The 72,089-nt window shown below is 32.5% G+C and overlaps 2 protein-coding genes across 4 annotated transcripts; one reads left to right on the forward strand and one right to left on the reverse strand.

Moving 5' to 3' along the window:
- Positions 1-3,981: 3,981 nt before the first annotated feature.
- On the forward strand, positions 3,982-11,769 carry LOC128988335 (peptidoglycan-recognition protein LF-like). Of its 3 annotated transcripts, XR_008490360.1 has the most exons (5): positions 3,982-4,131; positions 5,244-5,473; positions 6,889-7,025; positions 8,586-8,895; positions 9,642-9,720. XR_008490360.1 is itself a non-coding variant. In XM_054409527.1 (4 exons), exons 2-4 carry the CDS (start codon positions 5,250-5,252, stop codon positions 11,758-11,760), a joined length of 525 nt encoding a protein of 174 aa, XP_054265502.1. In that variant the 5' UTR covers positions 3,982-4,131; positions 5,244-5,249; the 3' UTR covers positions 11,761-11,769. The 3 variants fall into 3 exon arrangements, 2 of the variants coding, with proteins under 2 accessions (XP_054265502.1, XP_054265503.1); XM_054409527.1 differs by lacking the exons at positions 8,586-8,895; positions 9,642-9,720 and adding an exon at positions 11,597-11,769; XM_054409528.1 differs by lacking the exon at positions 8,586-8,895 and having other exon boundaries at positions 9,642-9,844.
- Positions 11,770-17,327: 5,558 nt separating this feature from the next.
- LOC128990355 (arylsulfatase B-like) lies at positions 17,328-30,115 on the reverse strand. The gene is made up of 8 exons (XM_054412696.1): positions 30,001-30,115; positions 27,334-27,493; positions 24,670-24,893; positions 23,153-23,414; positions 22,828-22,985; positions 21,913-22,048; positions 18,994-19,146; positions 17,328-18,135 (listed from the first exon to the last, which is right to left on the reverse strand). The coding sequence occupies exons 1-8, from the start codon at positions 30,109-30,111 to the stop codon at positions 17,693-17,695; spliced, it is 1,647 nt and encodes a 548-aa protein (XP_054268671.1). The 5' UTR covers positions 30,112-30,115; the 3' UTR covers positions 17,328-17,692.
- Positions 30,116-72,089: the final 41,974 nt, after the last annotated feature.

Raw genomic sequence — 72,089 nt, forward strand, 5'->3', positions numbered from 1 at the left:
TTACAATTTCTAAGTTTTACGTCAGTTTTATTCCAAGTAATGTACATATTTTTAAATTATTAAATGAAACAAATAAGCTACATATTAATACAAATTGAACTATGTACCTATAAAAGTCCTTTTAGAAATTCAGGTTTGTTAATACTTTTACTAAAACCTTTCCAAGTTTTTAAATTAATAGGTGTACATTTTCTATCAGTTGAATTAACCACTTTGTAAAGTTTTGCGGCACATCAATCGTTATGAGCTATCTAAAAAAAGCTTTATAAAAACCAGAATAAATATATTAACGAATATTGTTTACCACGGAAAGTAAAATTCACTCATTGTCCGATCATCGAGACACTGCACTCCTCACTGTGCCTACTCAGGAACTATAAAAATCATCTCGTTTATCAAACGTTCCACAAACTTAGCTTGAATATTCTTTTCGTAAATACTTTCTAGTTCGGAATTTTTGTACAAGCTGATTTCTTTTCTTAGATACACACTCAGAAAGAGTTGAACGTTCAGCTAGGAATTCCATAACTTAAAACGGGTCCTGTAGGACATCCTGTACACACATCATCCTGTAGGAGACTTCCTGGGACACTATAGCTGGGTGGATGTCTCCATGAGCAGCTTGGAGGTCAACCCCAAGGGCAGGGAAGGTCAGCTTCTGGCTATCATGGGGTTGAGAGAGAAACACACGAGGAGTAGCAGAAGTGCGGCGACGACGAGGTATACTGAGTAGGACACCCGACAGTTACCTTTTGTAACAGAAAACAATGAATTAAAGTAGAACCTCAATAAGAAGACCCTCGATAACGAGTCCTTAGAGAGTAATTTTCATAAGCCTTAGATTTAAAATGTCTTTTAATTACACGTTATTGCAAACCATATAAGTCAACCTTTGTATTTGATTGTTCCCTTCGACTTGTTATCGAGTTTCTACTGTATTTGGTCTAGAACGGTTCCTAAAACAAATTTTTGAATATAAGTATGTGTAATGTCTTAATTATTTTTACACCAATTAGGTTCATAGTAAGCACTAACAACATATCTGTATATTCCTCGTTTGTTCTGTTTTAAACTTGAAACAATATTGAATTATTTTATTTTAAATTTATAGTTTTAAACCGCACCAACTAGCACTATATTAATGTTATAGGCATCATAAACCTTTATGAACTGTTCTACAAGTAATGATACTATAAAAGATCACAACAATACATATCAATACTTTCATTGTAGATATATTTTAATATTTATTGTAACGTTTTCTTGCAAATGCTTGTTTAGACACACAAACCGTTATACTTACCCAGACTGAAGGCATGTGCACCAGGACCACAACAATCCCTGACCTCCCTGTTGTCCAAACCTAGAGGGTAGATGGCCACCCCTCCACTCACCACCAGACCTTGGGCAAAAAAAAAAGAGTAAAACGTTGAAAATGTTGAAAGAATTGAAACTTTGCATGCATAATTTTGAATATTTGGCAAGTACATCAAACCAAACCTCTATTGATTAGTAATATTTGTTATATCCAAAATTATTTTGTTATAAAAATTTTTATGAAAAAATTTGTACTTTTGAAATGTTTGAAAATATTGTTTTTGTCCATGTGTTTCTTAAAAAGGCGGTTTAGCTTAAATATATGGAGTGGTTAATAGATGTACAAAATATCAGTGTGGTATGTTCAGTGGATGTTCCGCTATATATGTACCTGAACGTATAGAGAATCTCCATTTAAAAGGCATTGATAAAGTTTTATTTACCTTATTAATTTGATTATTCACTGTGCTGGTTCATTTCCCCTTGTTTGAAATCGTATTCAACTTATATGTTATTATTGTATTTGTTTGATCGAGTTTATCTTTCTCTTTTTATTAATCAATTGTTAATTCATTTTGTACAACCGGCCCTCACGCATTAGCCAAGCGAGTCAATTAACTTCTCACGCATTAGCGATCACATCCAAAGTTACATTTATGAGTTACTCCTGAGTTCTTAAGGTTTTGTAGATTTTGAGACACAATGATTAATTATTGTGTGAGTAAATTTTGCCTTTTAATGTGTTACACCCTTGCAAGACTATTGAAATTACATACTTGCTAACAGTTGCATGTAGCCAGCTAGCTTAGCTGTGGTTGTATGGATAACGTGATCAAGACAGCATGCTGACGTGGCGACCACTGCCACTATGATGCTGAGGACACATCCCACAGCCACCAGAACTGTAGATGCTTGCCACCAAACACTGGGGATGTCCTTCCATCTGTGGATAGGAAGAATTACTAAATGTAAATATGGAAATATTAACATGTTTTTGGTATATAGCTATAAAGTGATGGGTTTCTAAGAATTTGTATAAGAAATTATACAGGAGTGCATAGGGGGTATGTAATTTCGAAATTGTTAATCCAAATCAAGGATGATGTAACCAATAAAAAATCTCATGTGATTACAAATTAAGTACACTTTTTTAAAGAAACTGTCATACACGAAACGATGTGAAAAAAGGTATTATTTATATGCAAACCATTTGTTTAACTGGTTCAATTCCAACCAATCGCACTGGTACTTAATCCCGATCGAAAACTATCCTGACCGGAAAGTACTTTATAGAAAAACTTTAATGAAAGTTACAGCCTACGATTGCTTAGGTGTGAAAACAATTTAAATATTTAGTATATATATGATTGCAGTAAATTATAATTGGCCAATGCGTTTGTTAACTATTTATGACCTTGATTGAAGTTAGAGAGTCCTCGTTAATTAATTATCAATGCTTTTGGTTTCGGAGGATACCTAGCCAATAAACCAACCAATGGTAATCCAATCGTGGTTTTTTTTATCATTATACAAATTTCCACTGATGTAGTTAACTTTCCTTAATCTACGTGCACAGGGCATTCTCTGCCTATGTAGACTTTCTCAGTATTTTGTGAAATTGTTGATCCCTGATAACATTTTTAGCTTTGGTATTCTTTCACTTTCTCATGAGTACCTGGAGTATCTTGCACATTGTATGACGATGTCTACTGTTCCCTGGGGTGAACTCCTGGGGAAGTTACATCTTCTGAAGCTGTTGAAGGAAGCATCCACTCTGCCGAGTAATTTGCCCTGAAACATATGCATCAACGTTACAACTTCTACTGTTTTATAAATGCCTTATTTAATGGTTAGCACTTTTTAAAGCAATAATTTCTCAATTCAGGAGGGTTTCAGTCAAATATGAGTAAATTCTAGTTATTTATTTTACCTGTATCCAGTAGGGTAGATAACAACCGGAGCAACACAAGACTGCTGCGCCTACAGACAGGAACGCCCAAACGTGTCCTGTGGGCGTCAGAGAACCCATCTGTCACAAGGATAATAGATTAATCGAAACATCATTCAATTAATTTGTAGATTATTTTGAATCTGAAGTGTAAAATTGTATGACAGGCATTTGCAAAACGTAAACGAATAGAAACTGTTTTTTTCTTTCGTTGAGAGTTTTCCATTAGTGGTACAAAATGAGCTGTAATGATTGTCCTTGTAAAAAACTCCGAGGGTGTTATCAATTTAGTTCTCTACATGTTTTGCTTACGTACGATTATCTAAAAAATAGGTACACCGTTTACTAAGGTTTAGTTTTTACAAGGAACACGTTTATTCATGTATTTAGATTGCAAATTAACATTACATTTTGGTCGAACTAGTTTGTGTTTGCCCTATTAAATAGGTTTATAGCTTTACTATCCAGATGTTTTCCACCACATTTGCGGAGACTGTTTGAGAGGGTATACATTAACAGAAGTATAGTATATTCATAGTACAAAAAATTGATCCAAGTGCTGTGAACATAAAATATGTTTACAATTTAGATAACATAATTAGTCTTGATAGAGCAGTGTTATCGCTCTAGTCTTCATTATGTGAATTTGAGATATGAACCTGTTCGATTATTGTATTGTTACATCGGTTTTACTTTGAAAGTCCGTTTGTGTTTTATATAATATATCAGAGTTAAATAGTGAAAATCTATTTTTTACCACTTTTAAGTGTGAGAATGTGTTGTTTATGTGACTGTGTGAATTGAAAAGTACAGGAAAAATAATGGAATAAGTCATACTTACTAAATAGTAGCTTAGTAGTTAAATTGTAAGCACTTTTTTCTATCTTGTGAGTAAAATAACATTATAATATAATTAATTATTGTACATTACTTAAATTTTTTAGGGACTTGATAGTTAGGTACCTCTTATTATTTTAAGTTAGTTTCTAATTTAACAATTTAGAAGTACGTCAAATCTGCAATATTAGTACTGTAACAGATCGTCAAGGGACTAAAAAAAGGATTCTTATGATAGTTTGCAAATTAATAACATCTAAGATTAACTTTAAAAACGGTTAACGAATCCTAACAATCTTTAAAAAAACAAAGTTTATGAAGTACAATATAGTACAATAAAACCCTACTTAATAGTTATCGTAGAGTAACATGCTTCAATTTGAGTTTTGAAGTTACAAATTTATTTTATTGTAATAAAGCTTAGAGTTATAAAATATATTGTATCTCAATGAGGTAAAATTTATGTCAAAGAATTTGCAAATTTGTATAAGAATATGTTATTTTAAAAATACCACTTATTACCAATAATTAATTCAATTAATTAATTCAATTAATACCAATAATTTTAGGGTTGTGAATAAATTATTAGTGTTATTGTTGTGGTACCGAAGAAGTACATTTTTAAATCAAACGTGCACTTATAACTATCCTGCAAAGTTAACAGAGAGTATGTTATATGCTATAATTTGACTGCGAAAGCAATCAATGATTTTATTCACGTCTCCAAATTTTGCTTATATAATTTCATTTATGTTTTTAAATTTTCAATAACATAGTCATGACAGTTGGATACTGAAGTAGACTTCCCATCTATATAGACCAGCCATTGCCAATAAAAAAACCCTTATATTTGTTGAGTTAGTATTGGTTTCTACCTTATATTTTGTTGCTGACCAAGTTGGCGGGCCATAACAGTTGCTATAGCTTGCAATTAGTCATTTAATTAGTTTAACTAGGTAAAAGAGTTCGTGTATCCGACAGAAATAATTAATTTAGATCAGCACTATCTGTCAGTGGCTCACATCAACTTAGATGATTTTTATAAACAAAACTGGTGACAACTTTAACATGTGGATGGAATGTCTAGTTGTATTATTATTGAAAGGTCATCACCACACAAATTAATCCACTACAACTGCAGGTCGAGATGGCGCGGAAGGACGGTCAATACGCGCAGTTCATCCCTCGTCAGATGTGGAAGGCAGACCCTGAGTTCCCCAAGGGCATGACTCCTCTCAAAACCCCGGTGGAGAATGTAGTAGCCGCCTGGACCAATACACCACCATGCTCGAGTCCTCAGGAATGCATGACTGCAGTGAGGATGATACAGAAGAAGCATGTCGAGAGTGGACTTCCGGACATTGCCCACAAGTAAATACACGAGTCTGGGGTAGGGTAGTGAAATGCACAAAGTGTCAGTAGGGTGGAATGCAGAATCAGTAAAGCAGTTGGCGGGAGTAGATTGTCATGTTATCATCATTAAGTATTATTATCAATCGAGATGGGGACGCCACCTAGGTGCGTATTTTAACCCAAATATGAGTGAAGGATGAGTGTAGAATGTTGTGAGATGATCTGTGTAGCTTTGTTAATGACTAAGATCAGCGGTTTCGTCCTCAGGATCATTCATTTGAAGCACTTCGATGAGGGACAGCTGGGTTAAGTTTCGAACCATAAAAAACTGGTTTTCTCAGGGTCGAACCGGCTGATTTTTGATTTTCAGGCGATCCCTAACCCAGCCAGGTTGCTACTACTCCAACCGGCATCCCTCGACTAGTACACGGCAGCCGGGGCGATTCACCGACCACGACACAATCTGACGACATGTCATGTGCAGATGTCAACGGTCCCGTATTTGCTTGTTTCACATCCAACCGGCTGTCGGGTGCCGGGTGTGTTACAAAATGTTAATATTTTATTATTTTAAGTGTTCGTAAGTTGGTGCTGTAATGATATAGATATCGCCTAGTAGTGTAGGTAATTTTTTAAATTGTACTACAGTCGGTAACTTACTGGGTAGTATAGTCAGTTGTTTAGGCGATGTTGTAATCGATGCAATAGTCTCGTCGTGTAATTGATGTGGCACTGATGCAGCAGGCTTTTGGTGCAGCTAGTAAGAAAGCAGTTTGGATGTTGATTGTAATGTAAAAAAATATCTAATGTGGTACAGTAGTTGAAATTTATTGTGTTTGATAAGGTTCTCAATAATAAACGCCTGCAATAGATGATGAAACAGTCTGTAGTAGATGTTGTAGTCTTAAGGAACAGTCTTTAAGATTCGTAATGTAGTCATTGCGTTATTTTATGTAATGTAGAGTACTCAGTAAAAAATAGTATATAAAACCATACAATCAATAATAATAAAACGTCTTTTATTTAAAGCGGTTTTCAGTAACAATACTGTTTTTCAAAACTACTCAAGTCAATACAAACAAAAGAAATATTACAATACCAATAAATGACTTATTAACTAACAATACCTTAACTTATATTTACAAAAGACATTTTTTGGAGTTCAGTCGAAAAGCTTTATAACTAAGTTTTTTTACATTTTCTGGCATTACAATTGATATTAGGCTAAACGCTATCAGTTCATAGAAGCGAACAATTACAAAAAATTCAAAGTATTGAAACGTTTAACAAATTCCAGCTAACTTGTAAACAATGATTAGTAAAAATAACAAATACTAAAACATTAAATATTTCTTTTGAACGTTAGTTGTAGTTTTTACTCCAAACCTATGTGTGATAGAAGTTTACTCTAAACTCATTTTTCTTGTTGCAAGTTTCCTGATAGGAGGAGATGGAAGGATCTACGAGGGGAGAGGGTGGAGGCACCAAGGACCTGTCTACCCAGAGACAGTCGAGGACCATGAGAGACTTAACAACAACTGTGTGGAGATAGCCTTCATTGACTGGGCGTGTAAGTATAACCAATGATACAGTAGTTTATGTTGTCTTCTTGTTTAACCGTCTTACTAGCCAAGTGGTTATGCTCGTCTTCAAATCTTAAGGCTACTGGTTTGATCATATGCCGGAAAGTTCATAATTATTATTCCATTTGAAAGCTATAATTTAATAGTGCTATGGTGCTATCCAACAAATGGCTAAAGGCCAAAAGAACACTGAAACTGTTCACACACTGAACACTGATGGGGGAGCGAGCTGGCGTAGTGGAGAGCGCGGGACTTCAGTCCGTGAGGTCCCGGGTTCGATCCCCGCCAAGTCACCAATGGATTTTATCTAAGTGACAATGCCGCAACCCCTAGGTCTAGCCTGAAGTAATGTGAAAAACAATTCCAGCCTCGTGCCTAGCGTCCTAGGAAAAAAAACTCAACACTGAAAAACTTATTTTCTTTAGTGAGAAAATCAGGACTTTATTTATTCTCTGATGTATAGAGACATTATGATTTATTATTATCTGATTATGATGTGTAGAGACATTTAAATAAAACGTAATATTGTTATTTCCTAGAAACTACCATGAATGTTTCCATTAGGATAACTTGCGTTAGGTATTTTAAATTATAAATCAATTAATTCATCTTATAAAGAATCCTGGCCCTCATAGATGAATTTAAAAGTTGGTTGATGGTAAAATAGGAACACTGTATATACCGACACAAATAAGATCTTTACTGACGTAAACTTCAAGTTAATTAGAATTCACAGAACTTTGCTGAATGATCTGGCAGAACTACCTAATTCAACTTACCCATAAAATGTCGCAAAGCGTACGTAAGGAAGTTAACCAGTTTAAAATTGTCTTAATTTTTTTTTTAAATAAACACGAATCCCTCTGATTGAACCCTAAATGAGGTTTTAACCTTAAATACCTTTTATTATCCTTGATTACGAATTCTTAACAAACACCACTAAACTAACGGAAAGATAGTATCACATTTTTTTGGTGTCTCGGCTTTTAGTGTGGAAGGTACGGGATCAATTCCACATATCCACATTCAATATCCACATGCAATTTTGACGTTTGGACTATTAAAAAAATACCGTTTAGTATTATACAAAACTAAAATTGTTACATATATTTTCTATTTACTAGGAGCAAGTTACAAAAATAAACAAAACTGTATTAGCTAATTAGACAAACGTAAAATACTTCTAGAAGTTTTAGAGGAAATGAAAGTATACGTTATTCTTGTTGTTATTCAGTAGTTCATCAAACAAGACATTTTATACTGTATAACAAGGATTACGTAGGCAACACGGTTTTTTAAAATATAGAACAAGAATATTTCAGTACAGATGAGTTAAAACTTATCAACAATTGCCTAACATTTGATTTAGAATACAATCGGCTAGCACAAACTCATTAAACACGTTTCGCAAATGAATAAACAAGAAAACACTATCCTACGGATGTTATGTAGTGCTTGTGGAAATATTTAAACCTATTAGATTAAAGAGAAGTGTGAGATAAACTATATGAAATGTAAAAAAGAACAATATCAGAAATGTGTTTAAGGTGATGATTGGCCATCAGAAGCATATTTTATCACCTTCTCTTGCGTCGTAACTGACGGCCAAGAGGCCAATGCTCTGGGAGGGATCTTCACATTGTACATTGAGAAGAAAGGGAAAATAAGCCTCTTTAAAACCTACGATCCGGTCAAGGATTATGAGCAAATCGTCCCCCCGGAGCTTCGTGAAGAAGTGTACAGGGAAATGAGGGAAAGAGAGGCTCAAAGAGCAGCAAAGTTAAGAAGAAAGATAGAATAAAAGTGTCTTTGTGAACAAAACCGCAACTTGATACACACAGTCTTCATAACCTAAAAGTAATTTCCAGCTTAACTATTTACTCTCTAAGAAATTATACAATCCCTAGTTTAAGTATGACATTTCTTTTTCCCTGTTTGGTGGTTTGAGAAATATATTTTGAATGTGCGAGTAGAAGTAAGTAAAAAACAAGAGACAATGAAATGATAAGTTTTAGCATGTTCCTATTTAACCTTTTAAACTTTCAGAAATCTAAAAAATTTGCTCTCATCCTACGTACACTGTGTGTATGAAATACCGTTTAATAATCACCAATTTATTAGTCACCATTTTGTTTCATCAATTTTAATATGAAATTTCATTTTGCGATAAAAAATAATATCTTGATCCAGATACAACAGCACGCAAACAAATGATTATTTGATATTCATTAGGATTTTATGCAATGTAAAAAGTATGATTTTATTAAAGATAAACTTGTAAATAGTTTCCACTAATGGCAAACTATACAAATAAGTGATGTAGTGACCACAATTCTTTGAGCTGCTGTTGTTTTATACGTCTTGTTCAACATCTTTCTTAGGCTAAAATAATATTGGTTTTTTCTATATGCTGGTTCACCACAAAAGTCCATGATATTCGTTCCTCGATCAAATACCACAACTGAATTTAATATTTGCTTTGTTTTGATTCGTATTTGCTCCTCATAAAAATGTTCAATGTGAAGATGCAATGTGTAAGAATAAAATCGTACTAAGAAATTGAATTAGGATACAGTATGAAGCATAATATTATTTTGTTAAAGCACAGGATCCAACTCCCAAACAAATGATGTGTTTGTCCCCAATTGTATTGACTGGACAAGAACTCCTTCGTATCGTGGGGGCTTTCAACTTCTACTGGAATAGAGACGGGTTTGTGAAGAGAGTGACAAGTTACAATCCGTTTGGCAAGTGAAACAATCTTAAAAGTTAATTTTTTCTGTTCTATTTCTATTTCTGTAAAATCATTTTTAATAAACCATTTATTGTAAATTAGTTTTGCGTTTTCGTTTTCTTTGTATCCCCTTTTAACTCGGGTTTCCTGATACATGTTATCATACGAAAAGGTCAACGTACAGTAGTTAGTTCAGCTCAGTATTGGTATTTCGGTAAAAACCTAGGTCAGTAACATTTTGTAAATATGTTTTAGTGAAATAAAAATAAAATTTATCTTTCCTGATGATTTCCGGTGTTTTGCAGTTTAACTATACCCTATAACCTATAAATTTAGTGGTTACCCTATACATTACCTGTACGTGAAACGAAAAATAAAAAAAACTAATGGAAACTTAGGGGAAGGAAGACGGAATAGAAACACAAGACTTTCAAATAATGCGGAAAACACAAGAATCTCCGTTTCAAAAAATGTCAGTGTAAAATGGTTTCCCGGGCTTTCCTGGCTTTCCTGGCAAGACGATTGGTGTAGAGCTGTTGTAGGTTTGTTTGGGGAATTACAGATTTATTTTGAAGATGCTAAGATTATGAATAAGAAACACATAACGTATAAATTCCACTTAATGAGAAGAGATGGTGTCGTTGTTGTGATTTTAGTATTATTTTGCTTCAAGCAAATGAGTTTTTTTTCTTATTTAACCAACCCACCATGTTAAACTTCCCTATCCCAAGCGTGATGTAAACAACTCGGTGAAAAGAACGTTACTGATAGAAGAAGAGTGAAATGGATAATGAACAATATTGTACGTAACCCCCTGTATATTGTCGGGCCAGGTATAATCTTGTACGTTACACGTTACGCAAGAGCGTGTTTACAACACTTAGGTGAATTATGCAACTCGCTTCCGCTCGTTGTACAATATTCACCTGCGTGATATAAAAACGCTCTTACTACACTTGTAACGTAAATAGCAATTATATATATTATAGACTAATGGTGGTCTTAAGACTTTTAAAAAAGAATCCACTTTAAATCCAGAAATTAGTCTTGCCAACAAACAATTTGCTATGAATCTTGTCATTTACAGGCTGAACGGTTTCCTCCAATTTTAAAGAGAGATTCATATCATCATATGATTCTCGATCGCTTTTCTGACATGTCATTACATATCTCAATCACTAATGAAATCAAACTTCGGTTTGAATGGCATATATTGTGATAATAGATTTGTTTTTAAGTATTTAATACATTAAATAATGTCAATTTACGTATCGTTTACTTAGTCTTGCACTAACTGATTTAATGAGTAAGTTATTGTAAAAGTAATAGTTTTTCAATCCTTTCCTTATTATTATATTTTAATTTTATTTTGATCCGGAAAGTAGAAGATAAAAAAAATAATCAAATTAAGCTACTGAAAGTGAGTAGCCTACTTTGGAAAATGCTGTTTTAATTTTATTACTTAACGCGTACCTTGTGACACCGAAATGGCAAATATTTGATCTACTTATATCATACCAAACTAAAAGTTCAATCGTTGCTCACACTATGAACGACTGTTTCCACTATGTTCTGCCTAAGTAAAAAACCCGTTAAAGTTTAAGTTGAGATAGGAGGTCCATCTCAGTATTTATAAAGAAGACAAATCTTATTTTACCTTTATATACTTTTTCTGAGACTTAAACTTTGAAATTGTTTTCATGATTTGAATTCTGATAGATCTTGCACTATGTTTAACTGCCAATCAGTTTTATGCTTGATTCTTTTGATGATTTTGAAGCTTTGGGTACAGCAACCACTTTGATTAACTTTTACATTTTCCAGACGACCAAAAGCAAACAATTTTCTTCGAGACGATGGACGTCCTCGTTGGTCAGGTACAGGAGTTTGGACATATCACTGAAGCCTTCAGTCTCTACCTATCGTTGAGAGGAGACATTGTTCTGTTTGAAAGATATTCCAAGGACAAAGCTAAACAAGTGTTCTAGTTTGTAGTCTTTACGTCAAAATTAAACTTAAGTTTCTTTAATTACAAATCTAATACCTTTAACTAGCTAGTTAACAATTTAGAATTTAGATTTTCGAAGACTTACCCTACTTTTTCATAAAAGACCATCAAAATAATTGTTCTTGTTGAAAGTAATTATTTATTAGAATGAGTTTTAAGCTTAGGGGATTTTTTTTTAAGTTCCCAGAATATATTTAATTATAAAAAATAAACTATTAACACACTTCTTAGCAAAAAGTTGAAATTGTTTAACTTTTCTGTTAAATGTGTGTTAAGAGTTTGTTAATTTATATGACATAACTAGCTGTAACCCGCGGGCTTTGCCCCGTTTAACTTCTTAATTTTCAAGATTATCTCGTTCGCATGGCTCAATCACGTCCTGGTTGAAGTTTGTTCGCTACGCTCACTCACCTTTAGGTTGGAGCTCGTTCGCTACGCTCACTCACCTTTAGGTTGGAGCTCGTTCGCTACGCTCACTCACCTTTAGGTTGGAGCTCGTTCGCTGCGCTCACTTGCCTTCAGGATAGCTCGTTCGCTACGCTAACTCGCCTCCAGGTTGAAGTTCGTTCACTACGCTCACTCACCTTTTGGTTGCAAATTAGCTGTTGTCATAAATGTAAAAGAAATAATAGTGCTGCACCCTGTTGGTAATTTTTGTGACTTTAATGCTATTGAACATCACAGAACAGAACCAACTTGTTTAATTGAAACAGCTGTTAAGATTCAATAATTTCATTTCTCATAAGGTTAACATGGGAAACTCCAGAGCCACTGGGGCGGAGCCCGAAAGGATTTTTGAAATAAGAATATGCCTATATGTTAATCGGGAATGTGAGCTATCATCATGCCAAATTTCAGCCCAATCCGACCAGTATTTTTCGCGTTCACTTGTCACAAACATACATCCATACATCCATACATCCATCCATCCAAACTTTCTCATTTATAATATTAGTAGGATATATTTAAGTTATTGGTGATTTTAATTGACTGGAATTGTAGACTGTAATTTTTTTTAAATACATTCAAAAGAAAACACTAAGATGGTTCTCTCACTGGTTTCAGATTTTTATTTTGTAACCATAAAGGTTGTCGCCAATTTTGATTTTGAACGAAATTCTGATCATAAATCCAAAGCAGCTTACTCGTTGATAGTTTTAATTATCAGTTTTTTCTAGACGAAGAAGTTTTCATTTTTTTAAACAATACTTTTTCCATAATACTATGGTATAGGGGAAGAAAGGTAAAAAATAGAGAAAACCTATTAACATTTTAATAGCGATGTTTTGGATTTATATGGCCAATAACATTCAAACAAAATTATTTTAATTTATCACTGTATTTGTTTTAAAAAGAACTGAACGGTGGCTGTGATGTTTATTTAAGTTTAAATGTTTAAGATTGTGCTAAATAAGCATAACATTATTAATGAACTAGAATATACATACTTATCAGACCAAGTATGAAAAAATCACTCATACAAACTGTAGAAAAGTAAGACGGAAGCTACGTCGTCTTGAAGAAAACTTTCATTCGTCACTTAAATTAAATTCCTTCTTGCAGAGAACGAAGCAGATATTATTTTCTATAAAAACATAATTTTATTCAGTTTCATTCATATTTGAGCACCCACTTCTTTACAAACATTACCTGTTGTTTGTTTTAAAGTATAAGAATAATCATACTCAATTAAAAAATTGAATGTTTCACATAAAAAAACCGGCAGTTCAGAACTGTTCTGTAAGAATTTTTTTGAAAATATTTTTCAGTGGTATATGTACGTTACCATAATTCATTTTGCTGGAGACTCTTTGTAAAAAGGTTAAGTACGAACATCGAATGTTTTAGTTGTAATGTTCAACCCTTATATGCGTCTTAATAAAATATCTATTATTAACATAAATTCGTTTTAATTTTTTTCTGAAGTAGTGCAACAGTATGTATAAGTCACATGAACAAGCCAGAGGTCATAGGGGATTGCAATGATGAGATGTATGTGGTCGGTTAAAACCAACAATATCCAAGCTATCACCTAACACCTAACCGCAACCATCGAGTTATCGTGGACGGTGTACTGCATGTTATCTGCACAGACATACTACTGCGTATTAAATAGTAATTACATAACTCACTTGCTTGTTTTATTGCTATCGAATTACAAGTTTAATTACTTTTACTTTTTCCCCCTATAGTATATGGAGAAAGTATTGTTTTCGTCAAAATTTTCGAGTATGAGTTTTGAGTGGATATATCCGTTTTGGGTCCCTTAGATCGGTTTTCGAAGTGATGTCTGTGTGTAGATGTGTACAGAGCTACAGACTACACCTGTGGTCCGATATTTATGAAGTTTGCTATGTAAATCCTAATTTATAGTATCTAAACTTTTTTCACTTTTTTGAAATTTGTATTTTTAATGGTGATTTTCCCATATAAACCCATAAAATAACGGAAAATCGTGTTTTCTCGAAATTGGCCCAAACGATTTTGGTAAAAATTTAGTGTGTTTTAGCCCTTTCAATTCTTAACAAAATTCCATAACTCTCATTTCATGTAAAAGTTACGGTTAAAAAGTGATTGTAAATTATGTTATTTTCTCATAAAAACCCATGAACAAAGGAAAAATGATTTTTTTCAGAAAAAACATACTCTGATCGAAAATTGTCTGTTCTTGTTTTTATAATTCTAAACATTGTTCAACCCCTCTTTCCTGTAAAAATTAAGGTTCAAAAGTTAATGGAGCTTTTGTGATTTTGCCTTTTAAATATCATAGTTAGTTACATTCATTGTTTACCCATGATAAAGGTTGTTGACAAGCTCATGGGAGAAAGTACGTGTCAGATTGCTGATACCGTTTATTTTGAGCTATGAAATCAAACACAGCAGCGTGCTTGCAAGGTATATATTGCTTAGTATACACTATTTTAACATGGTGTGATCTTTTAAGATTATCCATGCGACTATAACAATACAAAATCACAACACTGATATGTTGATGAAGTTTTAGAATTGATGTATTAAAACAGATTGCGAATGCAAAATAAGTATAGAATAAACTAGATGAGCTATATCTTCAATCTTCGATGTCTTTTGATCATTGCAGAGCTCATGCTGTGTAGGTCCATGGTGACGGACAGATAAGTATTTGAGAATATTACTATACAAGTAGAGATTGTGGCCTTTTTTCACTACGATAAGTAAAAACAACGTTTTACGTCGTTTTGGGAACTAAAACCTGATATTAAGGTGAGGAAGTACTTAAACCTTAACAGGAATAACACACAACCCAAGCCGAAGCTACAAAACATCAAACGTATACATATACGGCCTTGAATAAGGTAAATTCACAATAACCAAAAATTAATTAAGGGAATGATCTCACAAGAGATATTTTAATGTGTTAAACAAGGCTAATTTATATTTCACTCACGGGAAGAGGTAGCAATTTAGAGCAATATGGTTCTTCAAACCTGCTGTATGAATACGTTAGGGCCTACTCATTTTAGTAAAAAATTCTTAATTTTACTTCTTATAACTGTACATATTTATCAACTCAGGTAAGGAGTGTAAACATAGTACGGCATAAGAGTTACTGATATTATTTTAAAAATACAGTACCTATGGTATATGGTTTAATAAAACAACGTATTTTAAAGTGAAGACCCAAAATACTTTCCTCATAATTATATGTAAGGCACAATGAATATAAAATAATTCAATAACATACCATATTATAGCAAAAAAATCTATCAACTTCACAGATACTCAAAAATACTTTAAATATGAAGTTAGTTAAGAAAATAGTTAAGAAGTCAGTAAGACGGAGACATAAGAGGATTTCAACATTAAGATCGAGAGTTTCAGTTTAAGATCTCCAAGATTAAGGTCTATGTCTATTTATGGTATATAGGCCTATGCTCTATTCCTGCACAATTTCAACTCAAACAATCAAATAGTTTTCATGTGAAAGAAGCTTTCACAAACAAGCAAATTTAACAATTTTTTATATCAGTAAGGTATGATTTTATCATCGCTACATTTTTCCAACAATCAAAATCAGTTTTTACCACTCTTTTAGTTTTAAATATCTTAAATACACCTTAACAGATGAACCAATACTAAATTTAGCTCACCTTACTTGGACGAGTTGTTAAATTCTGTGGTAAATCTTCGTCACAAAACCACGTGGTGTTGTGGTTCACGAAGGTAAGTCCTCCACGTAGCCTGTACCGCGTCCAGAGGCGCACTGAACTTGAGTCTCATAGGAAGTGTTCAACAATGCAACAATGGGCTGGTAAGGTGGTACACCCCACCACCCAAGTGACGTCATCACCACCTCCTGCTTACCTTTAGGAAACAGCTGATTTGGTTTTAGACTATTTATGCTATATGTGTGTATTGGAAGATGAGTCAGTAATTGATATTAATGGTTCTTAACGTTATACATTATATAATTACGGGGTAAAATTATTAAAAGTACGCGAGGGCTGATAGTAACATGAATAAAATTTGTGATTTGTGTAAAACAAATAAATTATGGAATAATTCTTTACATTATAAAGAAAGATAGATCAAAATGTGTATTTTTCCCCTTTCAGCGAATTTCCCATATAAGGAAAAAGCTATTACCATAGGTCTTCATGGTAAGTTGGGGCTGATTTTCTTTTTCTTTTTGATGTCCCCTTAGGCCTATAACTCCATCTGTTCAAATTCATGTTAATATAATAATATCCTTTAGAACGATAACTCGTGTAAAAATCATTTAATATTATTGAAATTTGGCAAAATGTGTAAACGGATTGTCGGACTACATAAACAAGGTTTCATGGGGTCAAAATGGGTTCCCCTATTAAAAACTTCATCCCACTATACTTCAAAACATAAACTTTTGCTCTTTATTTCCATATAATTTTTTTATAAAATAATAAAATAATATTTTAGTCCTATGCTTCGTTGCTTTGCTGTAAATTGTTCTGGAGATATTTCCAAAAACAGCAAATATGGAAAGCCCTTTTATTGATAGTGAGAATAAGTAAACTGTTGTAGTTTGCTTATTCATGAATATATTTTAATTAAACTTGATTTATTTATTTATTTCATGCTAAGCTACGAACATTTTACAACAAATGACCTTCTAACCCCGTAGCAGAAAACCTATTTACTCAATACACTTAATGCCATTTAAATAGAAAACTAATCTGACATTTTAGGGAAATATCCTATTGGAAACCCAATCAGGCAAATGGGAATTAGCTTTGTCTCCAGGCTTGCTGATGCGGGGGTGTTAAAATCATTTAGTCCTATAAGTTTTATTGGCTAATCAGTAGGACATATAAAAAAACACTTCTGTTTCAAGTGAAATTTTATTAGAAAATAAAATATAGCCATGACTATCTTTCTTAAGGCAATCCCTCTCATATTATCCCAGGGCTTTGAGTAGTAAAACTAAACTAATAACTAATAACTTACAGAAATAAGAATTACATGAATAATGTATGCTACTTACCGTTAGCATTTTTAGGTTTCAAGTTTCAAATAAAAATACACTTACATCATCGTTTCTTTTCTTCCATTTTCCTTTCTTTCGTTTTTTAATACTTAACCTTAAGATCATGCTTTTGACTTTTGGAGACTAGGAAGACTTCTCATTTTAATTAATAAGCTGAAGGAAATGTTTAATTAATTCAACTACATTCAGTTTCATTATAAAAGTAATGGATTGGTAAAGAAATAAAACTAGTGTCTATCGTCAATACAAAACATAATACATGAACAGTACATGATATAAGATATAATAAATATTTAGCAAAATTAAAAACATTAATTTTAGTACAATGTATTTGAGAAAAATAAGGACATATCAGCTTGTACAAAATACAACACAATCATATCCAAACAATATTTACGATTAAGTTTCAAGTAACCCAATTATCCCAAGTTCCATTGAACCTTTCTGGATCGCTGTCCAAATCAAAAAATATTATATCATCTGGAATTGCGTCCAATTTGTAATTATCTAAAACAGCCCCCATGAAAACACCTAAAATCGGATACTTCCAAAAAATGTTCTCCTGTTCACAAGCGTCTTCTGCCAAGTCGAATATACAGGGTGTGTCGTCACAGTTCAGAGGTGAGGTGTCTTTCCTCTCACACGAAATCGTCGCTTTTTTCCTCATCTTGATTACTTGTGAAGATGGTAGACGATATTTCCTCAGCTTCTTCGTTTGAATCCAAGTCTTTGAAGTGGTCACTTGAGTGACGTCATAGCTCGGAATATTCCTGGAAGTGATGGAGTCGAAGTTCAGATAGCTGCTGTGGTCAGCTGCATCGTCGTTGTACTGTAGGTACGAAGTCGCTCCTGGACAGATGTTTTCACTCAATTATTGATTATAGACATTGCATTAGAATTGACGAAATATGATAAGTCTTCCTAAACACTAAGTAGTTTAACCTTACCTTAATAATATATTGCAACTTGAATCACTTATATTCTATACTATTGATTGATCTCAGTTTCCGACAGGATGGAAGCCACTAGTTACCAGGTCTATTCAAAGAATATTTATGGGTAATCTTGGGTAATCTTATGTTATACAGATCACATAAGGTTTTATCTATTATATCCACCACACTGGGCAAGGTAAGATTAGGATATAATTTGTAGATATGCAAATGTGATTGAATTAACCTGGTGTGGTCATTTCAACGGAAGAGTACAAATTCAATTAGCCACAGTAAAATTAAATATGTCATACAGTTGTGTTTAAGGACGCATTCTACTTTGTCCACATGTTAGACCCAAAATAAGCTGCATACACATGAACACAAGCAACATATCCATTGTTACTCAAGTAATAAAAATAGTGGATTGTGTAGTGAACAATTTATTACATTCTCTGATAGAAAAGACTTGAACTACGAATATTTTAACGGTATCGTTCGTTCCCGACCTTGTGAGTCACTAATATATTTAATCAGTTCCGTCCATTCTTGTACTTAAATGACTTACAGCTTGTTTTACCTAATACATTCCACCTAAACTCACAGAAAAATTCAAGGTTGAAATTACTGTAAATCTTTTAAAACGAATAAGTGAATTTTAAATGGAAAATTGTATATCAATTTCCGTCACCCTGTAAGATTGGGCACAGAAAATTTAGTTTTTAAAATAACACGAAAACTGCACTGGTTACAACTCTAATTGATATTTGCTCACCATAAATGTATTTGTAGTGTCCCATGATGATACTTCTCATATTATTAGTATCGTACAAGTCCAATAACAGAGATGTCCGAGGACTGGGCAGGTCGTAGCAGATCGATAGCCACTGGTCTACACCATCAATATACGTCAAGGGCTTTTGGTAACCTGTGTGTCAATGCAATTAAATGTCAATACTATCAGTCACCATGATACCAATGGTAATGGGGTAAAAATGCATGGATCTCAATATCACCTCAGAAAATACCTTCAAACAATATAAAATCGTTTAATAGGCTGAATAAGGAAATGACGGCAGCCAAGTCATTAGAAAACAAATTTATAATGATTTCGCAAAATACATTTAACGAGAATACTTCTGGTTTTTTACCTGTCCATTCATCTAAAAATTCTCGGACGTTGGTAAGTATATTAAATAGGTCTTTTCAACCAAACACGTATTATTTGCAGTTTAGGCTATAATGTTTGCAGAGAGAATATAGTCATGTGGCCATTTTTCTTTTGGAGCTACTTAAATTGTGTCTGATTGCAGTAATATTCCCAATTTTCCATTTTAACGATACAATATACCACATGGAAATTTGTGCGCCCATACTACTTGTTTAGATTCATAGTAAGATCAAGCTACAGTAAAAACACTAAATCTTGAGAAAAACCTATTACTAAGGTAAAATTGTTTCAGTTTTAAATCCTAAAAAAGTTGCATGAGATTTTTTGGAAATATTGATTCTTAAATCCAGTTTTTAGATTTTCTTGTTGTATCAAATTGAGCAAATGTTTTTATACTAATATCTTACTATAATAGTTTTAACAGGACTTGATTTGTCTATTCCAGTTGATCTAGTACTTTCTTTACTTATAGTGTTTTAAAATAAGGTTTGAATGGTCCAGGATTCTAGTTTCATAAATGAGATGTCGGTAGGAGGGGAGGTGCTGCTGCCAAGTGGCCATGTTTCAAACTATAAACTCTGCGTATAAAAACAGAACATCAAACCATTTTCAGCAATTACAATTATTGATTGTTGTGAGTAAGCCGTGAGTAACACCATCCCATTATTGTATGGTATTTTAGGTACAAATTAGACAAGAGACAAGAAATATGTTACAACAAAAACACTTATTTCGAGATTAAACATGTGTTAAGAGTTAATTCGAGAGTGGTGACTTATTATCTAACATACCAAGACATAATAATTTACAAATAAAAATTCATTTTAAAAATAACGTTTTTAAAAGAGCTAAAAAGTAGAAAATAGTTTATAAATACGTGGAGAGAATAAATACTTGTAAGACTTAAAACGAAAATAAGTGGGGCGCATGCAATAGCTATTATTATTTTCATTTATTGAACTATTATTATCTATTGCATGTGACGTTTTAAATATTACAAGTATTTATTCTCTCCGCATTTTTATAGACTATTTTCAACTTTTTAGTTAGTTTAAACACGTAATTTTAATAAGTTATTTTTATTTAAACTATATTTTCTACTTGTTAGTCTTTAATGTGTAAATATATTACTATAACTCTATTTCATATAGCCTGTTTATACATAAACAAACCTCTGTTAACTGTGATCATAAGTTGTTGCTACTATTCTCATACAGAAATTATTATCCTAAAACTTTTGAATCTCTCGGGAGCAGAACCTGTACCTCTTAACCTCTGCTCTTTGGACAAACTGTCTAATTATTATTTATAGCTGACTTTAATTGATATATTTATATTCTTGCAAAATGTAAACATTGAAAATTGGGAAGCCCATGGGGCGTATTTAATTTAAATATGAAAATAAAATGATATAACATTGCACTGCCATTCATTTTTAGCTATGTTTCAAGATTCAAGTCTAGCACATCGATTGCAGTTGGTTTAAAATCGATTGCAAAATTTGTACAGACAAGAAAGCGAGCTAATAAAAAGTTTTAAAATACCGTTATGTTTTATGATTTTATTACAATAGAAGTGTAAATATGGAAAATTTCACTGAAAATTTAGGTTAAGCCATTTTTTCGCATTACGAGAAGTTCTTGGAGGCTGCTGCTGCAATGAGCAAAACGTTGAACCACTTGGAGATTAGTTGAAACGACGAATTCAATAGTTTACTTATTCGTTTATGTTATCTATAAATGAGTATTAAAGTAGGCTACTAAGGATTATATTTAGCCTAAAACTACTTCAAATCAACAATTTAACTCAACATTTTGTAAAAGTTGTTTAAAGGCATATTAAGCCAAATAACAATTACAAGGTTATTTACAATTATAGTAATATTTTGTTTGTTTATCAAAGTCTACCATAAAACTATATTTATTAGCTAAGGCAGAGATTCTATTACTATTTGTCATACAGCTTCTTTATTAGCATTGTGTTCTTTACATTTAAAATCTATGGAGGGAAGTTAAACTTTTACAGCAAAAAATAATATTGAATTGTGAATAATTATTGTTATTCTGATTAAATAATTGATCAAACAATAGTCTTACGGAAAACTAGTGAACTGCTATCCGATGATCCTAATACACCAATTACCTTAAATATAAAATACCGAACTGCACACGTTGGCTATCGGATTGGAAACCAAGTGTATTTAAATATGTTGATAAAAATGTGGTAACTTATTTGTGCCATGGGTACCAACTGAAATTTGCTTTCAAAAGTTCTTTCTAAACACTTTTGTTGAGCAAACAAACACACTTACAGAAACAACCTTCCCTCTATAATATAAAACATCAATTGAAAACTTGAACCTATGTTTTTAATCAGTTCCCTAAAATATCAGTATGGTTTGTTTAGTTGTAATAATCTTTACAGGATCAAAAATAGACCAAAAATATATATTCTTTACATTGTTAAAGTTTGCTATCAAGTTTCACCCTTGTTTCTGTAGAGTTCATTGTATTTTCCACATACCTGCAGCTCTAAGCAGAGTAGGCAGCCAATCGGTGACGTGCATCAGTTCCTCACTCACCCTAGAGGGGTTGGAGATCAGAGGGCTCCAGACCACTGAAGGAGTTCTCACTCCGCCCTCCCACAAGGTGGCCTTGTGCTGCAGGATTAAATATAACTTTAAACTGTGTAGTCAGGACATCGAATTGCAAAGAATTGTTTGGAAGTGTTATTGACAATAGCTTGTGGAGCTGATCTGCAGAAGGCTGTTGCTTTAAATAGATCCGAGTACTTGTTATGGGGGGGGGGGGGGGGGGTATTTGGTTTGTGTGGGGTGCTTAGGCAACTCTTTCGTTTGAGACCCTTTGGGAAAGAGTAAACCCCCTTTGAGGAAGAGGTAAAAGGTGTTTCCCCTTGGGTCCAGGCAAGGTTATCTTGTTTCGCAATTGGGATTTGTACTTTGTTTCCTTTTTTTTATGTAAGGAAACTTTTTGCAAAATGATGACTTATTTTTCTAAAAGAGGCTCATAAAACGACATATCGTTTTATTATATTACGTAATATCAGCATATAACGTATTCAACGTGTAATACGTATTTGATTACATATGGCAAACAGTGTGTGGTGAATATTTTTGTGAACTATTCATTGAATATTTCAAAGGTGCAAGATCGACATTTTTATATTCACGGCTGTTTTAATAACGGAAACCCTCGATAAGAATAAGTATACAAAATAACATAATAAATAAAATGAATAAATAAAAAGATAGCAATACAAAGTGACAAGACAAAAAGAAGAAGAAAGTAAGATTATGAAAACGATCTTTAAGGGAGCTAAACAATCAAAGCAATTTTCCCCTGTTGAAACCGTTGTTTTGGTTTCTAATTTAAACAAAATTCCTTGACAAAACACTATTAGGTTGAAATGAACACTTACGCCTCTCCAAGGGTAGTTAGAGCCCCAGTTATTGAAGTGGCCAAGATTGGGAGCACCGTTGTCAGAGAGAAACACAACTATTGAGTTTCTCAACATGTCCTTTTCCCCTAAAGCTTCCACAACTTCCCCTACGGAATCGTCTAGTTTGGACATCATTGCTGCAATAAAATTCAAAACTAATTAGAGATTCTTATAATGCTTTTGAGATTAGGTATATATTTATCAAGTAGGTGCAAATAATTCTTAGATATTGAGAACATTGGATAGCATTTTTTAGACAGGCTGTAGTTATAAAATAGGAGAAACATAATTTTCTTCTACATACCAGCATAGGTTCTTCGGTTAGGGTCTGGTATGTACCGGAAGCGGTCAACAACTTCCTGTGGTGCCTCCAGAAGTTTCCCTGCGTTACCGGCGTGGACGGCCAGGTGATTTAGGAGGAGGAACATCGGGACGTTTGGAGGATGTTCCTTGATTAGCCGGACGGCCTCCCTGGAGAAGAGATCCGTAGCGTACTGTCCAGAGAGTTCCCAGGCTACTGTGTTGTCGCGTCTCATATCGTAGCCAACCAGAGTCTTATTACCTATCTGCAAAGTAAATTGTTAATTGAGAACGGACGCCATCTAGGGGCGTACATTACCCCAAATATGATTGAAGCATGAGTGTAGAATTGTGTGAAATGATCTGCGTAGCTGTTTCATTGGCCAGAACCATGTATTTAAAGCCCAAAGATCAGGAACAGATGGGTCAAGCTCGAACCATAAAAAATACATACTTTTCTCCAACATTTTGATTGGTGGGAGAGCTTTATAACCACTCAGCTACCCAGCCAGTTAAAAATGACACAATAAAATTATATACAGTATAAGGGTCCTGTAAGCTATCATACTTTGTCAAACCAAATGTAGTAAATACATTACGGTCATATCACACCAAGGGTATTAGTGTAAGAAAGCTGAACTACGATGCGGTCCTACCAGGCTCTGCTGTCGCAAAACTGCATCTTGTAACATATCGCTTACCTAGAAAGCACAGTTATTTTATTCCTTGTAATCGTAAAATATGGTCTACTGTGGTCAAGTATTGTTTCTCTGGCTAAGCCGTTGTCAAACTGAGTTTTGTCAGGGTTATTAACAATGCTTGAGCTTGAATAACCTAGATACTTCTCTATGATTACAGGACACATTATTATAAATCAGTGTAATTCATTTATATTTGAAAACACTAAATGCTAAGTATGGCTAAGCTCAACCATTTCTAGATTTGGTCAGCGATCCATTTTACAATTGCTTGAAATTATTTGGTATTTGTATTACATTCTCTAAATTCATCATTTTTTTATTGTTTAACAAGCTTGGTTAATTTGAGAAAAACAAGATTTTTTTTATAATTCCCTTCTTTATCAATTAAATTTTATGGGAATTCCTTCAACAGCAGTCTTAATAATTCGTTATAAACATCACAGATTTTTACAAGTTTAACAATAAATAAAGCACAAATACACTATTGGTAATAAAAGTGTACACAGTGGAATGGTAACAAAATATTCCAAAACAATCATAAGAAAACAAACTGGTCCTAGTAAAAAAAATATGTAAAGATGTGTATATTGATGAGGGTTTTTAACGTTTAAATTAAATAATAAAGTAGTTACAGGCATTGCTAAACAGACATCATGGGGTTAGAACGGTATATCTTTAAATATACAAAAACACCCTCTTGTGTCTAACCTTCACCTAAAATTAATAGAAATTATAAATTTCAGGTAAAAAAACACGTACACTGTAAATGAATGTATTGTGAGGCACGTTTTTATTTGTAAAGACAGTAATCAAGTTTTACCCGCTCCTCGTGTACGTGGTCGTAATAGCTTTGCGAACCGCCCCAGTAGCCGAGGTGTGAGTCGAACCCTCTTTGTAAGGGCGTGAATTCCCTCTTGTAGAAACCCAAGTGCCATTTACCCACCACGTGAGTAGCGTATCCAAGTTCCTTTAAATACTCTGGCAGTATCTTCTCCGTCAGCGGCAGAGCTGATTTTTGAGTAGAGTAGTAAGGCCAGTGCTGACCTAAAGACACAATTTATGTCATAAAGAGACAGTAACACTTCATAGACCAAAGGAAACAAAAATACCCCCGCCGCAGCAAACCTGCAGACTAAGCGAATTTCTATTTGCCTGATTGGATTTACACTAAAATGTCTCCTTAAAAATATCACATTTATTCCCTATTTAAATAACATTAGTTTAACGAGTACTTAGATTTGCTACAACAGAGGGGGTAAAAAGGTGTTTTTTGTAAAATGTTAGTAGATTAGTAGTTTATCTTGGAAATGAATGCATTTTCCAAATTTGATCAAAATATGATCATAAACGAGCAAACTACAACAGTTTACTTATTCTCCATAAGAATAACATGGGAATTTTAAATTTACTGGTTTTTGGAATTTTCTCCGTAACCATTAGGCGCATGATAACGCTTCAATATACTAAATTATTTGTTTTTTAAGCTCTACAAAATCGTTTGGAAAGAAAATGCTAAATTTTCAGTTTTTAGGGTCAAAAATGGGGAAAACCAATTTTTGCCCCATAAACCCCCATAAACCCCTGTTCCCATAGTCCGATCATGCTGGTTTGCGAACTCGTCCGAATAAACGTAGTTTTACACATTTGTACCAAATTTCATCAAAATCGGATGATTTTTGCTAGAGTTATCGCGCTAACGGACATATATATATATATATATATATATGAATTCAAACAGATGGTGTTTTTGGTCTCTAGGGACCTCAAAACGAAAAAGTAAATCGGTCCTGGGTCTAGGTCTTACCATGAGTACTACGGTAATAGCTTATTCCCTATATGGGAAATTTGCTGAAACTTAAATATAAGGAGGCTCATTGTTTATATAAGGGATGACCTAGATTCATTGTACTTTAATCGGAGAAATTGTCATTCAGCGTTTTCTCCATTAGGGAAACATTTTTTGGAAAAGGGTGTATAATATAATGAAATATAATAAAGAAAATTAAACAATTATTTTTAAAAAGTGGTATACTTTGAAGATTTGGTTATATTGATTAATTTATCTGTCCAAATACACATAGAAACATATATGAGAAACATTTGTCGACAAAACATAATTCCAAGGGTTGATGCGTGATTATCCAACGGAACATCTTTTAAACAGAATTAGACCGTATGAACTTCAATGGGGGGCTATATCCAAATTGATTTATTTATAGACATTTTATTGCTCGGTTGGTCTTAATATTTTTATTTATATAATTTAATAATTTATATAGTCCATTGGGTTCCGTGACCATGTGGTAAATATAATTAGCACCCATTATTTGAATCATCTTTCAAATACTGGAAACGTTCTGGCAAAACCGTCATGGCGGCATGGCAGCCCATAAGGCCCATGTTAAATATCCGATAGAGTTAATATGAACATTAGAATGTTTCTGGTATTGAAACTATTTTTTGAAACCGAACATAGTTGAACCGTTTTAAGTATAAATATGTTTTTGGTGGAGTTCGTAGTAACACGCAAACAAAAGTTACGCATAGTATAATTTATCGGTATACGATATATATAAATTATAATCAGCTCAGTTTTAAACAACGCCGAGAAGAAGGAAAGTAAAAGGTTGTTCTTGTGCATTTCATGTTGTCACATCTAATGATTCGGACAGAATAGCCTCCAACCCTAACTCATTAAAGTTGAATTTGACATGCGTCACATCAGTGTTCCAATTAAATATAATTAATAACAAGAACGGAATTAACTCAATTTGAACCATACATAATAACAATTCTCCACAAAGAAACTGTAAATGTAAATGACAGTAAATTACATGAATGTAACCATAGTCCCATCCTCAAAGTTTCGTGACAGCATCTGGTCAACGGGACGTCTCCATGTTTGACCATCATCCATTCTAACACAATAAAGAATATTACTATATTTATTTTCCACTATCCCTGCAATTTATTTGGTTAGTTCTTGTACCCTCAATCTGGTGAACTTTAGGCACCATTTTAGGCACTTAAGAATTTTGTTTTCAGTCTGGGTTTTTCTAGGCCTATTTGTTTTAGTTTTATTGTAAGCTACTACTTTATGGTTGCTGTTTTTTCAACATCTTGGAACAAAAACGTTTTTTCTTGAAGCAATTTGGATCTGATATCTAATAGCTACAGTAACTCTCTTTGAACTTCATCCGCAAAAGTGTATTAGCAACGGATATCTGACAAGACACATGGTTAAACTCACGGTTTGAAGTTAGATTTAACAACTCCAAACATCTTAACTTTTTCATTGGGTTCCTGAACTCTAGACACAAATATTTGCTGTGCATCCCTAGTACTTGGCTTAATCTCATAGATTATTACGCTCACTTTTATGATACACTAATGACGAAGATAACAGCGTATAAAGACACATTTACATCAATGTTCCAAAGATGTTACAGAATATACACCTTTATCATACAGATATTCTGTATACCTGTGTGGATAGGGTGTCTGCCGGTCATCAATGATGCCCTGGTAGGGGTACAGGTAGGCTGGACGTAATGTCTATTGAGAATCACCCCATTGTAGCCCAGAGAGTCAATGTTAGGGGTGGGGATCTGGTCAGACCCGTGGAAACTGACGTCGTTCCATCCCTGGAAATGGAACAAAACTTACGTGGAACAAAAGTGAAAATTTAACAAATGTACTTACCTCGTTCCATAACTGTAAGGAGAATCCAAGAGTAAAACGTTTAGAAAATTACAGTAAAAACTGATTTATTTAATCCATTCAAATGGAACACTATATCCAAGACACTAAAAATAATTAATTGTTCCGAAGAAACCTTTAAAAATAGCAACTATGAGCAGCAACAGAGACGTGGGGTGACTGAGGCTCTACAATAAGCCTCAAATCTGGTTATGTCTATATATTTACCATCTGACTATCAATCATTGCCTCACTGGTAATGGAAGACAGTGAATTTCCGTTTTGACCAAATCAGATGGAGAAAAACCAGCAGTGACTATAGTGATGAGAATTTTGCCAAGGCAACATAGCAATGAGCAATATCTGGCTTATCAACTTAAACACTTACTACTGAACTACCGGAAATGATTTTAGGCATTAATATTTTGTGCAAAATAATTATTCAAATAAAACATAAAAATAATGGCTGATGTTCGTTAATAATGGCCGTTTTACTCGCCTGAAAATATTGGATTAAGCTTAGAAGAATAAAATATTGTCTACGCCCATTTACATGTAAGACCTTTTCGATTTTGTATTTTTTTATATGGATTAAAATCAAATATACGTCAAACACTATTCGATATATTCAATCTTATGTTTTAAACATAATATTGTGGAGAATATATATTCAGAATCCGAACTTCTTTTTGCTAGAATGTGGAACAAAATAAATGACACTCACTTCCAAAATATAATCAAAAGCAGTATCAATTACAAATGTTCAATTGGACATCATTTTTAGATTGATTAACCCTTAAAAATCTTTTCAATAAGGAAACCTCTTAAGCAATTTTATATCCACGTCCTAGGTGGATAAGAATGACATTAAACAAGCGGAATGAGGCACATAGGAAAAGGAAGGTTTTGCTAAATTGTCGTTCTGTATTATGCAGTTTTCATTTAATTTTAGTTTTTGATAAAAGATGAGGTTAAAATAACCAGAAATGTCCGTACGTTGTTGATAAAAAAAACTATCTGCATATCTGCCTAGGGCTCAGGTTGAAAATAACTCTATGAAAACAACTACAGTTGTCTGAAGTCAAATCAGCCTTTTAGTTCTGATCAAGAGTTCCTAAAATGGAACACAGTAACACAAAAATGGATTGTAAAAGCAGTCGTAAGCTGCTAGAAGAACTCTTTTATCAGTAAAGAAACCCGTCTTCTAGGAGTAAAAATACCACTGCTGAGCTTGTTGTGTCGGTTTATTAAAAAAATGTAAATATATTATGGTCTACTAGGACAACTCCAATAGATGTCATGTATATTTACCGTACTCTAAGGTTCTAAAAAATGTTTAAATTAAGTTAAAGTAATAATTTTGAGAAATTGTAATTTTATAAAAAGATTTATATATAGGGTCAAATTATTAATCATATAAGTTTTTTTCCCAAATATAAACATCAAGGGAACCACCGGTGACATATTTATGCAAAGACGCAATTTTGATTCTCAGGTCTCTGGTAATAACCAGTAGAAATGGTCAAAATAAATCAAAATGGTTACAAATTGTTTTATTTTTGTTTACATATATTGTTATGTTTATTCTTTCTGTCTCCTAAAGCTTGACAGTAAGAAATTCAGGACTATAATGGTGGTTTGGATTGTGTTGTAATAAAATATTTCCTCCAATAATCTAGCGATATTTACACTGCCACTGTGATATTTAACAAGAAATTATAAATCGAGTTTATGATTTGCTGTATGGCACTGACAATTGATGTATACAGGTTGCCCCGTAAGTAAACAACCCAACTCCAGTAAGTTGTCCTATGGGTAAAAATAAATAAAAAACCAAGAATGAAACTTTTGCCGTCCAATTCAAAATGACGGCCATTTACACTTTTAAAGTTTAAATTACAAAAAGTGCAGATATTTTGAAAGAATGTCAGGAATACTTATATTTAGAATTTAAAATGTCCTATTTAACACCAAGTTCAACAAGAAAGACGGATTTAATTGAGGTCGAATAAGGTGCAACCTGACTAGCTTTAAATATATACATCGTAAACATCTTAACATTGTATACAACATGTGGAAGAGTAGTATAAAAATAAGCTAGTCATAATAAGGCCAGTTGGAGATTTCTAATAGCTTGCAGGCTTAAATTCCGAGAAAAACCTTCGACGTTAACGTTGTTAAATTTACTGCAAAACATAATCCTACCTAGGGCGTTATTTAGATTCACTTCTATTGAAAACTGTTCACTTCTGTTGAAGTCTTCGATTATGCCAAATGGTGACTAGTATAGGTCACAATAGTAACATACCTTAGAAATATATACTGTGCAAATTGTAATTATATCGACTAGTATTTTTTTTATCCGTAAGATAGCACCGAAAGTAAAATCTCAATCTAGAAGTTTTTTTACAACAAAAACAAGTATCAAATTAATCTTAGTTAAACTACAAACCATATCATCGGCCATGATGAATACGATGTGTGGATTATTCGCTGCATTGCTCCTACTAATAAGCCACACAGAATACAGGTAAACACAGAATCGCAGCACAACAGGGCTCATAGCTGAATGGAGCTGGGTAAGCACTTTATAGAGGTATTTACTCTTTATCTGTAGATTACAAATCCTAAATACTGCTAGAAATTACCCAGCAAAGCTCTATAGTGTAATTTAGACCAATTCAGTGCCGTTTAAGGTTATGCCTACATAACAACAATGATAATTATCTACGACGATGATGATTATGATAAACAAACATAACTAGAGGTCGTCCAGTGGTCGAATACTCGACTAAAAATATGTAATGTACAGAGCCACTATTTTCACCCCAAGTTGTAAATAAAATAAAACATGTAATTGGAATTTCTTCCATTTGTTTTGATTTTCTGTTTATATTTCGTCGTTATTTCGCCACCAGCATAGCAACCCATAAGGCAAATATAATTTTTTTTTATTTGGAATTAATTTTTGTGCTTATTTTTGAACCTATTTTAATTTATAACGGGATCCTGCACACATACAGGAAAATATCTTTTTACCAGTATGCATAGATTTTCTCTGCGATGCACACGAGCTGAGAAAAAAGGCTTTAAAGCAACATATTTGCCTATTAATATATCGATATTTTTTAAATTTATTATGGTTTACTATTATATGTTGTTATCACGAATATTCCTTTATGTAACTGAGTGCGATTGTGGTTTTAATTATTTTGTTATGTTAACCAACTAAAGTATACACTTTTTATTTCATGCAGACCCAAATATTAAATTGATTATGTAAAATTAAGCAAAAATATGTACACTGTCATTACCCAAAACAAATAAATAAATAATCCTAGTAAACATTTGGACATTTTTACGAACAATGTACTTAGGCTAATATTTTTGGTTCTTAATGTAAAATAAACATTGGAACAAATTATATTTTTTGACACACATGTTTGTTAAGCAACATGACTTTCAGACTATAGAACAGTTAATCTGGATAGCCTCCGAATTTTCAAGAAACAATTAAAATGGTGTAAATACCTGTAATCTTGATAATCCAAATTGTTGCGTTACAAATCAAAATGGAGCCGTCTTCAGGTTTTTCCAAGGACATTGTCGCTTCTTCGGACAAGGTAGTAAAAGTGCATAAATATTTACAGAACATATATCACATATAAAACACACAACACGCATGACTAGGCAGCTTTAACAACGCGACCGGCGGGAGTTTATGTCTACTGTAGACTGTCGGGTACTATGGTCTGTGCGCCTTATCAGTAACAGGTTGTTTGTGGGTTTTATTTTTCTTCCTCTCCCTTTCCATTATTTCTATTGTAGCGTTGTGAATAAAATAAGATGCAAATGAAAGCTCGTTTAGCACGTTTTGTTTGTCTGATTTGTCTGCCTTATGAATCTCGAGTTCTTCCAATGCGTTGATCTGAAACTTGTTTTTATTGTAATGTGTAGCAGTTTAGACGTAAACTCCCACCGGTCACGTTGTTAACGCTCTTAGTCATGCGCGCTGTGTGTTTAATAGGTTATGTATGTTTTGTAAATATTTTTGAACTTTTACGACTTTCAGAAGAAGTGACAATGTCAGTAGTGGTGAACCCAGAAAGATAAGTCACTTTAGGCGTTTTTTCCCATAAGAATAACATGGGGATCATTTTTTGGCCACCAAAACCAAAAATCCTGATCTTTGCTCACATATCCCTATAAAATTGTCAAACCTTATTTCTTACTTATTTCCCATAAATATATTCGATATTAAGCTAAAAAAGCTATTTCTTATATTTATTGACCCTTACAAGTGTAAATGTAGAGTAGTGGTGAACCCACAATATGACATCACTTTAGGCACGTTTTCCCCATAAGAATAACATGGTGAGCTTTTTTTGACCACTTTTTTAAAAATCCAGCTCTTGGCCTATACAAGCCTATATAAATGTTCAATACCATTGTACAACTCCATTACTATTTCAAATCCACATCCATTCACATCTATATTCTCAAAATCGATCGAGGTTTGTACGCGAACTCGGGCGCGCTCCCGGCTCATGGCGCGCTCCCTTGGACATCCTTAGTGGAAATCCATGAATTCTGGCTACTTGGGAACCCAAGCCATTTGACATATAATAAATCACCTTTTCTCCTAATAACCTTTTCTATCAAATACATGTCTTTATATTTGGTCTTTAACAATTCCTCTGTATAGAAGCCTCCCCTGATTATATTACCATTTTCATCTTTCAAGATATAAGTCACAGGCTTTGTATTCTTTACTTCTGCTATTGTAAATAGCTCCCCTGTCCAATTCGGGGTATATCCTTTACTAAAAACATGTTTATACTTGGAAATTCTCACACTATCACCTACCTTATATCTTGGCTTTTTAACTTGCACTACTTTAGAAGTCAACCTCTCATGAACATATTTACTGTTCTTAATATTCACTTGGTTAGGCTTCATTCCTATAGATCTATGCACCTTATTATTATATTTTCGAATTAACTTTGGAAGTAAATCCAACCATTTATAACTCCCCTGAGCACTAAATTCCCTATATAACCAATTCTTTAAAGTTCTCTGAAACCTCTCCACAATTGCAGCCTTAGTTGTAGAAAATGTGTGATAGTGATTAATATTTAATTGTTTCATTAGTTTGCTAAAATATTGATTAAAAAATTCTTTTCCATTGTCAGATTGAATGTTTTTAACCCCCTTTGGTAGAATGGTTTTAATGGCTTCTGTAACCACCAAACCCGTCTTATTCTTTAGCGGAGCAGCATAAGCTTTTTTAGAAAATGTATCTATTAAAGTTAAAATATATTTATTGCCAGAATTCTCTCTAGCATAGTTTTGCATATCAATTAAATCTATTTGTACAGTTTCGTTTATACCTAATACTTTAAAAGACCTTCTAATGAAATTCTTTCTCGCAGGCTTATGAAGTTCGTATGCAATTTCATTCATTTTTTATAACATCATTCTTTCCTTGTACTGTAAATATATTACCATTAGCCCCAATCAATAGATTATCTTCCATTCTTTTAAATACATAGTTTTCTGGTATATATGGTCTATTATCTATATACTTAAATCCACTCAAAGATGTGGGGTCAGCAACTAATAAATCAGGATTATATTCCATCAAATTAAATTTTCTTCCTGCATATACAAATTTTGATCCATCATAATACATAGCTTGTGACATCAAACAAATATCATCTAAATATTCCCCCATCGGTAGATTTCTTATATATTGTTTTTTGGCATCCCAACATTTTTCTTTTTTATCAAAAGTTATAGTCTGTTCTTTTGTAACACAGTCAGTGTCATCAATGGCAGGTTTAACACATACTAACCTTTTATTATTAAAATCCCAATAGCCTGCTTCCATTTTTGGAACTTGTGAAACATTCACAGCATCCTTACTATCTGTACCTTCTATCAAATTGCTAAGTTTCTGTTTCTTAGCATTCCAAACACCATTCTCTGATTCTAAAAATTCATAATTATTATCATCTTGTACAAATTTACCATCTTCTTTTCGTATTAAAGTCTGTTGTAAAGTGGGCACATCATTTAAACTTTCACCCTTTTCTACATTAGTAATTTTCCGTTTCTTAGCATTCCAAACACCATTCTCTGATTCTAAAAATTCATAATTATTATCGTCTTGTACAAATGTACCATCTTTTTTTCGTATTAAAGTCTGTTGTAAAGTGGGCACATCATCTAAACTTTCACCCTTTTCCACATTAGTAATTTTCTGTTTTTTAGCATTCCAATTTTTATTCTTAGATTCTAAAAACTCATATTTAGTTTTACCTTGTAAAAATACATCACCTTTTCTAGTTAATGTCTGACCCAAAGTTGATACATCATCTACAAACTCCCCATCTTTAACATTACCAATTTTACGGTTTAAACAATTCCAACTATCGTCTTGTAAATTTAAAGTAGGTTCATTACTAGCCCTGGGTTCTGTAGGCTTATTATATGGATTATATAAACGATAAAATTTATCTATAAACATATTTTTATTTAATAAATAATTCCACTTTCTCTTAATTCCTCAATAATGGAATCTATTTCATTATCCACTCCTGAGTTACCGGCTTCGCGACTTAGCCAAAGAAGTCTTAACCTATCTACAAGCTCATTAGGATCATCCCAATAAATATAGTCTATTTTATTACCAGTCACTTGTCTCAAACCTTCACCAACAGATTTAAAAAGAGGTTTAATTATATTAAGATATTTAGTATGTCTATTACTTGAAATTGGTGCACCATCTTTGTAACTCTTTAAATGTCCATTTGTAGCTTCCAAAATTTCTTTATAGTTTTGCAAATCAGCCGGAGTATAATCCTCAGGTTCTTTTAAAGTTAACAATTGCCACAAACCTTTTGTCCCCTTGTAGGTTTTATTTGCAATTGTAACATCATCATTGGCAATGTCAACTTCCTTATTTCCAATAAAAAATTTATTTGCTTCTCGTCTAATACCATATGTAGTGTCTGTCATACTACTTTTACTGAGGTAATTTCCTAAATAGTCTGATGCTAAAAGACCAAAATCTAATTTCTGTGGAGTAGATTGTTGTAATGGTTGCAATCTTGGTATTATTGGTATTCTAGATGGAGTCATTGGGAGAATCTCCATTCGAGGCCTCTCTGTTTTGGCAATTTTTTTTAATTCTTGTAATGGCTCTATTAAAGGTTGGAATGTTTGAAACCTCTCTTCAGCCTCTAGAAACTTGCCACGTTTTAAAGCTCTATATTTCTCTCGTATTTGATTTGCAGAGTCAACCAATTCTTGTTGAATGTTTTTCATCTTTTATTTACATTTTATTTATCTCATTTGACAAAGGATTGTACTCAAACACTTTATCATGTATTATCAAACAATATGCAGATGTATTTGCTGGTACATTTTCTGCAGTTTCAATCTCTAATTTAATATCAACAATTCCTTCCTTCACTGTTTCGTTCTGTCTAGAACAGTCTATTACAATTAGTGGATATTTCTTCATAAACTCAGCCCTACTAATCATAGGATCTGGGATAGTATTATAGTAAGTCTCTCTAAACCTCATAAACATCTCATAAGCTTTAGAGACATCTCCATTTTCAAAGTCGAGATTTAAATCACTATAAGGATAATATTCAGAGTTTAGAAATACTTTGAGATTTTTTAACTTACAGTGATCAAATTCATCAGTTCTTTTTCGTGCACTATTATCCCTAGCTGTTTGGAAACCAAATATAATATACCTAGGCTTCTCCAAACTTGAAGATGTCTTTACTGACCATGTATGTCTTGTAGTATTGGGATATGATGGAAGTTCATGCAACTCTAAGCTTCTAAATGCAATTTGCAAATTTTTATTTTGCAATAACATCTTTTGTAATTGTAACTTCTCCCCATCTGATGGTATTACATGTGGCATCACCCATCGAATTGAGTTAAGTGTAATTTTGGGAATCACATCAACAGCGCCACTGGCTGGAGCACTAGTGGTTGTTAATATACAATTCAAATCATTTTTCGATCTTTTCAACACCAATTCTTGTTTGACATTTACTAATACCTTATTAAAATCCTCAAATACACCCATTAACAGTTCTAATGGCAAACAAGTACTAAACTTGCCACTTTTATGGAACTCTTTTAAATTCGTGTCAGAATCAAATGCCACATTTGACAATTTAGTTGTTTTATTGTAAGAGCTCAATATTTTCATAAGACTAGAAATTCCTGGGTTTCTTACAATGTCTATTTCTTTACCTGCGACTTCATATCTAATTTCATCAAATAAGAATGCAAATGCATTATTTATAAAATGACCTTTATCATGATTTTCAATTTCTCCCTTAATATACAGATAACTCCTACATGGGAGAGTTAGCAAATCTTGATTATTAATACATATTCGAATTTCATCAGAATTATTTATTGCTAAAGTGTTATGGGGAACATAGGAGTGATTTGTAATTTTAACCACACTATCGTCGAATTGGGATTTCCCTGTAACGTCTAGAAAATCTTCCATTTTTATTAATAGAAAATTTTAACTTTAGTCCTATTGATCGTAGGAACCTAGCATTTTGTATACTTATAGATAAATTCTTATAAATTCTCATATCTTTTTTATATGACAAGTAATTGTAGTTTCTTCTCCATTAAAGTCAATTGCCTTGTCATGCTGATCGGCAAATGTAATACTGACAACATCTAAACTTCTCTTATTTACAGGAAAATATATAATATTTCTTGGAACTTCAATAATTTTGTAGCCAGGAGGAGCTTCTGGATAAAAGCTATGTATGGTGTGTGATTTGTTTCCATTTAAATAGGACCCGTTTGCAATATTACATTTTACTCTAATCACATTTACATTATTAATGTTTATTTTATTTGTAGATTCAAACTGTACACCAGGAGTAGAAACACCTTTAAATCCCAATAAAACAGACCCTAAACATGGTTTTGTAAAATCAAACACGTGGCTAGAAAGTAATGTCGCTTTCATAGTTTTATTATTAGCTGTAAGGAAAAAGTCTGGGATTTGCTTTTGAATTTCCTTTGCAAGCTCAACCACCTCATATGTTCCTTCAGAAATTTCTATTGTAACTGGAGCTTTGTGGTCATAATAGAAAACATCATCACCTTCTCCAATGGTTAATTTGTTGCCTTTAAGTTTATTTAATTTTGGAATAAGCCCTTTGAATAAAAGTTTGACTTTAGTATTAATTAATGCTTCTCCATTTTTATGTATTATAACTTTAAGTTTACCATCTAATAACTGGTTTAAATCATCAACTAAGATCTCTCCCTTTGGTAATGTTTTTTTCTCTACTTTGTAATATGTTAAAGTATTTAGAGGTTTTTTCACATTAAATATAGAATTATAACTTTGAAAATCAACTAATCCAATTACATAATCATCATTTAATTCTATGGGAGGAAAGAACACTGACTTTAGCTCTGGCTCTGTACCTGAAAATGTTATTGTAAATGAATCCATTTTTATAAACAAAAATTTTTTATGAATGATAAACATAAAATTCCACAAATAGAACTATTTAAATCTTGTATTTGATCGGTTGTATAGAATATTTTATGTCCCTCAAAATATTTAATTACTTCTTTTGGAGGTTGGATTCCAAATGGGTCAAAATAAATTACAATATCTTTATTTTTACGATATGCTGTCCAATGTGTGCCAGATGAACTGTCTAAATTAACTATTCCGCACTCTTTTACTTTTGGTGTTAGATTTTTTAGCTCGTTTTTTAGGTACACCCCCCGGAAGTGAGGCACGTCTTTTGCGGCCTCTAACAGCTGGTAGTTGTCCATCTTTTTTATTAAATTTTAATCCCATTCCCATTTTTGCTTTTGCCTTCATCAAATTTGTCACCGCATAAGCTGCAGCTCTTTCAGCAAGATTTGCGTCATTCGCCGTTACTCTAGTCCAAGCTAAGTCTGCTAATCTCATGTCTGCTTTGTTCCGAGCAGCGGTATCGGGATTATTCATGTAGAATATGTCATGCTCTTTACAATAAGAGTCTAACTTATTTTTTGGAGGTACATTTTTGGCTAGATTTTGACGTATATTCGTTCCAGGTCCACAGTACCGATATGATGGTATGTGAAGTGGAAATGGAAGATTATTTATAAGAGTATTCAATAGCCCTCGACCCCTGTAAGGCTTTAAGAATAAACCTTTGCCTTTTTTACATGTTTTCTTATTATCATTTTTCACCATTTTTATTATATAAAAAATGTCTTTTATTCAACAAAAACATAAATTTAAAATAGTACATACTAAGGAAAATATACCAAAGAAGTTGGGTCTATTTCCTACCAATATTCGATGTGTTATTTGTGGTCCAAGTGGAAGTGGGAAGACGGTTGTAATTTACAATTTAATTGTAAGAAAGGAAGGATTAAAATTTACAAACTTATATTTAATATCTAAATCTTTAGAACAAGAAAAATATAAAAAAATAATTGAAATATTTAGTTTGTGTGACGAAGTGAAATTACACACGTTTACTGACTGTGAAATCACACCAAATGATGTCGAATCACAGTCAGTTGTTGTATTTGATGACATAAATAGTCAAAATATTACACAATTTTTTTCAATGGGTCGACATAAAAATATTAACTGTTTTTACTTGTGTCAATCTTACAGCAAAGTACACAAACATTTACGTGATAATGTAAATTTCCTAATATTATTTAAACAAGATGATTTGAATTTAAAACATGTATATAACAATCATGTTGGTAATGATTTTTCATTTAACCAATTTAAAAATCTCTGTCATCAATGTTGGGATAAAACTAAATATGGCTTTTTTGTAATAGACAAAGAAAGGTTAAAGAATAATGGCAAATATAGATTTATGTTTGATCAATTTTATAATGACCAAGTGCAAGAGTATTGATACCATCTTCCAGAATAAACCTCTTGTCATCGTCAAACGATAGTACTTTCTTATTCATAGTTAAGGTTTGAAGATGATGATTTGTAGATTTAATTCTTGTCACATTCTCATAGTAATCTTGCCCAGTGGCAAGACAGTTCAAATAATGTTGATGTCTAAGGAGATGTTTAACTGTAGCACCATCAGCTCCTTTAGCTTTCTTTACCTCTAAAGCTTGTTTGTCTTCTTCATATAACCATTTTAGAGGAATATAAGAATATAACTTTGGTCTTAAACCACAATATTCATACATAATATGACCATCTAATTCGTCTTTAAACTTGCCAGTGACTTTTTTATTTTTATCAGAGTATAAGAAATGGTCTTTACTATATCCAGAGGTATCAAAATAGTGCAAGTGACATTCTATTTCCTTGTAAAAGTCCTCTGTAACTATAGAATACATTAAAGAATCTGTATCTGTCATTAGAAATCTTTTGTTCTTAAATTTTGACATATAATTATAGTGAAAATCATACATTATTACTTTACTGATATCCAAAATGGTCATTCCCAAATATATCGGCTTATTAAACTTTACAACTAATTTATTTAAATGTATAGCATGTAAATTGTTATCAAACTTTTTGCTACAATCAAACCTTGGATTATTGACATATTTTGTTAATAGTGACTCATCCTTGAGATATATGTCGCGAAACCTTCGTTGATTCATAATTGTTCGACCAAAGAGACTATTATTTAACAATTTGTAAAAGTCTTTTTCGAAATCAGTTTTAGCACATTTGCGTTTTTCAATATTAAAATTAATATAGGGCGCAAGCCATTTAGACTGTCTAAATTTTAAAATTCTATGGTATTTTGTAACAATCAAACCCAATTCTTCATATTTTTGTAATGCTTTATAATGTAAAATATATTTAGTTTTGTCATTTAAATTAGGTATTAATTTGCCATTCATTTTCTCAGGTGCTAATGGATAGTCATTATGTAAATCATGTAAGCTTTTATCATATTTTAAATCAACTTCTAAAATGTATCCAAACTCATCATTTTGATTGTATTTGTAGTCTATCTCATTCGTCCAACAAAATCCATCCACGGGTAGTGTCTCACACATAGCTGTGGAGTATAGCGAGTTACAATCTAAATATATTAAATACACACTTTCTTGATTGGGATCATAATGTTCGCCCATATATCTATTATTGGCTTTAGCGTAACGTGTAGAAATCATACTGACTCCTCCTCTTATTGCACTTTCTATGAACAAATGCATGTCAATATCTTGAAATAATTGTAATTTTATACCAGTCATTCTAAGACAGGCTTCCCATGTTAGTCCTGGAAGTGAATACATATGTACGGGGTCAAGTTTATAATCTTTTAAACACAGGTCTCTAAATGTCTCAAAGACATCAGCCAGTAGCAATACATCTGTTTTAAGATATAAATCATTATATTCTTGTAAATTGTCTATATTAAAATGGGTCCAGACATTTTTAGCATGTTCATATTCGATGGGAGAGATATGTTCTTTAGTTAAAGTACTGTAAAATTTTTCAATTGGAGGTAGAGACTCTGCAAACTTATCTGGTCCTGTCATATATTCATAGGGAAATACACCTTTGCGTTGTAGTAGTGGATTGTCTATAAATCTAAATGTATTTAAATTGGAAGCTAATTTGTATAATGGAAGGGACAGAAAGTTATAGGAATCTAAAAATACTAAATCATCAACAGAGAATGAAATGTACTTTTCCATATCTTTGGCTATGCAATTTAATTTACGATTATATTTTCCCAAGTGTTGCATTATTAAATGTCCATCGTAATTTTTCAAGTTATGGAAGAATACTGGTATTTTCTTTGTTACTTTATAGTTTAAATTGCAATCATTGTGGGAAGCTCCACGGTATTGGCCAGATGAATGACAATGATCACGTACCCTATCAAAATATAGGGGCTTTTCACAAATGTGACAATGTGTTGAGTTTTGGAAAGATGCCTCTTGCTCAGGAGTCATTACAAGGGGAATATATATCGCCATTTGACTTTTAATGAAGTCATAAGTCTCAAATAACCTTTTGAAAAACACGTCCATAACATTTTCGCCACTATATAACTCTTCAGAAATAATCTTTGAATCTTTTACTACAACAAATGCAAAACCCGATGGAATATGCTTGTTTGAGTTTATAAAGCACTCAAAATCAGCATAAATTACAAATGGGGCTTTAAGTTGATATTTATAATTTTTAAATTGTAATGTAGCTTGTTTAGACATTTCCACTCGTTGGGCATCAAAGTTTTTACAATATGTTATATGACGCTCCAATTTATCATTAGTGTAAAAATGTTGTAAACAAAACCTACAAAAATACTTCTTATGGTCATATTTTGTAGACCGTAGCATTAACCTATCAAAATCACGAATTAAACAGTAATGTGATTTACGACCTTGTTGTAATAATAATAGATCTATGTGAGCATTACTATTCAGTTTGGTTCTTCTTAATGGATATATAAATTTTTGGTCTTCAACTCCAAATACATTAACACTTATATTATTCTTTCTTTCAAATTGATCTATGTCAGATATTTTTACGGGATATTTTATATTTGTCATGTTCAACTTACCTACGTAGGGTGCATATTTCGATACCCTTTCAGCATGTTCATTGGAGTTCCTTGGATGTAAAGCTGCTAAAATTGACCAAAGGAAGCATTTATTATCAGTATTCTTTATATTTAAAACTGCTTTTGTCAATTTAATACTTTTTGGTGTGGGGATATATGACTTTGGAGTTAGGGGCTTATACTTGTAAACGTGCAACTGCCAATATTTAGTATAGTCATATATCCATCCACTACCTTCGGCTTGGTATTTGTGCATGGAAGTATCAATCTTTAAAAGAGCATTTTCAATTTGATGCTTTAAATCTCTCTTCTCAATGGTTAGGATAGTAAGGCTTCTAAAATCTGCAATACATTCTTTTTCATGAACTAATTGTCCATTTTGATCCATTGAATATTTTATAAATTTGATTCTCCTTACTAAAGTCCATTTTATTGGCAGAGGACAAGATTGAAGAGTATTTTCAAGGTCAGCTCTAATCGACTCACCAATAAATTTAATCATTGTGTATGGACAATTATTGCAAAAATTTCTATGTCTTCTAAAATGACCAACAACATTTTTCTTACAGAAATTACAACTCTTGTGATTTTGTAATATATGTGATTTTAGAGCCATGTTATTATCACAGATTATATCACAAACTTTGCACAGTTTCACCTTCATTTTATGTATTACCTTGTAGTGGCGAATCAGGTTACTTTTGTTGGAGAGCAACACGGAGCAGTGTTGACATGACGGCTTCATGTTTAGGAATGAGGTCTCGGGCTGATGCCACCTCTATATATAGACTTTTGGAAAATGTCAAAAAATTGTAACCAGATTTTAAGAGATTTCAAAATTTTTTACTAGAAATTAACAAATTTAACAAAATTCAACTAAACATTTCTTCAACAGAAGGTCATCCACCCAAGACTTCATCAAGAGCTGCCACTAGAGACGAGAAGCTTGACCATGAGTCGGGAGCAAGAAGCCTGATCATGGCATGGAGTGCGGCCGCGGTCAGGAGCGCGCCCGAGTTCACGTGCAAACCTCAATCGATTTTGAGAATATACATGTGAATGGATGTGGATTTGAAATGAAACAATATAGATATAGTGTTATACAATGGTATTGAACATTTATATAGGCTTGTATAGGCCAAGAGCTGGATTTTTTTAAAAGTGGCCAAAAAAAGCTCACCATTTCCAGACGTGATTTTTAGTATTAACAAAAGTAGAAAATTTATATAGGGGTGTATAGGTCGAGAGCTGGGTCTTTAAAAAAAGTGGCCAAAAAAAGCTCTTCCATTTTTTTCTCATTTTTCCCCTATAAAAAGTGCCCTAAAAGTGCCTCTAAAACGCCGAAAGTGGGGTCATATTCTGGTATTATATCTACTCTAAATTTACACTTATGTGGGTCAATAAATAAATAAAATAGCTTTTAAAGCTTGATTTCAAATATATATATAGGGAATAAGTAGGAAATAAGGTTTTACAACTATATAGGGATTTGTGGGCAAAGATCAGGATTTTTGGTTTTAGTGGCTAAAAAATGATCCTCAATTTTTCTCGTAAAAAAATGCAAAAATGCCAACATATAGCCTCTAAAACGTCTCCAGTGCCCCTATAAACGTCTCCATACCCTCTAAAAATGGGCCAAAAAATGCCGGAAGTGGGGTCATATTGCTATATTATATCTACTAATGTCCTTGGAAAAGCCTGAATAAGGTTCCATTGTGAGCCGAAACTAGTTGAAACGCAACAATTTGGACGACCAACATTACAGGTATTTAAACCACTTTAAATGTTTATTGATAATCCGGAGGCTAACCGTTCGAAAAATTATACCACACTTGTTATTAATGGATGGCTTATTTTTATGGTTGATAAAGGAAATATCTATGAATTAATCTTTTTTTTGCGAGATAACAAACTTTGTCGGAAGAAAACTTGTTTTACAGAAGAGCAAATCCTAAGTACTTTGATTTAATAACGAATTTATGGTTTTATTAAATAACACTGAAACTAAGGAAAAAGAAGAAGAAAAATAATTCACTAAGAGCTTGCTCTTACGAATCCTTATGAATTACAATAACCTTAGTTTCTCGTGGATAAGAAAGTGGTTTATTAGAGCAGAGGTGTTGAGGCAACATTTATTCAAATTCGACAAAACTTCAAGGGACCAACAGTGAAGTTTCCTTCTCTGGTTATTTCTTGAGAGAAGTCACATATTGAGCCACATAGGTCTCAGAATTTTCATAAATTGGAACAACTTTGACAATAAGCAAAGTTTTTTGTGGGTTTACCCTACGACTGGTCAAATTTCACTATATTATACAATAAACCAACATAGTCTTAACCCAACGAAGTAAAACAATTTAAATGTTGCAGTGCGTAGTAATTATGAAGATTTGTATTCTGAGCGTGAACCTTGTGGTTTACCCGATTTAAATAGAGAGTTAAATAAGCTGCCAGGCGTGATCTCGAATTTGAATCTCGTTGGAATTTGTTGTGTAGGATTCATTTAGATTAATGTTTACTTAATGGATAATAAACAGTTGTATGTACATACAACATGTAAATAGTCGTATCCAAATATCATCTTACACGTAAATATCAAGATGTTAAATAACAATGTAGAATGTTGACATGTTAGTAAATTGTAAATTCGGTTGGCTGAGTATTAGTCATTTTAGTAACAAAAATCCATTATTTTGTATAATTGTTTATTTATATTTGTATATTATTGGTTTCACAATTTACAAAAAATGCATACAAAATCCTTTTTATACGAATACATTTGTATTCGAGATCAAAACAAAACTTATCTAGAAAAGGGTGAGGGAAAAACGCTGATAAAATTAAAAGCAGAGGAATAATTTTTACCTTAATGAATCACTAAAAGACAGACTTTGCCCTTGGGAAATACGACTGACGCGAGGTTCTGATAATCACAACGCCCTGGCTTTGTTTTGGGGGGAAATTAATCACAAAAGTTGTGAAATATTTAAAGTTTTTTTTTTTTTTTTTTTTTTTTTTTATTTACTCCTTGCAATATTGATTGTAGACTATTTTTTAAAGTTTTATTTTAACATAGTCTCTATGTTATGTACGTATCATTCACCCTAATGACAATAGAAGGATGCTTTACATATTATACAGTATACTATGATATATGCTGCAATTAAATAACAATCAATATTTTCCTCCGTCAACATTCTTTGCAAGGATACGCATTCAATACTAGGTGTACAATGCAGTTGTCTGTTTTCATTATTGAGCGGAGTTAGCATAATGTTCCAATACCTTTCTTAAATCAATGCTACATCTGTTTCTCGTAAATGAGATATGTACTTGCAGTATCAAATGTCAATGGTATATTTGGTTCGCATAAATGGAATGTCTATTTGCAGTATCCAAAGTCAATTATAAGTCTGGTTCACGTAAGTTGTCTACTTGCAGTATCCAATGTCAATGTTATACTGTATTTGGTTCGCATAAATAGAATGCCTATTTGCTGAATCCAAAGTCAATGGTATGCCTGGTTCACTTTCAAGTCAATGGTGAATATCTATTTACAAGTTCTAAAGTCGATGATACTTCTGGTTCAAGTAAACGAATTGTTTACTTGTACTGTAGTATCCATACATACTTAATGGCACATTTGGTGAGTAAATTAACTGTTTAATGCAGTGTCCAAACTCAATGGTAGCCTATATTTGGTTCACATAAATGGAATAACTATTTGGAGCATTCAATGGTGCAACAGCCTAATTCCGGCGACCCTAATTATTGGTTATTCATATTGTAGTAAACTATGCTCAATGATAATAATCCGATTGTTCTTCCCTTTTTCTCTGTATGGTATTTGTAAGGTGTTATTTTAGATGGTTTGTTGACTAACATATGTTGTGACTCTTGTTTACCTTTTTATTCTTATCTAGCAAATAATGTCATAGCAACAAATTTATCCATAGGGCCCATGTTAAATTTATAAAAGTTTAAATTCACGTAAGTAAAAACCCTGTGGTCCGATTCGTTCCATTTTAGATATATATCTTCCCATTGTTGGTAACTATGACTGTGCTAAACTTCGTGCAGATCGCTTCAGCCGTTCATTTTTCACTCGCTTTGCTTCGCTCCGCTCAAATATTTTTAGCCTATAATTCGACTGTCTATGGTTACAAAATGACGATATGATTTAATAATGTATTATTTATTACCTTATTTTAGCTCTCTAGAGGTTATGTTTTGTTTGACAGAGTAGGTTTAAAATATACAGAAAATTATCAATACATTAAAGAATGTGTAATTTGTTTACTTTTTTACCCACTGTACCAATCAAAGTGAGGGGTTTCTTGGATACTTAACAGGTAATGTAAACATCTTATGTTAACTTCCGTACATTCAGAAAACGTTTGTAAATTTATTCCCCTAAAAGTTTAGTATGATTTATCCATAGTGTAAACTTATGCTATAGGTTTAGTTGGTAACTAAACCTATAACTTTAGTTGGTTACGAATTATATTTATTATTTATAATAAATAAATAATTATATTATTATAATTATATATTATTATTTGGTTATAAATATTTATAACTATAAATTAAAATTAAATGGTTGATTATTATAACAATTTTAATTAATAATAATATACTGTTACCTTCTAACGTTCCAAAATGGTGTGGTCATACGACGCGTTTCGTCAACACAGTGACATCATCAGGTGATCCGCTATCGCTTCGTCTTGAACATTAACACAAAACACATATCACGAACACGAACACATAATTTTTACATATAAGGACCGATCGGTATTGTCGTCGCTGTGGCCACAACTCGCGTACGCACATGATTAATTCTGGGCGACGACTGCAGGATGGAGGTTTGTCTGTGGTGTACTTTGCACCATGACGTCATTGCTATTCTCCAGGTGTATTACGGTGTCGAACAATGCATTTCTTTGAGTATTAATTTTGTCATTCAGTACTGTAATATATAAGGCTTTATTACATTGCCAGAAGAATATTGAGTTTGTGTGTGTGGTTGGCTGCACTGCTGAGTGACGTCACCGACGAGGAACGATGGCACGAAGCGGAGTGAAACGACAGTCGGAGTTGTCATGCGATTAGTAAGTTGTCCCAAGTATCGGGTTCTCTTTGCTTATTAATATTTACTAAGTACAGTTATTACATTTGGCGACGAAATTAAATCCGCGTGTGCGTGAAATGTCTAGTATCGGTCGGATATCGGAGTTTAATCCGTACGAAGAAGATATTAGTTCGTATTTGTTACGTTTGAAACACTTTTTCAAGGCCAACGAGGTCAAGGACGTGAAGCAGGTCTCCATCTTGATTACTGTAATAGGCCCTAAAATATTAGCCGTCCTCACCGATCTTATTTCTCCTAAGAAGATTGATGAAGAATCTTACGATAATTTGAGAAAAATCTTGGAAGATCATTATTCTCCTAAACGCCTTGTGGTCGCTGAGCGTTATACTTTTTATAGTCGATGCCAGAAACAATCTGAAAGTATTGCCGAGTTCGTAGTGGCAGTGAAGCATTTGGCTTCGACGTGTGATTTTGGAACATTCTTATCGGACGCACTGAGAGACAAGTTAGTTTCGGGAATTAAAAATGAAGCAATTCGTCAAAAATTACTTTCCGAAGAAATGGATTTGAAGAAAACGTTGGCTCTTGCACTCAGGCTTGAACAGGCCGAGAAACAGACAGGTCTATTCTCGAATACAAGTGTTCAGGAAATTTCCAGGTTTCAGGTCAAGAAGAATGCACGTGTTTCCAACCGAGGTTCAAATTTTCACAGTGCGGGATCTAAATCAAATTCAAGTGATGTGAAGGGAGATATGTCTCAGATAAATAAGTGTTTTCGTTGTGGCAATCCAGAGCATAGGGCTAATAATTGCCCGTATAGTAATTACAAGTGCCATGGGTGTAAAAAGTTGGGTCACATCAGTAAGGTTTGCAGGTTCAAAAATGAAAATCCAGTGAAAAATTCCATAAAAAGTGGTAAATTTAAAATTCATCAGATGGAAGAGGAAAATAGGCCTAGGCCTAGTGGTGGTCCAGATGAAGTGGAGTTTGAAAGTTTGTCTTTGTACAGTATGAATTCTGGTGATAATGTTTCTGCCTTTAAGGTAAGCCTAGAAATAGAGAATGTATCCGTATTAATGGAAATTGATACTGGCTCGGCACTAACTGTGTGCCCTCAAGAATTGTTTAACAAATATTTCCCTCATGTACAATTGAGTACTGTAGATATCAAGTTGCTTACATATTCAGGCAATGAAGTCAATGTTATTGGACAAGCTTTAGTCAAAGTAGCCTACATGGACCAGACTTATCATTTACCTATGATAGTCGTTAAGATTGATCGTACGAACCAGCCTATGCTTCCTATTGAAGAAAACAAAAATCACAAAATTAATTATTAAACCGTACTTTTTGTAAAGTTGAATTACACTTTTTACAGTCTATTGGTAAATGTCATTCTATTCTGTGTCCTTACACTATGTCATATACCGTGTAAAGTAAAAGTAATAGAGAAGCCCTAGTAATTAACATTTTGTGCAAACATTAATTAAACAAGTAAGCAGATCTACAAACAGTTCTCTGTGTCTTTGTGGTTCACAAACGACCAATGACTAAACAGTTTCTATTTACAATGTTCAAAGTTTAAAACTTCATTTATCAGGAATACAATGGAAACCTCTCCTTAGTTTACCAGACACGTATGTATTGCCCTTTCCTGCTCCCTTATTTTCAGTGCTGTGTTTAAAGAGTGTAATGCTATGCAGCATGTATGGTTACACGGTTTATTTCATGTAACATGGATTAGGATAAGCATTAAGGTATAAATTAAACGATGCAATTGATTGAATTTGTCTAGAGACGTACTGATTTTTGCATTGTCTTTGGTTTAAATGTGATATACCTGTTTTAATGATGTTTATGAGTAATGACTATGACAAATACAGTTGTGACCAAACTAACTTATGAATACCTCAGTTAAAATATAATAACAATAACTCTTTTCTTGGCTTCTTTGGAATACCTTTGGTAATGTTGTACGAATACAAAAAAGAATAACCCCAGAAACATTATCTACGTATATTTCATCATGGTTTACAATATTTTCCAAATTACTCTAGGTTAGGCTGATATTTTGTGATTTTTTTTTTCAAATAAAAATAAATAAATACAATACTACACCACTACACTAATGACATCTAACATAAAAAACAACAGTAAATATCTTATAAAAAGCTATGAATACAGTAGTAATTGTTCTAATATTTTTTTTACAAACTATTCAATTCCTCAACTTGTTAATTGACTGATTAGACCAGTATTGGGAAAGTTATTTTATTATTTTATTCATGGCTATTTCGTTAGATTGAGGTTATAGATAAGTTTGCACTTGATAAATCAGGTAAGTCGTTTAATAAAGCCTTAAAGGTGCATATCCTATTTGATAAAACCACTATAAGACCAGCTTATTGTTAAAGTTATCCCGGATTATAAACATTCTGAGATCATTCAAGTGTGGTTCAAACGTTATCCACCTTCTTACAAGAAATAACCGAAGCGGAGGAAACTTGGCTGTTGGTCTTTTCAAGTTTAGTAAAAAATACGTAGATTTCGTCAAGATTTTGCACATTTCCTTATGTAAATCACTCTGTTACGCATGAGAACCTTAGGTGATTGTGATTTTTGTGGATTTGTGATAAAATTGGTAATTATAATATCTATCATATTTTATGGACTATCCTGATCAAATTCAATCGATTTAGTTTGTTTGTCAATGTTTTCAACACATTGTTTAGTTATTAAAGAAAATTCACGATACCTAATTATTGTTTTAATAACTTTAAACATAAACGACTAAAAGTGTTGAGATTCGTCAACACATGTCTTGCAAGTATTAACGAATTTTTTGCTCTTGTGATGAAAGTGAACTAACCAGAAAATGTAGTATATAGGCTAGTTAAAATAAAATATACATCTTTCAAATAAATTACCAAAACCTGTGCCCACAGCGTTCTCTTTAATTATTGTGCATTGTAGCTTATTGTAAAGATTACAATAATTGTAGTTGTACAGGTCAACCCACTATTTTTCTAAGGTAATTTATAATCTTTTTATTCTTACCTAGGTTATATTAGTACTATTAAAATATTGTAGTATAATTTATCTTTTTACAATAATTTTACATAGTTTTGAAACATTTATTTTCTTACTTCCTGTACTGTTGAAAAACATTGCAAAATGTTGTACTAAAAAATGTCGTTCTAGTAAACTAGATTAACTTTACTAAAATAGCCTTGATTCATATATGTAGTAATTCAACATAGGCTAGTTATAAGTTATAAATTTTTTGTCACCGGATAAAATCGTATCCGTAAAGGTTTATCGTAAAAAACTATGTGGATAAAATATAAGATGATATATTTACAATAATTGTATAACTACAGGGTTTAAAGAAGGGTAGACTTCTGAATCTGTTGACACAAACAACCGAATGAAAATGCTGATCGATATAACAATTATTCGATATATCGGTTGGTTAGTTAGGTAAGGTTAACCTAACCTGGGCCTAGCTAACCAAGCGATATATCGATGAAACAATCGAATAATCGATCTTTTCATTCGGTTGTTTGTGTCGACAGATACTAAAATCTACCCATAAAGAATTGTAATTTACATCACCTGCAGACCACAGTCTAGCGTCCTCGATTCTCGGATATTGAAAGAGTTTGACGGCGAAAACCGAATATACAAAGTTACGAACATAGAAGACATTAAATATCGTGTTTGAAGTGATGGTTGTAGTTTTTTACGTTACACCTTTTATAGATTATAGTGTTTTGTGATTGGTTATTATTTGCATGTTGTATCATGAGTTGTCTGCTATACAGTGCATATTTTTGACTGCTACCTTCTGTAGTGTATTCCAACTTAGGTTGGGCATTTGTGTTTTGTTAGTTGTAATGTGTTAGTTAATTTTTTTTCACCTGAGGACGGGATCAGATTCCAGATCCCGAAACGTTGTGTATTGTTTTTTTACAATCGTGATGGAAAATGTCCGCAATAAACCATTGAACAACATGGTTGTAGTGTTAGTTTCATTAAAGACAAGATTGTAAGTACATTTAGCTTTAAAATTTAGTAATTTATTTTTGAAATTTAAATTTAAAAAAATTTACGTTACACTTAGAGTTTAACAAATGAAAAATATATACAGTTGTAAATATAACAAAGTGTAAATCTCAGAATTAGACATACGTATAAGATAGGGATTACGAAGCTACTATATTTATCTGTATATATTTATCCTTTTCACTGATACGTTTCTTTGTCAATATTCAGTAGATATGCAGACGCAAAGTGTTTACACACTTGCAATAAAACAGATTTTCAACTATTCACTACACATATACAGGTTAACTAGTTTACCTCTACAAACATCGGTTGTATAAAAAGTATACACACGTTCTTCTAAGTTAAAACCAACAAATAAATTATTTAAAATAGCTGTTATAGTTATTTAAGTAAGCTGTTTAGCTGTATAGTGGCATATTTTTGCTTCTCAGCAAAGTGTTTAGTAGATGTTTATCCAAAGGTAAAGGAAAAGGGTCTTTTGTATGTCTGTCAGTCTGTCTGCTTATGTGAATGCAAAATTACATAACCGGCCGAGCAAATTTTAACACAAAGGTAGAGTATGAAATTGGTCAACATGTGAGTTATTCATATCGGTCAAATACCCTCAGGCGACTAACCACTAACCAAGCACGTCCAAAATTCAGAGTTGGAGTTTATTGATTATGTTATCGATCTGATTCCATGACAAGAAACAGAACAACTATTGGTTACATTTTTTGTACCTACATTTGTTCACAATTTCGGAAAACTTATCAAATGTATCCTGCATTATAAGTAAATAACTGTGCGGATGGGGGTAAAATATTATGAAACTAAGTAATATTTAGAGTTTTGTTTTTCAAAGAAGTGTTTAGTGTGTGATTATTTTTTTACAATAGTTTTAGGATATATATATATATATTTATATAACGGATTTCGCAATTAGTAACATTATGAGGAAGAGATGATATGCGTGTGTCTGTTTAAATTTACCGGCTACAACTTGAAAATTTAACGAACCAAATTGGTCATAAATTCCGTAGAAATATCGTGATTGGAACCCCAGCCAACACACAGTTATGTCTATTCATCTCCTAAAAATCCACTATGTTTTCCAACGTTTTGGGCTTAGAGTAATTGACGGTGTATGGTCTCAATGGCAAAAGTAAAAAATCACAAATTATAGTTTTCAATTTTCTATTTTCTTTCCCTAGTAGCACAAATATGTATTTTATAAATATTTTATATATTTAAAGTTGTATTTGATAGAACCTCGAATAAAATATCTAAATAATATATCTTTAATAACAGTTTGATATATTCAAATATATATTTAAAATATTACCAAAAAGCAATGCAAAATATAAATTAAATATAAGTTTTAAATAAATAAAATAGATTCATTATATATATTGATAAAATAAGTATTGAATCTATAATATACATATTTTATATGTATATTTTTCCTATTAAATATTTAAAAAGAATTATGTGTTGAGAATATTTTAAATATATATATATATAAAATATTTTTGAAACTATATTATATATTTAAAGTATTTATAAATATATTTTGAAACACGTCATTTATTTTTATTAATAATATAATAATATATTTGTAGAATATAGGCTATAGCCTATAATCTTTTATAATTAGCAAATAAATAATTTGCATCTTTTTGTTTTTTATAGTGTCTATCAATTTATACATGCATTTTTTGTATGATAATTGCTATTGTGAAAGCGTTAAAATTAATTTAATAATAATACGTACTCTGAATGGTGTCACTCTATCATGCACGTAAAGAAAAAATTACGCATACGGTTAAGAGGCAGTATACATGTTCGGCAGCTACATTTGGGTCAAACGAAAAAAAAGTGTTGATGGGTTTTATTTTTTAAATTGCAATATGTGACAATGAATGTTATCATAGACATCTCTAAAGATTGGCTAGAAAAGGGTGCTAGCGACTGGCGACCGTTTAAGAAACGAATTACGGAAAAACAGAATCATATTATACTGTAGTATCTAGTATGAAATAATTTTCAAGTATGGCAACCATTGCAACTGACGGCCGCTCTTTCACCATTTGAAAACAAATGCTAGCAATAGTCACAAGTAGCTCAGAGGTAAGGTAAGAGGCTCATAAGTCGAAGGACCCAGGTTCGAGACCCACCCGGGCTAAAAAAATTTTATCCAGTAATTTTTTCAAAATTTGTTTTTATGAACTATTTAATCAATTTACTCAACTGATAATTGTGTTTTTCATACTAAATCTTCAATATTTTATGTTTTTATGTTTAGGCCTCATGGGATGTTTGGAAGTGATATTAAATACATTTTGTATTTAAATATTATTCACTAAAATATATTATTGGAACATATTTTTTAAATATTTAATAGATTCAAAAACATGTTTTTATATACAGTATATAATATATTTTAAATATTATATAAAATTGACATTAATACACACTTGAGATGTATAAAATAGATTTTAAATATATTTATTCATATGTATTTAATATATATTTGTGCTACTAGGGTTCATAATAACAAAGATTACACATTCTACGCTTTGCGTATCAAAGAAATTTCAAATTCAATGACGATGTCGAAATAGTATTTTTTCATGTGGTGCATCTTATTGGCTTAAACCAAAGAAAATGTTACAAAACTAAATTTTAATGCCAAATAAGGTATTTAATCTGTATACAACCTGTATACAATCTGTATTTAATTTACCTCTGTATACAGCGGTAAGAAACATTTTTTTCAATAGAGTTAAAAACCCATTATATTCTTCGTCCTCTCGCCATGTCATAGTACTTAGTAATAATGAAACCGTTGTAATTAACAGTTTATGTAAACGTAACCAAACAAGTACAGAGAACAAACAGGTCTCAGTGGCTGTATGAATCAAAGACAAACTACGAAAAACCAAACAGTTTCTAATTATAATGTTCAAAGGTTAGGACTTCATTTATTTGCCAGGATACAATGAAGGGTCAGTTGAAACCGCATGTATACAGTTTTCTGATTCTCTATTGAAAAATCACAGGTTTAGAGAGTACACATTATTTATTTAAAACAAGTGTTTACAAAGTTAAACACATCATTTCAGACTCTGAAGGTTATCCCAACTAATATTGAGTTCTTGACCCAGTCAAATACAAGTGTTGTCCTTGGCTTTTTTACCTTGTTTGCTGTAATTCGTATAGTATCATAACTATTTAAGTAGAATTAATGAACCGTGATTTTATTTCCACGCATATTCTTGCATTCCATGATAAGTGAGATGAGTGAGTCGGTGGCTCAGTCGGTAGCGTCGCGGACTTCGGGCCCAAGGCAGTAGTGTCGTGGGTTCGGATCCTGGTCACTGCCGATAACATTTTATCAGTACAGTTCACCTTTGTACTGTACTGGCTCGCTCCTTGCTTTGCTGTAAACGATCAACGCACGGGCACTTAGTCTATGTGGACGAGCAAATGCAAGGTTAAAAGAGGCCGCCAACCTCTTTAAAAAAAAGGAAAAAAAAGTTGCGTGTGAGCAAATATATAATAGGAATATGTTATTATGCGTAGTCAGTAAGTAAGGGAAACTACTGACTGTTAAAAATATATTAATAAAAAAAACATTATATTGAATGAAGGCCAGTTGAAAAGTTCGATCACGTTGAGAAAACGTTCAACTTATTATTCTTTACGATTCAACATTGTAAATAAGTAAAATTGCCTTCTCAATGAAGATAAATCAACAATCATTTCCAACAAGAAATGATAACAACCTGTCAATAATCAGGCTTGTTAAAAGTTACGTAATCAAAGTTTCTCGGGATATTCCAATTTCTTATGTTTCTGTTGGATTTTAAGATTTTCATTTCATTGATGTGAAATCCAATTGGTAAAATTCCTCCGACGATTATTTTTTGTATACTTATGATTTATTTTACGAGAACAGGTTTGCTTTATAACCAAACCAATGTAATTAAAATTAGAATTCATTCCTACTACTGGAACGTCAGTTATTAATAATAATATACTGTTACCTTCTAACGTTCCAAAATGGTGTGGTCATACGACGCGTTTCGTCAACACAGTGACATCATCAGGTGATCCGCTATCGCTTCGTCTTGAACATTAACACAAAACACATATCACGAACACGAACACATAATTTTTACATATAAGGACCGATCGGTATTGTCGTCGCTGTGGCCACAACTCGCGTACGCACATGATTAATTCTGGGCGACGACTGCAGGATGGAGGTTTGTCTGTGGTGTACTTTGCACCATGACGTCATTGCTATTCTCCAGGTGTATTACGGTGTCGAACAATGCATTTCTTTGAGTATTAATTTTGTCATTCAGTACTGTAATATATAAGGCTTTATTACATTGCCAGAAGAATATTGAGTTTGTGTGTGTGGTTGGCTGCACTGCTGAGTGACGTCACCGACGAGGAACGATGGCACGAAGCGGAGTGAAACGACAGTCGGAGTTGTCATGCGATTAGTAAGTTGTCCCAAGTATCGGGTTCTCTTTGCTTATTAATATTTACTAAGTACAGTTATTACATTTGGCGACGAAATTAAATCCGCGTGTGCGTGAAATGTCTAGTATCGGTCGGATATCGGAGTTTAATCCGTACGAAGAAGATATTAGTTCGTATTTGTTACGTTTGAAACACTTTTTCAAGGCCAACGAGGTCAAGGACGTGAAGCAGGTCTCCATCTTGATTACTGTAATAGGCCCTAAAATATTAGCCGTCCTCACCGATCTTATTTCTCCTAAGAAGATTGATGAAGAATCTTACGATAATTTGAGCAAAATCTTGGAAGATCATTATTCTCCTAAACGCCTTGTGGTCGCTGAGCGTTATACTTTTTATAGTCGATGCCAGAAACAATCTGAAAGTATTGCCGAGTTCGTAGTGGCAGTGAAGCATTTGGCTTCGACGTGTGATTTTGGAACATTCTTATCGGACGCACTGAGAGACAAGTTAGTTTCGGGAATTAAAAATGAAGCAATTCGTCAAAAATTACTTTCCGAAGAAATGGATTTGAAGAAAACGTTGGCTCTTGCACTCAGGCTTGAACAGGCCGAGAAACAGACAGGTCTATTCTCGAATACAAGTGTTCAGGAAATTTCCAGGTTTCAGGTCAAGAAGAATGCACGTGTTTCCAACCGAGGTTCAAATTTTCACAGTGCGGGATCTAAATCAAATTCAAGTGATGTGAAGGGAGATATGTCTCAGATAAATAAGTGTTTTCGTTGTGGCAATCCAGAGCATAGGGCTAATAATTGCCCGTATAGTAATTACAAGTGCCATGGGTGTAAAAAGTTGGGTCACATCAGTAAGGTTTGCAGGTTCAAAAATGAAAATCCAGTGAAAAATTCCATAAAAAGTGGTAAATTTAAAATTCATCAGATGGAAGAGGAAAATAGGCCTAGGCCTAGTGGTGGTCCAGATGAAGTGGAGTTTGAAAGTTTGTCTTTGTACAGTATGAATTCTGGTGATAATGTTTCTGCCTTTAAGGTAAGCCTAGAAATAGAGAATGTATCCGTATTAATGGAAATTGATACTGGCTCGGCACTAACTGTGTGCCCTCAAGAATTGTTTAACAAATATTTCCCTCATGTACAATTGAGTACTGTAGATATCAAGTTGCTTACATATTCAGGCAATGAAGTCAATGTTATTGGACAAGCTTTAGTCAAAGTAGCCTACATGGACCAGACTTATCATTTACCTATGATAGTCGTTAAGATTGATCGTACGAACCAGCCTATGCTTCCTATTGAAGAAAACAAAAATCACAAAATTAATTATTAAACCGTACTTTTTGTAAAGTTGAATTACACTTTTTACAGTCTATTGGTAAATGTCATTCTATTCTGTGTCCTTACACTATGTCATATACCGTGTAAAGTAAAAGTAATAGAGAAGCCCTAGTAATTAACATTTTGTGCAAACATTAATTAAACAAGTAAGCAGATCTACAAACAGTTCTCTGTGTCTTTGTGGTTCACAAACGACCAATGACTAAACAGTTTCTATTTACAATGTTCAAAGTTTAAAACTTCATTTATCAGGAATACAATGGAAACCTCTCCTTAGTTTACCAGACACGTATGTATTGCCCTTTCCTGCTCCCTTATTTTCAGTGCTGTGTTTAAAGAGTGTAATGCTATGCAGCATGTATGGTTACACGGTTTATTTCATGTAACATGGATTAGGATAAGCATTAAGGTATAAATTAAACGATGCAATTGATTGAATTTGTCTAGAGACGTACTGATTTTTGCATTGTCTTTGGTTTAAATGTGATATACCTGTTTTAATGATGTTTATGAGTAATGACTATGACAAATACAGTTGTGACCAAACTAACTTATGAATACCTCAGTTAAAATATAATAACAATAACTCTTTTCTTGGCTTCTTTGGAATACCTTTGGTAATGTTGTACGAATACAAAAAAGAATAACCCCAGAAACATTATCTACGTATATTTCATCATGGTTTACAATATTTTCCAAATTACTCTAGGTTAGGCTGATATTTTGTGATTTTTTTTTTCAAATAAAAATAAATAAATACAATACTACACCACTACACTAATGACATCTAACATAAAAAACAACAGTAAATATCTTATAAAAAGCTATGAATACAGTAGTAATTGTTCTAATATTTTTTTTACAAACTATTCAATTCCTCAACTTGTTAATTGACTGATTAGACCAGTATTGGGAAAGTTATTTTATTATTTTATTCATGGCTATTTCGTTAGATTGAGGTTATAGATAAGTTTGCACTTGATAAATCAGGTAAGTCGTTTAATAAAGCCTTAAAGGTGCATATCCTATTTGATAAAACCACTATAAGACCAGCTTATTGTTAAAGTTATCCCGGATTATAAACATTCTGAGATCATTCAAGTGTGGTTCAAACGTTATCCACCTTCTTACAAGAAATAACTGAAGCGGAGGAAACTTGGCTGTTGGTCTTTTCAAGTTTAGTAAAAAATACGTAGATTTCGTCAAGATTTTGCACATTTCCTTATGTAAATCACTCTGTTACGCATGAGAACCTTAGGTGATTGTGATTTTTGTGGATTTAGACAGTCATTAACTTCTTTGAGAAACTGTAAGGTAGGATCTTTCTTTTGCTCCTGAATGTTATTGGACTCAATGAACTCTAGAACTTTGTTATCGTAATCTTGATTGTACAGGATTACTGATGTATTACCCTTATCAGCTTTGTCCTCTAGTTAATTATACTTCAGCTCCAGCATACAGAACTGCCAAGAAACTCGACAAAATTATCAGGAACAACATCAATCTCAATCCTAGTCACAGCATAAAAAACAGTTTAGAACTTGTGGAAAAGATAAGAGACATACCTATCGCTCCAGGTCAAACTGTCTTATCTCTAGATGTAGACAATATGTATACAAACATCCCTGTAGACGAATCCATAGACATTTTAAGAGTTAGATTAACAGAAAACAACAGCCTAAGCGTTACTAAAATTAACGAGCTGTGCAGCCTAGCGAAAATAGTAACTAAACAAAACTACTTTAAATTCAATGACAAATACTACATCCAGCAAGACGGACTAGCGATGGGGTCACCATTATCAAGTGTGCTAGCCGAAATATATTTAAATGATTTTGAGAATAAACACATTATGAGCCAGAATAACAAATACAGGAAATGTATAGTGTACTACCATCGGTACGTTGATGATGCCATATGTTTGTTTAAAGGAAATCAGAGACAAATCAACCTTTTCACCAAACATCTCAACGCCGCTCACCCAAAAATAAAGTTCAAAAACGAAATTGAATCTGACAACAAAATAAATTATTTGGACTTGACAATACATACAAACGAAAACAAGCATCAGTTCAGCATTTATCATAAGCCAACCCAGTCCAGCCAAACAATACACGCAACATCCAACCATCCAGTTTCCCATAAAATGGCAGCCTTTAACTCATTCATACATAGACTAAACCAGATACCTATGACCAACAGAAACTACAACAAGGAACTAAATTTAATAAAATATATCGCACAAGATAATGGCTATGATAGTAACATAATTGACAGGATAATTAAGAAAAAGAAAAAATCCCATGCCCTGAACACTCCCAAGGAGAAGAAGAAATTCGTCACACTAACATACAACAATCGGCTGAACTACAAAACCAACAATATATTTAAAAAACATGGTTATACAGTTACTTACAGAAATTCCAACAAACTAGAAAATCTCATTAACCCCAGAAAAGGAAGTATTGGTGACAAATTCGACAGCAGTGGGATATACAAATTAAACTGCAATGACTGCCCAAAATACTATATAGGCCAAACAGGGAGATCATTCAAAACCCGTTTTAAAGAACACCTCCCTAAGAAAACAGTCAACCAAAAATCGAACTATGCTGAACATCTTATACAAAGTGGACATAATTACAGTTCTATCTCAGACAATCTGCAAATATTACATAAGTGCAAGAAAAGTAATTTAATGTCCACACTTGAGTGTTACGAAATTTATAGAGCAGTACAATGTGAACCAGACAACGTACTGAATGACAAAATTAATACTCAAAGAAATGCATTGTTCGACACCGTAATACACCTGGAGAATAGCAATGACGTCATGGTGCAAAGTACACCACAGACAAACCTCCATCCTGCAGTCGTCGCCCAGAATTAATCATGTGCGTACGCGAGTTGTGGCCACAGCGACGACAATACCGATCGGTCCTTATATGTAAAAATTATGTGTTCGTGTTCGTGATATGTGTTTTGTGTTAATGTTCAAGACGAAGCGATAGCGGATCACCTGATGATGTCACTGTGTTGACGAAACGCGTCGTATGACCACACCATTTTGGAACGTTAGAAGGTAACAGTATATTATTATTAATAACTGACGTTCCAGTAGTAGGAATGAATTCTAATTTTAATTACATTGGTTTGGTTATAAAGCAAACCTGTTCTCGTAAAATAAATCATAAGTATACAAAAAATAATCGTCGGAGGAATTTTACCAATTGGATTTCACATCAATGAAATGAAAATCTTAAAATCCAACAGAAACATAAGAAATTGGAATATCCCGAGAAACTTTGATTACGTAACTTTTAACAAGCCTGATTATTGACAGGTTGTTATCATTTCTTGTTGGAAATGATTGTTGATTTATCTTCATTGAGAAGGCAATTTTACTTATTTACAATGTTGAATCGTAAAGAATAATAAGTTGAACGTTTTCTCAACGTGATCGAACTTTTCAACTGGCCTTCATTCAATATAATGTTTTTTTTATTAATATATTTTTAACAGTCAGTAGTTTCCCTTACTTACTGACTACGCATAATAACATATTCCTATTATATATTTGCTCACACGCAACTTTTTTTTCCTTTTTTTTTAAAGAGGTTGGCGGCCTCTTTTAACCTTGCATTTGCTCGTCCACATAGACTAAGTGCCCGTGCGTTGATCGTTTACAGCAAAGCAAGGAGCGAGCCAGTACAGTACAAAGGTGAACTGTACTGATAAAATGTTATCGGCAGTGACCAGGATCCGAACCCACGACACTACTGCCTTGGGCCCGAAGTCCGCGACGCTACCGACTGAGCCACCGACTCACTCATCTCACTTATCATGGAATGCAAGAATATGCGTGGAAATAAAATCACGGTTCATTAATTCTACTTAAATAGTTATGATACTATACGAATTACAGCAAACAAGGTAAAAAAGCCAAGGACAACACTTGTATTTGACTGGGTCAAGAACTCAATATTAGTTGGGATAACCTTCAGAGTCTGAAATGATGTGTTTAACTTTGTAAACACTTGTTTTAAATAAATAATGTGTACTCTCTAAACCTGTGATTTTTCAATAGAGAATCAGAAAACTGTATACATGCGGTTTCAACTGACCCTTCATTGTATCCTGGCAAATAAATGAAGTCCTAACCTTTGAACATTATAATTAGAAACTGTTTGGTTTTTCGTAGTTTGTCTTTGATTCATACAGCCACTGAGACCTGTTTGTTCTCTGTACTTGTTTGGTTACGTTTACATAAACTGTTAATTACAACGGTTTCATTATTACTAAGTACTATGACATGGCGAGAGGACGAAGAATATAATGGGTTTTTAACTCTATTGAAAAAAATGTTTCTTACCGCTGTATACAGAGGTAAATTAAATACAGATTGTATACAGGTTGTATACAGATTAAATACCTTATTTGGCATTAAAATTTAGTTTTGTAACATTTTCTTTGGTTTAAGCCAATAAGATGCACCACATGAAAAAATACTATTTCGACATCGTCATTGAATTTGAAATTTCTTTGATACGCAAAGCGTAGAATGTGTAATCTTTGTTATTATGAACCCTAGTAGCACAAATATATATTAAATACATATGAATAAATATATTTAAAATCTATTTTATACATCTCAAGTGTGTATTAATGTCAATTTTATATAATATTTAAAATATATTATATACTGTATATAAAAACATGTTTTTGAATCTATTAAATATTTAAAAAATATGTTCCAATAATATATTTTAGTGAATAATATTTAAATACAAAATGTATTTAATATCACTTCCAAACATCCCATGAGGCCTAAACATAAAAACATAAAATATTGAAGATTTAGTATGAAAAACACAATTATCAGTTGAGTAAATTGATTAAATAGTTCATAAAAACAAATTTTGAAAAAATTACTGGATAAAATTTTTTTAGCCCGGGTGGGTCTCGAACCTGGGTCCTTCGACTTATGAGCCTCTTACCTTACCTCTGAGCTACTTGTGACTATTGCTAGCATTTGTTTTCAAATGGTGAAAGAGCGGCCGTCAGTTGCAATGGTTGCAATACTTGAAAATTATTTCATACTAGATACTACAGTATAATATGATTCTGTTTTTCCGTAATTCGTTTCTTAAACGGTCGCCAGTCGCTAGCACCCTTTTCTAGCCAATCTTTAGAGATGTCTATGATAACATTCATTGTCACATATTGCAATTTAAAAAATAAAACCCATCAACACTTTTTTTTCGTTTGACCCAAATGTAGCTGCCGAACATGTATACTGCCTCTTAACCGTATGCGTAATTTTTTCTTTACGTGCATGATAGAGTGACACCATTCAGAGTACGTATTATTATTAAATTAATTTTAACGCTTTCACAATAGCAATTATCATACAAAAAATGCATGTATAAATTGATAGACACTATAAAAAACAAAAAGATGCAAATTATTTATTTGCTAATTATAAAAGATTATAGGCTATAGCCTATATTCTACAAATATATTATTATATTATTAATAAAAATAAATGACGTGTTTCAAAATATATTTATAAATACTTTAAATATATAATATAGTTTCAAAAATATTTTATATATATATATATTTAAAATATTCTCAACACATAATTCTTTTTAAATATTTAATAGGAAAAATATACATATAAAATATGTATATTATAGATTCAATACTTATTTTATCAATATATATAATGAATCTATTTTATTTATTTAAAACTTATATTTAATTTATATTTTGCATTGCTTTTTGGTAATATTTTAAATATATATTTGAATATATCAAACTGTTATTAAAGATATATTATTTAGATATTTTATTCGAGGTTCTATCAAATACAACTTTAAATATATAAAATATTTATAAAATACATATTTGTGCTACTAGGGAAAGAAAATAGAAAATTGAAAACTATAATTTGTGATTTTTTACTTTTGCCATTGAGACCATTTAATACACCGTCAATTACTCTAAGCCCAAAACGTTGGAAAACATAGTGGATTTTTAGGAGATGAATAGACATAACTGTGTGTTGGCTGGGGTTCCAATCACGATATTTCTACGGAATTTATGACCAATTTGGTTCGTTATTTTTCAAGTTGTAGCCGGTAAATTTAAACAGACACACGCATATCATCTCTTCCTCATAATGTTACTAATTGCGAAATCCGTTATATAAATATATATATATATATCCTAAAACTATTGTAAAAAAATAATCACACACTAAACACTTCTTTGAAAAACAAAACTCTAAATATTACTTAGTTTCATAATATTTTACCCCCATCCGCACAGTTATTTACTTATAATGCAGGATACATTTGATAAGTTTTCCGAAATTGTGAACAAATGTAGGTACAAAAAATGTAACCAATAGTTGTTCTGTTTCTTGTCATGGAATCAGATCGATAACATAATCAATAAACTCCAACTCTGAATTTTGGACGTGCTTGGTTAGTGGTTAGTCGCCTGAGGGTATTTGACCGATATGAATAACTCACATGTTGACCAATTTCATACTCTACCTTTGTGTTAAAATTTGCTCGGCCGGTTATGTAATTTTGCATTCACATAAGCAGACAGACTGACAGACATACAAAAGACCCTTTTCCTTTACCTTTGGATAAACATCTACTAAACACTTTGCTGAGAAGCAAAAATATGCCACTATACAGCTAAACAGCTTACTTAAATAACTATAACAGCTATTTTAAATAATTTATTTGTTGGTTTTAACTTAGAAGAACGTGTGTATACTTTTTATACAACCGATGTTTGTAGAGGTAAACTAGTTAACCTGTATATGTGTAGTGAATAGTTGAAAATCTGTTTTATTGCAAGTGTGTAAACACTTTGCGTCTGCATATCTACTGAATATTGACAAAGAAACGTATCAGTGAAAAGGATAAATATATACAGATAAATATAGTAGCTTCGTAATCCCTATCTTATACGTATGTCTAATTCTGAGATTTACACTTTGTTATATTTACAACTGTATATATTTTTCATTTGTTAAACTCTAAGTGTAACGTAAATTTTTTTAAATTTAAATTTCAAAAATAAATTACTAAATTTTAAAGCTAAATGTACTTACAATCTTGTCTTTAATGAAACTAACACTACAACCATGTTGTTCAATGGTTTATTGCGGACATTTTCCATCACGATTGTAAAAAAACAATACACAACGTTTCGGGATCTGGAATCTGATCCCGTCCTCAGGTGAAAAAAAATTAACTAACACATTACAACTAACAAAACACAAATGCCCAACCTAAGTTGGAATACACTACAGAAGGTAGCAGTCAAAAATATGCACTGTATAGCAGACAACTCATGATACAACATGCAAATAATAACCAATCACAAAACACTATAATCTATAAAAGGTGTAACGTAAAAAACTACAACCATCACTTCAAACACGATATTTAATGTCTTCTATGTTCGTAACTTTGTATATTCGGTTTTCGCCGTCAAACTCTTTCAATATCCGAGAATCGAGGACGCTAGACTGTGGTCTGCAGGTGATGTAAATTACAATTCTTTATGGGTAGATTTTAGTATCTGTCGACACAAACAACCGAATGAAAAGATCGATTATTCGATTGTTTCATCGATATATCGCTTGGGTAGCTAGGCCCAGGTTAGGTTAACCTTACCTAACTAACCAACCGATATATCGAATAATTGTTATATCGATCAGCATTTTCATTCGGTTGTTTGTGTCAACAGATTCAGAAGTCTACCCTTCTTTAAACCCTGTAGTTATACAATTATTGTAAATATATCATCTTATATTTTATCCACATAGTTTTTTACGATAAACCTTTACGGATACGATTTTATCCGGTGACAAAAAATTTATAACTTATAACTAGCCTATGTTGAATTACTACATATATGAATCAAGGCTATTTTAGTAAAGTTAATCTAGTTTACTAGAACGACATTTTTTAGTACAACATTTTGCAATGTTTTTCAACAGTACAGGAAGTAAGAAAATAAATGTTTCAAAACTATGTAAAATTATTGTAAAAAGATAAATTATACTACAATATTTTAATAGTACTAATATAACCTAGGTAAGAATAAAAAGATTATAAATTACCTTAGAAAAATAGTGGGTTGACCTGTACAACTACAATTATTGTAATCTTTACAATAAGCTACAATGCACAATAATTAAAGAGAACGCTGTGGGCACAGGTTTTGGTAATTTATTTGAAAGATGTATATTTTATTTTAACTAGCCTATATACTACATTTTCTGGTTAGTTCACTTTCATCACAAGAGCAAAAAATTCGTTAATACTTGCAAGACATGTGTTGACGAATCTCAACACTTTTAGTCGTTTATGTTTAAAGTTATTAAAACAATAATTAGGTATCGTGAATTTTCTTTAATAACTAAACAATGTGTTGAAAACATTGACAAACAAACTAAATCGATTGAATTTGATCAGGATAGTCCATAAAATATGATAGATATTATAATTACCAATTTTATCACAAATCCACAAAAATCACAATCACCTAAGGTTCTCATGCGTAACAGAGTGATTTACATAAGGAAATGTGCAAAATCTTGACGAAATCTACGTATTTTTTACTAAACTTGAAAAGACCAACAGCCAAGTTTCCTCCGCTTCGGTTATTTCTTGTAAGAAGGTGGATAACGTTTGAACCACACTTGAATGATCTCAGAATGTTTATAATCCGGGATAACTTTAACAATAAGCTGGTCTTATAGTGGTTTTATCAAATAGGATATGCACCTTTAAGGCTTTATTAAACGACTTACCTGATTTATCAAGTGCAAACTTATCTATAACCTCAATCTAACGAAATAGCCATGAATAAAATAATAAAATAACTTTCCCAATACTGGTCTAATCAGTCAATTAACAAGTTGAGGAATTGAATAGTTTGTAAAAAAAATATTAGAACAATTACTACTGTATTCATAGCTTTTTATAAGATATTTACTGTTGTTTTTTATGTTAGATGTCATTAGTGTAGTGGTGTAGTATTGTATTTATTTATTTTTATTTGAAAAAAAAATCACAAAATATCAGCCTAACCTAGAGTAATTTGGAAAATATTGTAAACCATGATGAAATATACGTAGATAATGTTTCTGGGGTTATTCTTTTTTGTATTCGTACAACATTACCAAAGGTATTCCAAAGAAGCCAAGAAAAGAGTTATTGTTATTATATTTTAACTGAGGTATTCATAAGTTAGTTTGGTCACAACTGTATTTGTCATAGTCATTACTCATAAACATCATTAAAACAGGTATATCACATTTAAACCAAAGACAATGCAAAAATCAGTACGTCTCTAGACAAATTCAATCAATTGCATCGTTTAATTTATACCTTAATGCTTATCCTAATCCATGTTACATGAAATAAACCGTGTAACCATACATGCTGCATAGCATTACACTCTTTAAACACAGCACTGAAAATAAGGGAGCAGGAAAGGGCAATACATACGTGTCTGGTAAACTAAGGAGAGGTTTCCATTGTATTCCTGATAAATGAAGTTTTAAACTTTGAACATTGTAAATAGAAACTGTTTAGTCATTGGTCGTTTGTGAACCACAAAGACACAGAGAACTGTTTGTAGATCTGCTTACTTGTTTAATTAATGTTTGCACAAAATGTTAATTACTAGGGCTTCTCTATTACTTTTACTTTACACGGTATATGACATAGTGTAAGGACACAGAATAGAATGACATTTACCAATAGACTGTAAAAAGTGTAATTCAACTTTACAAAAAGTACGGTTTAATAATTAATTTTGTGATTTTTGTTTTCTTCAATAGGAAGTGTAAAAAACTTAAAAAGTACAAATGTAAAAAGTGAAATGCCTTATGTTATCGATACCAATCGACATTTATTCCCAAACACAATTTGAACATATTGAATCCTCACGAGGAATTTTAAGGACATTATGATTGATAACATGTGTGTTGGAAGATTTGTCGATATATTTTGTGTGAAATTTCTGCTCCGACGGTTTATATTTTGTCCGTCCCGGAAAAAAAATATACAAAAAGAACAAATTGGGTAAGCATATCTTCTTTGGGATGCTACTAATCACCCTACCTGTGATTCGAAACTTGGCAACAACGCTAAAATAGTGGCGTTTTATTAACCATTTAAAATACTCACATTCATGACTGATTCGTAGTATGCAGCTCAGGAGATTGCTTGTTTTCATAAAGTATTCTCATAATCAGTTCAGTAAGCTATGATGCAGGATGAAATAGTTAATAACTTTTTCAAAGTGTACAAGTAGGAAATGTAAAGAGTTATAATAATAATTGTAACTTTTTTCATTGTCCATGGGAACCAGAAAATGTATACTTATATTAATACTTTTCAATGAAATGGCGATCATACAAAGTAAGTATTTTAAGCCAAGTATGAATGGAGATGAGTGGAGATGAGTGGCGCGATCTTTTAATCTTGTTAGTGACAAAGGTTGACATATTCCTTTGACACAATTAATTAATATCCCATACAGCTAATGGCAACTAAGCGACCTACAGTTCATTGTGGAATTCGAAACACATTTTTGCCTTGGTATTAACGAATTGATCGAAATTAAGGATAGTACTGCGGATAGTCGTAGTACTCACTAGTGCGGACCAGGGAGTATCGCATCCACAGTGCATGCCTATAAATATCCACAATTCGTGACCTCCTGGTAGCTGGATTACAAGTCGACTCCACTGTTCCAGGGGTCACTCCACCTCGGAACTTTAAATGTGTATGTATGTGCCCGAGGGTTATTTAAAGGGCTTGAATAGCTCACATGTTGACTTTGTATCATTAACTTCCACCAGCTTCCACACAAAATTTTAACATTCGGCTAAAACAAACAGATAGACAGACTTACGGACACTGCACTGTCTTTAAACATAAAACACAATGATGAAATGTATTCAATATTTATCAGAGATAAACAATTTTACCTGATTATCCGTGTTTATTGGGTGGTCAACAGTCTTTTTATATCTTGTAAATATTTTGTATTTGTGTACAAAAGTTCAGAATGTTGGCGAGAAACGATTTATTGTAAAGGATTACATGTTAACAAAATTCCATAGCTTTGAAATCCCAACAGTCTGATAATAATGTTTGCTTCCAAAATTCACTCTCTGTTATATTTACAACATCTTTATCGTCTTATTTCCATGTTGTTAAGTCAGAATAAGAATTGTATGTTTATCTAAGTTGGCAAATTTCAGTTTGAAAATGTAACGCTTAACCACAGTCAATTGTAATTAACCTTAGAATCTTCTAACAGAACAGCGAGACAAGAGTAATAAAGCTACTGTAGTTTATAACATTGTACATTTGGATATTTACAGAAATCTTTTTTTAATCGATTACATTACACTTATTCTCTAATGTATAGTGAAGCAGAAACATTATGGATCCCAAACATAATCAATGACGTCACTAGCCCGAATGTCTATAGCTACATTCGTAACAGCTCGTTGGGAATTTTTTTACAGTTCTATTGAAATTGTAATAAATCCTGTTTACTTTCGGGCCAGTAACATAATTTAATTGCGTTAAAATCCACACAATTCTTATTTATAATACGTGAAGGCGATTTCTACGAAAAACTACTCCTCCGTTAAAAATGGACGGATTTTCAAACGATGTGTCAAATTAAGTATTTTATGGGTAGATAATAAATAATTAAGAGGGCAATATCAAAGAAAAAAATTCCATTGTTGATAGTTCAATATGTTGTTCAGTGGTTGTATTGTTTAAGAAAAACAATCGTTTATTACTTATTTTAGTTAATCTATTTTTCTGGTCCGTATTTTTGTTGGATAAATACAAATTATTACGTTAAGTAAATTGGTAAACTAATGATACTATTAGACTCTAACGTAATTTAAATACTTTAATTAAAAATATACATACATTACATACACATACATTACAATAGTATACATTACATTTTCTCATAAATTCTGAATAATCACTATTACTAAAGGTTCTAATGGATAAGAAACATTTTTACTTAAGTAAAGGTGTAAAATGTTGACGAAATTTATTTAAATCTCACAATATTTCAAGGGATCAACAACAAAGTTTCCTACGCTTTGGTTATTTCTTTGAGAAGTCGCGTAAAGTTCACACCACACAGTTGAGTGCCCTTAGAATTATCATAAATTGGGACAACTTTAACAATAACAGAGTTTGTTGTTGTTTTACCCAATGACTTATGAGATTCCACCTGACCATAAATCTAGAACAATCCGATGGAAAACATATTATAATTTTTAAACCTTGTAGATATAAAAATACAATACTTCAATACTTTTCAATGAAATGGCGACCATACAAAGTAGGTATAAGTATGAGTGGGGATTAGTGTAGGATGAGTAGCGCGATCTTGTTGTCTTGTTAGAGACTAAGGCAGACATTCCTTAGACACAGCTGTTAATTACTAGACCATACAGATTATGGCAACTAATGGACCTACAGTTTATAGGGGAATCCGAACCAAACATTTACCTGGGTAGGCCTATATACGAATTGGTCTAATTTCCAGATAGTACTGCGGGTAGTCGTAGTACTTACTCCTGCGGACGTTAATCCACACCGGGGAGTATCGAATCCACAGTGCATGCCTATAAAATAATATCCACAATTTGTTACCTCCCAGTAAAGTAAAGAACAAAAGGATGAGAACTTAAGTTTTGACATATCCTAGAAGCAATTACAATACTATTATAGCATTTATTTACCTTTGATTCAGAATTACGATGTTTTAACCTCAATTACGAACTGCATATCCATACAGTTGTCTACAGAAAATGAAGTTAGTGAGTCGGTGGCTCAATAGGTAGCGTTACGAACTTCCGGCCCAAGACAGCGATGTCGTGAGTTCGGATTCGGATCCTGGTCACTGTCAGTCACTCCTACTATTTATCAGTACGGTTCATCCCTTGCTTTGCTGGATACGTTGCACAGGTCCATAGCCTATGTGGACGGGCAAACGCGTTAAAATAGGCTGACAACCTCCTTAAAAATATCGTTACCTAACAAACCAATTACAACCGTGGTAGATCCAGCGATAAGTGCAAGAAGCGTGAACTAGGAATTCTTGCAGCCCAATAGGCTACTAGTAAGCTACCGCGTTAGGTTCAATATTTGTTTCTCGTGAGAGTTTTAAGATATTGATAAGCAATTATTTTAACGGGATTTTACTAAGATTATTGTATGCACTTCATGGTTTAACAGCCTTATATTTTAATTGACGAGTTTTAAAGAGCCTACCAGAACCAGGCGTGGTAACGAGTTTTAAAGAGCAATTGTACATGTCTTGTAAATATTTATGTTCAACAAATCTTCCAAATGTTGTCAAAGAAAGGATTCCTTGGAAAGATTACGATTGTTAACAATTGTGTAGCATTGTAATCCTCAAATTCGGATAGTACTGTTTGCTTGCCAAGTTTCCTTGTTATCTTTACAGAGTACGTCATTATGACAGTACAGAATTATAGTAGTTTAAGGATATAATAATAATAATAAATACCTACTATGCATTTAAAAAAAATCCTTTAAGATGATCAAAAGTAAAACGCAATTATGTCATTTGTTACGAATAAAATCCTTTGTTCTCTGGTACTCAATTACAAAGTTATTTTTTATACAAGATTGACTACGGTTATAAATTCATAGTTCGGCATTCAGGTTTTTTTACAATTTCTGTGGATTAAAGATGTTGCACATCGGTCAGTAGGTGAATACAGAATATTACACACCTCTATAGTAATATTTGTGTACGTATAGTTTGTAATCCTAAACTTTTATTTTTAGTAGATATTTCAATTTCAATGTAAACACTAAATGTGTAGCCAGTCAGCTTAGCATCATAAATTTAGGTATTATCACGAATACTAGAAAAGACTATTTTTCTAGTATTCGTGGGTATTACGTCTTAGTATGGAAGTTTTCACAGATATAACCCATTTATAAATGGCATTGGGTAAGATAGCTTACCTTATTTCATCAATACTAAATGAATTAAATTTAGCATATGGCATAGGCAAAACACTAAAAATGTCCGTTAAGAGTTAACCTTGTAACATTTTTAATTACAGCTCAACAGTCAAAACATTAGTTTTCACGCAATATGTGTTCAAAACGTCTTCTGTATGTTACATTGAACCACTTTTGATTGGACGTTAAGGAACCAATGAGCGTTTGAAGGTGAATATGAGTGTAGAATGAATGATGACAGCGTTGAACGGACTCATCTTAGTAGGTTCTACATCACAATGAACAAGGGCAATTGCGTCCCGGTTTCTAATAAACAAACCCCTTAAATCTATCAGAATCGAATTTTCAAAACCATCACACTACCTGACATACACTCCTCTCTACTACTCTCTACAACGCTTTTTAATCTTCTAACTAGTAAACGTTTTACATAATCCAATAACGATAGGTTTCCCCTAAGACGACCCCATACACCTTCAAAGATAAAACTTTTCACCCTATATAAAAGTGATCATTTCTTATAAGACAAATACAGGGGTCAGCTACTATTGTTAAATTTCAGGGAATACACCAGCTGAAATATGACCTAATGATTTTCATTTGTATAGATGACGTCACTCTTAGCTAGAATACAACCACATATTAGTATGTATGTAAGCACCACTATAATAATGAATGCAAGCTTTAGTAACGGAATGTAAGAAAACGCTGTTTACTGTAAAATGCAAAATACCAGAGAGAGAGGTTACAGCCTGTGGCTACATGAATAACACAGACAGAAATGGGGCTCAGAGATGCATCTCTGGTTTAGTTATTTTACTTAAACAATTCCGTTTATAAACAATAGGACAATATAGTTAAAATTGTTTATAAAAATAGTGAAAGTTACAGTTTCTTAATTAAGAGAACTAGGAGATACCTTGGTATGTTATTTTTAACAGTTTTCACTGAAACAGAAAGACATAGGCGTGTTTTGATTGTAGCATTTATCACCGGTTTACGGTCATGTTTTTCTTTGATTTATTGCCCCAATCTGTTTGTTTATGGCTGATTGGTCTCGTGATCCTAGTTGATGGTGTCGTTTTCCGGTGATACAAACACACCACGTCATTCACTGTAATAGTATACTGGGAATACTATGAAACAGTTACTTGTATCGAATGAATTACTATATCAAGTTAGTGTACTATAATATAAACTATACAATACATAGTAAAGAACTGGATGATTAAATAACAGTATAGTTTTACATAGAAATATAAGAAAATATATATATAAATAGAGCACGTGGTAAATTTTTCATATTTTCCTTTTAAACACGAATAAATTAACATCCGGTACAAAACAGAAAATCTATCAACATAAAAAAAGAGAAAGAAGCAAACATAAATAAAGTTTGCACGACACATAATTTAAACCACCCGTGAATATTGTTCTAAATAAATATAATCAAAATCACGGACAGTAAAATCTTATTATATTTTGTAATACCTTATATACGTATATATATGTTTGTGCATTAAACGCTCAGTAAGGAAACTGTAAATTATTAGACCATTTGTCGTAATATAGTTTATGAATGAATCAAGTAATTTTTCATTCAAAATTTTTATTTACTGAATTAGTTATTGGGCTATTAATTAATAAGGCTATGTAATACAAGTTCGAAGTTACATAGTAACAAACCTGGGAATTGGACCGTACCCTAAAATACTTTACAAAATTCCAACAGCGTAGATAAACACCGAAATGTACATTTTAACTGGCTGTCTCGTGAAAATGCATAAGCTTATAAACTATACAGAGACTTAAGTTTCTAACCGTGAGTCTTAAAAGATTACTGTCTGTCTGTTTGCTTGACTTGCATATCAAGG

The sequence above is a fragment of the Macrosteles quadrilineatus genome, unplaced genomic scaffold (genome assembly GCF_028750875.1).
Source record: "Macrosteles quadrilineatus isolate MER2022 unplaced genomic scaffold, UCM_ALF_1.0 Scaffold_3__2_contigs__length_128488019, whole genome shotgun sequence".
NCBI classification, from domain to species: Eukaryota; Metazoa; Arthropoda; class Insecta; order Hemiptera; family Cicadellidae; genus Macrosteles; species Macrosteles quadrilineatus.

Coding starts and splice junctions, on each gene's coding strand:
- LOC128990355 (XM_054412696.1), bottom strand. CDS start 30,111: ATGAGCCCTGTTGTGCTGCGATTCTGTGTTTACCTGTATTCTGTGTGG. Junction 24,894..27,333: donor CAGACACCCTATCCACACAG/GTATACAGAATA, acceptor TTGTGTCTTTAG/GTCAGCACTGGCCTTACTAC. Junction 22,049..22,827: donor CTAACTACCCTTGGAGAGGC/GTAAGTGTTCAT, acceptor TTAATCCTGCAG/CACAAGGCCACCTTGTGGGA.
- LOC128988335 (XM_054409527.1), top strand. CDS start 5,250: ATGGCGCGGAAGGACGGTCAATACGCGCAGTTCATCCCTCGTCAGATG. Junction 5,474..6,888: donor CTTCCGGACATTGCCCACAA/GTAAATACACGA, acceptor TCTTGTTGCAAG/TTTCCTGATAGGAGGAGATG. Junction 7,026..11,596: donor AGCCTTCATTGACTGGGCGT/GTAAGTATAACC, acceptor TACATTTTCCAG/ACGACCAAAAGCAAACAATT.